General features: G+C 37.1%; 5 protein-coding genes and 1 long non-coding RNA gene across 7 annotated transcripts in view; 3 read left to right on the plus strand and 3 right to left on the minus strand.

Moving 5' to 3' along the window:
- The window catches only part of LOC306858893 (uncharacterized protein), a 14,690-nt gene extending 10,162 nt beyond the window's left edge, over nucleotides 1–4,528 (minus strand). For both annotated transcript variants that reach the window (XR_013783244.1, XM_079399676.1), the window contains exons 1-2: nucleotides 4,489–4,528; nucleotides 1–190 (exon numbers count right to left, since the gene is read on the minus strand). The exon at nucleotides 1–190 is cut by the window's left edge and continues 317 nt beyond it. Coding sequence is in view for 1 of the 2 variants with exons in the window: in XM_079399676.1 (XP_079255802.1) it covers nucleotides 1–116 (116 nt within the window). In the remaining variant the exon portion in view is untranslated. The remainder of the gene's footprint in view (nucleotides 191–4,488) is intronic.
- Nucleotides 4,529–4,536: 8 nt separating this feature from the next.
- On the plus strand, nucleotides 4,537–9,803 carry LOC306858959. Its single transcript, XR_013783260.1, has 5 exons — nucleotides 4,537–4,762; nucleotides 5,511–5,643; nucleotides 8,268–8,343; nucleotides 8,403–8,621; nucleotides 9,302–9,803. It is a non-coding gene; the product is annotated as an uncharacterized lncRNA (long non-coding RNA).
- Nucleotides 9,804–18,142: 8,339 nt separating this feature from the next.
- LOC306858929 (uncharacterized protein) lies at nucleotides 18,143–29,274 on the minus strand. The gene is made up of 3 exons (XM_079399737.1): nucleotides 29,224–29,274; nucleotides 21,685–21,841; nucleotides 18,143–19,402 (listed from the first exon to the last, which is right to left on the minus strand). The coding sequence occupies exons 2-3, from the start codon at nucleotides 21,767–21,769 to the stop codon at nucleotides 18,474–18,476; spliced, it is 1,014 nt and encodes a 337-aa protein (XP_079255863.1). The 5' UTR covers nucleotides 21,770–21,841; nucleotides 29,224–29,274; the 3' UTR covers nucleotides 18,143–18,473.
- Nucleotides 24,601–27,087, plus strand: LOC306858911 (putative nuclease HARBI1). The gene is made up of 4 exons (XM_079399711.1): nucleotides 24,601–24,743; nucleotides 25,080–25,910; nucleotides 26,076–26,279; nucleotides 26,891–27,087. Exons 1-4 carry the CDS (start codon nucleotides 24,603–24,605, stop codon nucleotides 26,894–26,896), a joined length of 1,182 nt encoding a protein of 393 aa, XP_079255837.1. The 5' UTR covers nucleotides 24,601–24,602; the 3' UTR covers nucleotides 26,897–27,087.
- On the minus strand, nucleotides 27,274–29,138 carry LOC306858945 (uncharacterized protein). Its single transcript, XM_079399760.1, has 4 exons — nucleotides 28,917–29,138; nucleotides 28,569–28,662; nucleotides 28,400–28,487; nucleotides 27,274–27,695 (listed from the first exon to the last, which is right to left on the minus strand). Exons 1-4 carry the CDS (start codon nucleotides 29,056–29,058, stop codon nucleotides 27,288–27,290), a joined length of 732 nt encoding a protein of 243 aa, XP_079255886.1. The 5' UTR covers nucleotides 29,059–29,138; the 3' UTR covers nucleotides 27,274–27,287.
- Nucleotides 29,275–47,105: 17,831 nt separating the features above from the next.
- LOC306858868 (uncharacterized protein) lies at nucleotides 47,106–57,577 on the plus strand. The gene is made up of 3 exons (XM_079399640.1): nucleotides 47,106–47,160; nucleotides 47,511–47,672; nucleotides 55,025–57,577. The coding sequence occupies exons 2-3, from the start codon at nucleotides 47,588–47,590 to the stop codon at nucleotides 56,980–56,982; spliced, it is 2,043 nt and encodes a 680-aa protein (XP_079255766.1). The 5' UTR covers nucleotides 47,106–47,160; nucleotides 47,511–47,587; the 3' UTR covers nucleotides 56,983–57,577.
- Nucleotides 57,578–72,089: the final 14,512 nt, after the last annotated feature.

Below are 72,089 nucleotides of genomic sequence, written 5' to 3' on the forward strand. Positions count from 1 at the left end.
TCTTCATTGTCCTCTTTAATAAATGCCATGTTTGTTTGTTCCTCAGTATCTTCATGTTTGACTCTGAATGTTTCTTCAAACTTCATGTCTTCACTCTCCTCTTTAATAAACGCCATCTTTATAATATTGTCACTTCGATCTCAGCCGCTTCACAAATTCAGAGTTTTTCTGTGAATTTGAACACCTTTTCCTGTTTAAGAAAAGAGAATAATTAATAGAAAGAAAAATAAATCCAAACTAAATCTATAGTTGCATCTCAACTAGCTCCCTTGTTCAGTAGTCAAGTCAGCACACCGGTAAGGGAGTCAGTCAGAATAATGGCCTTAAAGGAAATTTTTTTGAAAATAGGCTCATTTTCCAACTCCCCAAGAGTTAAACGGTTAAGTTTTACCATTTTCGAATCCATTCAGCCGATCTCCGGGTCTGGCGGTAGCACTTTTAGCGTAGCTTAGCATAGATCATTGAATCTCATTAGACTGTTAGCATCTAGCTCAAAAATGACCAAAGAGTTTAGATATTTTTCCTATTTAAAACTTGACCCTGTACATCGTGTACTAAGACTAATGGAAAAAGAAATGTTGTGATTTTCTAGGCCGATATGGCTAGGAACTATACTCTCATTCCGGCGTAATAATCAAGTAACTTTGCTGCCGTACCATGGGTGCAGCAGGTGCAATGATATTACGCAGCGCCTGACAATAGTCCACAGCTAGGCCATATCGGCCTAGAAAATCTTTCATTTTCCATCAGTCTTAGTACACGATGTAACTACAGAAGAGTCAAGTTTTAAATAGGAAAAATATTGAAACTCTTTGGTCATTTTTGAGTGAGATGCTAACGGTCCAATCAGATTCAATGATCTATGCTAAGCTACGCTAAAGTGCTACCGTCAGATCCGGCGAATGGATTCGAAAATGGCAAAAACTCAACTGTTTAACTCTAGGGGAGTTGGAAAATAAAATAGTGGCGTGTTCCTTTAAATAACCAGATGACCCTTGTGAAAAAGAAGTGTGCTTAATTGCAATAAAAGTGTACTTTTTGTGTACTTCAATTATTAAAAGTATACTTTTTAAAAAGTGCACTTGCAGATAATATAATATAATCTAAATTAAAGGCCACTTAAGTGTACACTTTAATGACAATAGGTCTTAACATACTATAAAAGTGCACTTTTTAAAAATTTACTTTATAATAATGTCTAATTAAGTATTACTTATACATTTTACATAATTATGGTTTTATTGTGTTTTAAATAAGTACACTTATTTTTGATATATTTATCAATATATTAAAGCACATGTAAAATAATTGATTTTAATTTTGACTTTAGTGTGTTCTTCAAAATTACATTTGTTAATGTATTTTAAATGTATTTAGTCTACAATATATACTATGTGCATTAATGCACTTGAAATGTATTTTTCTTCTAAATTTAAATACACTTTCTTATACAGTATACTCCAATAAAACTTATTGTTGAAATTTTCATCACCAGCTCTTACGCTATTAACTCTATGAAGTTTAATTTTCGACATAACATTTGATACATTATCATTTATGAGAGTACTGTATTTGTATGTAATAGTACTGTACATTACATCTGTGTACAGAATTGTTGTTCTCACTTAAACACACATTTAATTGCAAGCAAAAGTTTAACAGATCAAAACAAAATTCATTTGCATTCAAATACATTTGATTTTAAGTTTGATTTTGAGTTTGTGTGTATTATAATGTTCATCTGGGAACGCAACGTGCGCCATTTCATCAGATTTGTAAGGTAAATCATAGGGCTGGGTATTGTGACCAATTCTGCGATTCGATTCTTATTTTTATGGTTTCGATTCAATTTGATTTCGATTTGATTCGATATCGATTAGCTATCAATATTTCATTTAAAATGTTAGTTTTGCAGACATGGGATCCATATTTTGATATAAATGCTGGTAACTGAAACTCTCCTACTTAAGTTTATTACTGAAATACACATCTACATTAATAATAGGGTGCACACAGTTGTTTTTTTTTAGTGGAGCAATTCGAAAGATGGTGACACCTTCAGGACGAGAGGTGAATATTCATATCGCCTTACGTGAAGCACGCGCATTAAGAATCGATTCGGGGATTTCCCTAATCGATATCGTTGCGTTAAACTGAAGATCGATTAAAATCGGAGAATCGATATTTTTTACCCAGCCCTAGTAAATAATTTATAAATCTACACTATCACAGGAGAATAAATCGTGATTTCCAAAATAAAAGCTCAAACCCTCATTCTGAGATTACACATATTCATTATGTGCAATTATGTACAAAATAAAAGCATTTAAAAGCAAACTTCCTGATTAAACATTAAAGCACACTAGTGTGAGAAACAGTGCAAATTTTCATAATTTTTTCTCTCATATTGTGAAAATTATTCATAAAAAATTATTTTCACTCAAAAAATGAGGTGCCTACTTTTAGATAAATGAGGCCTACGATTAATCGGATGCAAATAGAAACACAAAACCAGTCCTAAATGAAAGAAAACAAGTTGACAAAAAGATTGAATCCAATATTTGGTGATAATATAGCATAATGACAAATTTATAAGCAATTGTTTGGAGTCCGGTCATTTTTGACCGGGAACACCACGAGTGTGACTTTTTGCAATTTTGTACAAAATAAAAGCATTTAAAAGCAAACTTCCTGATTCAACATTAAAGCACACTAGTGTGAGAAACAGTGCAAATTTTAATAATTTTTTATTTCATATTATGAAAATTATTCATAATAAATGCTTTTTTCACTCAAAAAATTAGGTGCCTACTTTCGGATAAATGAGGCTTACGATTAATCAGAAGCAAATAGAAACACAAAACCAGTCCTAAATGAAAGAAAACAAGTTGACAAAAAGATTGAATCCAATATTTGGTGATAATATAGCATAATGACAGATTTATAAGCAGTTGTTTCGAGTCCGGTCATTTTTGACCGGGAACACAACGAGTATGACTAGGTGAAATAAAACCCACAAAAAATTACACAAATTCAAAAAAAATTAATGAGAAGTACTTGTACCCTATGTGCACAAAGTCAGTAAGTTTGAGTCCAATGCGATAACGTTAACTAGTATTTTCAGGAAAAAGAAAACTTTTTGTTTATTTGACCCGAACACAACCAGAGGGTTAAGTGTGTGTTAGTAATCCTATACGTTATGGAGATCAAATGACTCCACAAGGATAGTAATACCAGTAAATTTTCCCAATGAGGAAACGGGTTTATACGTCATGCAGAATGATGTTTTCTATGATGGCGAGGTTAGGTACATTTGTACATAAGTGAGTTTGCATTGTTCTCCAGACTCTTTGTAATAAGTGAGTTAAAGTGTTGCAGCTGTGTGTATAGTGTTGGGTTTTTCTTGTGCATAAGCAAAAAGCATTTTTGTGTATTTGTTTTAGAGATTGTTTTGTCAATAAATGTAGTGGGTTTTCATTTTGTGTTTGTGTTAATTGTAACTAGGTAATTAAGAGATTTAAAAAAAAATTTAAATAGCCTATACTAAATTTAAACTTCATTGCCAGAGATATATAACATTGAAATGACATTTAAGTATATTTTAATTCACATTAATTGCTTATTGAGAAGTACATATTTACCATATTTCAAAGTACATATAAAATATACTAAAGTCCCACTTAAGTGGTTCAAAAATATCACTCAAAAGTTAAACTAATTGCATTTAATGTAATTTTAAACTGTAATATATTTGTAATATATTAATTGCTTGTTAGTACATTAGTAGTACACTTTAACCATATTTTAAAGACACTAGAAACAATTATGAAAGTACATATACAGATCACTAAAAAGTACCACTTAAGTGGTTTAAAAAAATCACTCAAAAGTTCAACTTATTGCATTTAATATCACTTCAAAGTGATACATGAAGTTAATTATAATTACAATGTATTTAAACGTCGAAAATAACATTTAATTTGCACTTATGTGTGTTCTTTTAAAGTATATTATTCTTTATAAAAGTATACTTAAGTGCACTTCTTTGTCACAAGAGGAAACGAAGAAACAAGCTAAATTAGTACTCAAATTAATAAAGGGACACAAGTTATTTGAAAGGTTCATATTTGTATTAAGCTACATATTTGGTATAATTTGTAGGATATATTTAATAAATTGACGAAAACGTTTGCAGTTGATTTGTAAATGTCATTATTGCATTGAGCAGCAGGTCACTTCAGTGAATCATATCTGATTTACAGTATATATATATATATATATATATATATGAGACGTATATTACTATATTTACTGTATAGGCACCGTTTCTGTTACTAATGTGTGAATGCGCTTTATTTACACAATTCATTGCTAAGTGTTAAAATGTTACATTCAATAATAATGAACTTTACATCGATTGCAAACACTATAAAGTATACTGAACAAATTATATCAATGTATACATTGTAAAATGTTAAAAGCACAAACCTTTCTTCAGCCGAGCCCATAGACTGAAATCTCCCCTTCCGGCCACGTGACGGTCAGCTGGAGCGAGCGCGGCTCCGCCCACTTACTGTCCTGAAATCCTTCCAAACGCGTCTAAAATGGGGAAAGTTGTTGTGCTAACAGATTCAACAAGCTATCGTTTTACAGACTGCCAAAAAAACACCGAGAGGAGAAGTAAATGGATCGCTGCACTTTGCAGAAAAAAACTGGTATCCAGGCAACGGACCGTGGATTTGCAGTAGTCGCTTTGTGTCAGGTATGTTGAATTTTAGGATAAAATAATAATAAAGAACAATTATATACACTATATTACCATCTCATACCCTGTGTAACGGCAGTTTTGTAAGTCAGCCTTCATTAAAAAAACAAAAACAAACATCCATGATGATGAGTCTGGGTACTTTAGTCTCAAGCTGTCATTGTATGCTAAATATATGCTAACACATTGATTTTGATGGTTCCCCATCAGACAAACTGACTATAAGTAACTTTGTGAGTACCCTGACTTTAACCTAAGCCTACTATTACTCTAATGAGAATTAGCTGACATGTAGTTGCAAAGCTGCTTATAGTCAATAGAAGGGGACATCAAAATAAAATGTAACCTAACATAGAAACTTTGCATTTTTTTCAGTTGAAATTATTAACTAGCTCTCATCAAAATTAATATTAGCCTCACAGGGAACACTCAAATAGTATAGATGTACTGTAGTAAGATACTATGCAGATCTGAAATAATATCATAGTATATATATAGTCCATTATCAATGTAAAAGTAGATTTAATATGGTGTTTATTGTGTTATAATACAATTTTATACAGATACACTGTAAAAAATGAACAGTTGGATCAACTTTAAAAAAAAATACTTCAATTGGTAACACCTAAAAAAAAAAATTTTTCTCAACTTAATTCATTACAAATAAAGGTAATGAATTAAGTTGAATTTTTTTTTTTAGGAAGCCTGACTATGTGCCAAATGTATTCTGTTTCACCTCCAACAGTGATCGTACTCGGGCTGTCAACAACCTGGCAAGATATGTACGATCTCAAGATGTTTTTGAGAAAAGGACTTTCCAACACAAGCAGACAGAGGCTCTTCTGGACCTGCAACAGGCTTTTGCATCGGAGGCAGAGGTGGGTGAAAGACATTTTGGTGTCCGCATCAAAGGATATTTATATGAATAAACCATAGAAGTTATTTTAAGTACATAGAAAGCACATTGAATGCAAGTAAAGTGTCTACTTTAATGTTTTAAATAAGGTTTGGGAAAATAAAATGTGGGTGAAAAAACTGTCATTCGGTGTTATATTTATGTAAAATCAAGTTGTTTTTATTCAAATCTATAAAAGAATAAGTGGTCATACTTAATTTGATTGTGTTTTAAATGGGTAAAACCTTGGATAGTGGTCTTTTAATATCCCATAAAATTATTATTTTTGTAAATATGCCTGACAAGATGACATTTTAGTGGGTGTCTTCTATAAAAAATATGTGATTTTATTAATTTATTTAAACGGGACACATTTGAATGTACTGAAACACAAAAACAACAATTCAAAGCTGTATTACACAGTTTGGTGCTTGAAAACCCTTTTTTGTCTTTGACTCTGGTACAGACTGTTGAGGTACAAGGCACTGAGGTCCAGACAGAGATGACACACAGTGACGTTACCTCTCTACAAGAACAGATTTAGTCTTTAAACACTCAATGATAATCACTGAGGGATAAAGTTCACAAATTAGAATGCGAGTTATATCATCGCACCCTTGACCCTTCCCAGTTTGATGACAGCAAAATTACCCAATTTACATACATTCATGCTAGTGCTCACTTATATTTCATCAGTTTTTCCTAATACTGCAAAACAGTCTCTAATGGCTTCTCAGGAACTACTTCTTACACTCCTCAGCTGCCACCTCTTCTGGAATTTTTCGACGTTGGGTAAATGTCATGGCAAGCAGGCTTCATCCCCTAATATTGTGGCCAGAAAGAGAAGACTTAACACACAGCTGTGTTTTCAGACATTTTTTTGCGCAAGCATAATTGACTGCTTTGAGGTGTTTATTGAGCATCCTTCAGATCTTAACGCTCGCGCTCAAACATGGAGTAAGTTTCTTTCTTCAATCACTCCACAAGGCATCTCCTTTGTGTAAAGGCCAGGGGTGGATGTGTCAGAGACGAGCTCTTGCCAGGGGACTTGGTACTGGCTGAGGACAGAGGACAGTGTTGGCTTGTTCTGTGCAGAATTGGTAACACCATCATTCACACGAGGGAAGAAACAGCTGAGCCGCAAAGAAAATGAAGGGCTAGTTAGTTCACCCAAAAATGAAAATTAGCCCATTTTACGCACACTCAAAGTGTCCTTCTTCTTTCAGACGAATTCAGTCGGAGCTTTATAAAAAATTGTCCTGGCCCCTCCAAGCCTTACAATAGGGGTAAGCAGGTGCTTTTTGTCAACAGTCCAGAAGATGTGAAAGAAAGCGAACACATTCGTAATAAAACATGCCTCGCACGGCTCCTGGGGGGTGAATAAAGGCCTCCTGTTTTTGTAAGATAAATATCCATATTTCAAATGTAATAAACACTTTTTTCTCACTTCTGCTGACTGTCATACATTGCATTTATGCAATATAATGGAGCCAAACTTGAGAAAGTAGACCAGAATATTCCACTGCGTTCCTGGACACGAAATTTGCATAGCTGTAGTCATAGGCGGGGATTATGCTAATTGTGAATGAGCGTGCACGAGCGCCCAAATTTACAAATGATTGGAATTCATTAATATACACACGTTTAACTATCAAATCGGACGTTTATGAAGCGTTTGTGAATCTGGAGGAGAGTTTTCGGGAAGGTCCGTTTTACTCATATTTATGAATGTTTCATGAATGAGGCCCAATGCAAGAGATTAATTTCAGTGTATACTGCTTCAGTGATTATAATTTTTTTTTTAGAGTGCTTAAACTCGTGATAGATCAAAGTTAGTGATAATGTCACTTTCTGTATACCTATAATTTATTTGCTGTTTGAATAACTGTGGAAAGGAAACAATATATAATTATCCATTTCTAATGTTTTTATTAAATTGTAATCATGTTAAATCCAAATTCAGCCCCATTAAACATATTTTATTAGCCTGCATGACACCCGTGTCTGGTTCTTGCCTGAAAAGACAGGTTTATGTTTAATACATTGACTGCTTTTAGCCTTACTCTGGAGTTGGTTCACCCTGTGTCTCCTTGGCTTTTCACTATGCCTTCATGACTGCAGTTGATTTATTCTTTAGGAATAAATAATTTGACACTACAGATTTTATTAGGAGATGGATCAAAGCAATCTATCATTTATAATGAATTATTTGTCTATTTGAAAGAAACAGGATTGATTAATAGAATTTAAGGGGTTTTTAGTTCTTGTTTCAGGCTTCCCTACTATTATGTGCTTCAAACTCCTTTCCAGTAGGTGGCAAGAATGCAAGCTGTGTAAAAAAAAATGAATTATTCCTAAATATAAAGTTGTAGGGTCATTCTACATTGCAAGATGTCTTAAAATGTATTTCTTTTTCTAACATTTAAATTTACACCACATCCTTAGATTACCTTTTGACTTTATGAATACATATAAATGAGTTTGATTGTTTTTTATTTTTTTAATCTTTTTTGTGCAATTATTTAAAGACCTTTTTTGTCACTGGTGTTACCTTCTTTAGCAATATTAAAGGTTTTTATGAAATATTATTCCTCTTTTTGTGAACAGACACATCTCAGCTCTTTCATACACAATCAAAGACACAGAAGAGATGATGAAAGCCAATGATGTCTGCTTTCTAAAAGTCTGATTTCAAATCATTCATTGATTTGGTTGATGATCAATGGTGTGTTTGTTCTGCAGGACTTTCCAGTCTCATTGGAAAGGTGATTGATCTGCTGATGTCTCTGGTCTGTGTGGTTTTGAAGCCAACGCCTTTGAAGTTCTTTGAATGTTCTCCCAGAGTCTAGAACCCACAGCCGGATCCACAGATGACTTCTGGAGCTTTGATTCACGTGCCGCGTTACTTGGGCAACTTGCCATTCAGAGTCTGGAAGAAGATGCAGGATATTGTCCAAAAGAGTGAGTCTGGAGACTATCTCCGCTCACACAAATTCAGTTTATCATGACACAAAAGCACTCGATTATTTCAGTTGTGAAGATCATACTACTTCTGGTATATTATCCAATATTTTATTTCTCATTTCTTAATCTGCTCAAGTCCAGAACAGATTCAACTGTATAAAGGTGTAAAGAAATGTGATTCTTCTGAAGCCTCTGGAGAACCTCAAATATAATATTATGCTCAAGAAATTTCAATGTATTTCAGGTTCCTCGAAGACTTTCAATTATTAAGGAATTACTAGAGGAACTATTGACAGTCTCTAGAGTTCATGAAGAAACTTCTTAATTGGGCCAGATTTATAACATTAAAAATAAAGTTTTGAACACTTTGTATTCCTAAAGTTACTAATTACATTCATAAGCATTTATTGTAGTAATGTTCTGGAAGAATACCAGTTTTTCTTCATTGGACACAAATGCTTTAATTACACATTTAATGTTTATAGTTGATGCAATTAAACACTGCTGATAAAAATGAGTGTGAAACCAATAACAGCACTGACATTCATCAAGAGGAAAATGTCTGATGCGCTTGATCAACAGAACGAGTGTCATAATTCATAATAATCTGTGTTCGGTTCACTCTTGATCATTTATGAACATCAGAATAAATGCATCTGTTGATTGTGTCTCATCAGCTCCTGTGATTCTGGATCCAAACACTGCAAATCCACGTCTCGTCCTGTCTGATGATCTGACCAGTGTGAGATGCAGCAACTATCAACCTCTTCCTGATAAGATTTGACTGTTATCGCTGTGTTCTGGGTCACACTACTGGGATGTGGAGGTTAAAGACGGTTCAGTCTGGACTCTTGGAGTAACTACAGCATCCAACCAGAGGAAGGGATGGGGTTTCTTCAACACTGTCTGAAGTTTGCAGTACAATGTGTCTAGACAGTCTGGCTTTCCTGTTGTACAGCAGTTAGATTTTTTTACTTTCCTATACAATAATCATGCATCAAATCGGGGTTGTTCAAATAAATGTATAGTTTAGTCTATTATTCAACAGTAACTGGTATTATCATCTTGAACGTGTCATATCCTTCAGGTTTGAGCGCAGTGATTGGACAGCTTTATACTTTAGATAATATTGGAGATTAATCAACATAAACATGGTGCAATAATAAAAACGATAACATTAAAAAGAATATTCCTTCAGCAGTAATCTCATTTATCTCATGACTATGGCCACACCGACAATCTCGCTTATACAATGTTTCACCATAAAATGGAAGATTTAAGAGCATGGTGGTGGAAAAAAATATTCATATTTTTTATTTATATAAATATAAATATTTATATATTTTTATTGCGTTCCCTAACTAAATTTTTTGCATTCTCTTGCAAAGATATTTGCATTCCCTTGCCTTTTGCTTTCTCTCGCAAAACCAGTTTAGTTCGGACAAACACTTCCTGTTTACTTTACAGCTTGTACTGCAGGGGTGTCCAAACCTAGAGGGCCGGTGTCCTGCAGAGTTTGGACACCCCTGTTATAGTGGTTCATACAGCTCAGTATGTTCACAATGTAGAGTTTTATTTTGAACTTGGACTCAAGTATAAAGATATACAGTCAGTAGCTACTTAGTTTGGGACATTCTAAAACGCTTAATGAGGCTTAATGGAGGGTTTCCCAAACTTTTCCATTCCACGTCCCACTAAGACAAGTATAATTTATTTTAAGACCCACCAAAATATTTGAGATAAAAAAAACAATTGACATAAATGGAGCAATTCCAATAGGGTCCTTGCATCGCGGTGCTTGGGCCCTAATTACTGTAAACTTAATCTTAATAAAAAATTTGATAAAACAGAATTAGATTTTTTTTATGCTACAACTGTAAAATATCACTCTTAATATTTATATTGTAATTTCACATGTACAAGTCTGAATGACCTAATTAGGCATTTAAAAGGCCACATAGATGAGGAGGGCAGGGAATTAAAATGGTTGTGAAAGGACAGTTACTGTAAAATCCACATTTGCATCTCATATCTCAAGAACACACAAAAACAGTCCACCTGAGCTTCTACATGAAGCAGTTTTTGCAAACCCACAACAACATGTTTGTCAGCCGGAAGAACCGGAAACAACAGTGAATCGATTCCAGAACCAGGAATTGGAATCGGACTCAATTCCAAAAATTTCGGAATCGAACAGCCCTACCCAGGCACACATCTAATTAACGTTATTAAAGACCTTAAAAAAGAATGACTTACTTAAAGCAGGCAATTCTATCTTGCGTACAGATCAATGTCTTTAAAAACTCCAAATATGTTGAACCAGTGCCTGTGTATTTACATACTTGGCAAAGCATTCTTTCCCTGAGTCATAAGTATGTACCAATAAAGGAAACTCTTAATGCCCTTTTTGAATCAAAAGCTTTCAAAAAGCAATATAATCTCATTCTTGCCAACCGAACAAGGATGTGCTTGGGAAAGTTATTAAATGGGCTCAATGTGCAATTGCAGGAGACAATCTCAGGTCACATAGTATTGGTGGCTCCTGGTCTCCCACCATGCCTAGGTCATGACCTTTTTGAGGGGGTTGTTTCCTGTGATGTGGCATTATGCATCAACCACCTGCTAAACAAAGAGAAGCATTTCACTTATGAAGAATTGAATAGAAGCATAAGTCAATTCACTTACCTTGGAAATGAAGCAGCTGACAAATCTCCAGAGTTTTGTCGTCCAAAATTGGTGCCTGTTGAGAGTCCTTCCTTTGTTGGATGGAGACAGGATTAAAAAAACCAAGCAAAAATGGTTGTATGGAAGCTGATCTTTCTCCTAAGAGAAATAGATGTACATGTGTGTTCACCAGCTATTACTCCTGATCAGGTTGTTTATTTGGGTGTCCCCATTGAAGAATACATCCAGTCCAGGGTGGAGTTATTTCCAGAGGTTCCCCTTAAACCAAAACACCACTATCTCTCTCACTAGAGCTGATAGTCCAGTTTGGACCTCTGATCCGTCTTTGGTCTCTGGGTTTGAAAGTAAGCACCCTTTCTTTAAGCAGTGTGCAAGAAAATTACACAACTTTAAAAACCTGTGTGGTACTTTATCAGAGAGACATCAGCTCTTAAGTGCTGGGACTTTTCCCACCTGTAGTTCAGGTGGGAAGAGGAGATGAATTTTATGCTGGTGACTACAATAGCAGAATTAAGGCATCAACTGCAGCATTTAATGACTCCACTTTAGCTGCAAATTAAGTCATTTACAAAGGCGCAAAGTACAAAAAAAACCCATGTATGTTGCACTAAAACCAGATGATGAAGGTCTACACATGGGTGAGATTAAGCTGATTTTAATACATTGTAATGATTCTGTCTTCTTTGTTGGGAGGAGGCAGAAGGCTGTGGAGCTTGTTGATATGAGTGTCCATTTACTGACAGAGATGGTTCAAGAGTCAAACTACATTTGTGTAAAGCAAGATGATCTCCTTGATTATTATCCATTAGTGCAGTACAAGATGAATGACTTACCAGTGATTATTTTTCATCACTCTCTCCCAGATTTGTAGAAACATGTCCGCATTAAGGGAGGATGTACGAGATGCTGTGTTGGCAGCTCTACCTGGGCTGCCAGAGGAGAAACTACTGTCTCTCCTGAACAAGTTGGCAAGCATAGGAGTCCAAGTCTGACCTTCAGTTCGTTAAAGAGGAGGATCTCCCTGATCACATTACACCAATACTGTGCCGTCGGCTCCTCAATGCGTGACATGAGAAAAAGACTTCATTGAAAATGTTTTATTTTTTCATCTGTCGCTCAAATCGCCTACAACTTTTTTTTTTGGAACATTAACAAAGAAATTTATGTTGGTGTGGCCCAACATTTCAAAGGACTTAAAGGCATTATAGAGATAGGCCATGCAACTGAGAGGGTTTAATTCATGTTTTCTTATGTAGTAATATCAGTTTTGGGTGAGGACAGAGTAAAATGCTACTTTTTTTAACTTCACTGGCTTCCCTGGAGTGATTATGATTTGATTGAAGTTTGATTACACTTCCTTGGTTACACTGGATTGATATGAATTAATATCATCATACTGCCTTTATCTCCTTTTTAGGGCCTGAGAGTTTGTGACCTTAAAGGGACAGTTCACACAAAAATGAAAATGCTGTAATCATTTACTCACCCTCATGATGTTCCAAACATGTACAGTGGGGAAAATAATTATTTGATCCCCCTTTTGCCCACTGACAAAGAAATTATCAGTCTATAATTTTAATGGTAGGTTTATTTGAACAGTGAGAGACAAAATAACAACAAAGAATCCAGAAAAACGCATTTAAAAAAGTTATAAATTGACTTGCATTTTAATGAGTCAAAAGTATTTGATCCCCTATCAGTCAGCAAGATTTCTGGCTCCCAGGTGTCTTTTAAACAGGTAAGGAGCTGAGATTAGGAGTATTCTCTTAAAGGGAGTGCTCCTAATCTCAGTTTGTTACCTGTATAAAAGACACCTGTACACAGAAGCAATCAATCAATCAAATTCCAAACTCTCCAACATGGCCAAGACCAAAGAGCTGTCCAAGGATGTCAGGGACAAGATTGTAGACCTACACAAGGCTGGAATGGGCCACAAGACCATCGCCAAGCAGCTTGGTGAGAACGTGAAAACAGTTGGTGTGATTATTCGTAAATGGAAGAAACACAAAATAACTGTCAATCTTCCTCGGTCTGTGGCTCCATTCACGATCTCTATGGAATTAGTTTTGTGCCGAATAAAACAAACGAAACTTTTGCGAAATCGAACAAAAATATACAATGAGAAATGAGAAAAACACTGAAAATAAAAAAGAATCAACTACATAGCAAAACAAGTAACATCGTCTTCAAACTGCATTCTTTGTTGACTTCACTTTTGCTAAACGCAGTTTTTAATGCGCTGCCAGCAGTTTTGTTTTCGCTTCTTAAATTTACGTTCGCCATTCTGGCACAAACCTCTCATGAGGGCGGGCTTAACAGCGGTTCGCTCTTATTGGCTCGTGAGATTTTGATCGGCAGCTCATTGAACCAGAAGTAGTATTTCAGTTGCGCGGGTGCATGTCTGGACTGTGGAGCCATAAGTAGTCTACACTAATGTAATAAGAGTATATTATCAGAAGAAGAATAGGGTTATTCGAGATGAGTAATCGGGAGGCTCATGGAGCGTCGTCATCCTCCACGGCGGGACATTCGAGGCAGCCTGAGGTAAGTTTGTTATAATAAATAGAAAAATCAAGATATAAGTTTTATTCCTGTGCAGAATGCAACAGTTTTGTCTTTATTTAGACTGTTCGTTACTTATATGAACTGGACTGCGTTTCTCAAAAGCATTGTGAGCTAAGATAGTTACGTTGGAGACCATTGGTGCCAAAGTATACTTCTGCACATATTTTAGGTTTAAAATGGATATGTGAAACACAACGCTTCTTAATGATCCTTCTTTAATTGTAAATCGTTAATCTGGTTAAGAAAACAATTTTATCTTTATGATTGTCCATACAAAAACAAATGCAAGATTTTCACCTAATCCTCTTTTCTTTTTATGTAACTTATCAGGACCAAAGAGACATGTCACTTCTCCAGGTAGGCACTGAACCAATTCATGTTGTTCTGTGTATATAAAATACCAATTTAAAGCGGCTTTGGTCACTTTTTAGATGTTTTTAGCAGATTTAAAATCTTTAAAAGTTCAACATGGAATTATGTACTCAGCCTGAGATGTAAGCTAACTTTGCATTGTTTATACCTGCAGGAACAAGCGCGAGAAGATATCTTGCAGCATATGCTAACTAAATTTCACTCAATTTGTCGGAATGGAACTATAGATATGGATTACTTCCTGGATGTAGCTCAGCAAGAACTAACATTGGCAATTGCTGCATCCAATCATGTTGACATCCCAGGGGAATTAATAAGGGGTTTACAAGAGTTAATAAACCAAATATCTTTCAGAGTTCAGAAGAGTCTTCAGTGAATTTATCTGAAATTGTAACTATCACCTGTGGTAACTTTGGATGCCCACGTTTGGATATCCAAAGGGATGACCTTAAAGAACTTCTCTCTACTGCTCTTCCTGTAGAAACTCTTGCACAGCTCTGTGGTGTTTCTAGACGAACACTTGACAGAAGGCCGAAGGAGCACTCCTTCTCTGTCAGAGGCCGCTATTCCAATATGTCTGATGAGGACAGACTTGTTAAAGGTGAACTTCTGGCTAGCATACAATGGCGCAGAGTGAAGGCCAGTATGCAGCGGGTGGATGGAGCTGGAATTTTGGCCAGAATGGTCCAGCTTGTTTTTAGATCTTCCTCTGTTCCTGCACCATTGTCGCTTGTTCATGTGGATACCAACCATAAACTAATCATGTGAGTCTTTGCTTTCTTAATCTCATTTGCATGCACTCACACAAAGAAAATCGTACTTTATTCACACACGAATACATCAAGATGTACACTACACTGTACGTCTTCAATTACAAACAGTAGACAGAATGGTTTTGTATCTGAATTTTTCCTTAGATTCACCATTGTGATATTTGGTGGGATTGATGATTTCTCTAGGAAGGTACTGTCAAAGTCTGAATATGGTTTGTTTTTAAACTTGAAAGGTTATACCAATGTTCTAGTGAAAACATTCTGTTTAATTTTGTACGTAAAACTTTCTGATCTTTCTATCTTGATGCTGCTGTAAACAACAAATCATCGACCGCCTTCTCATTCTTTTTGGAAGGTGTTAACAAACATGGGTGGGCATCAAGGTAAAAATATCTTTACTACATGTTGGTCATGATTTATCAGTGTCTGACGCTATGGCAAATCTTCAAATCTGCTGTCAGATCACTTCTTTGATAATTCACAAAAAGATATCATTGCTCAGATGAACAAGCACTGATTTGCCTCCGATTTCAGGCTTTTGTCAGCAGCCTACAAACTGAAGGGTGGGGGGTGGGTTGGGGTATTATCCCACAGAATTGTCACTACCGAAACAGTCACTACTCAAACATGTCATCATTGTTTCGGTAGTGACAAAAGGGAACACATAGGCTGTGTTCAAAATGCCATAATATCATGCTACTCTTACTATTGCTGCAGCATGCAGTATGTATGCTGCGCATAGTATGCAAATTTTCTGTATGCATGAAATACCCAGATGACCTACTATATTTGCCAGAATCTGCTAAATATAACTCAAGTATACTGAAATCAGTACAGAAGCTGTGTTCCAAATGGCATACTATCATACAACTCCTACTATACTGCAGTATACTGTGTGAATACTGTGAATAGTATGTGAATTTTCTGTATGCATGGAATGCCCGGATTACCTTCTACATTTGCTGAAATCTGAAGAAGCTGCGTGGAATACTGTTTCCCAGAAGGCAATGTGCTCCATGTGACGTTTCATCTTCAAACGTACGTATATATACATATACATGTAAACTACAAACTATTGCTGTGCATCTAAAAACAGTATCATTTGTAGGACATAAATTGTACTTTAATCTCTGCAGCACTTTTCCGATCAAATGACGTCACCTCTATCTCTGTAGCGCTTTTGAAGTGGATCAAAAAAGTTAATGAAAGTTGTCCTGACACAAGAACACATTTGGGTTAACTTTGACGAAAGGTTTTGATCCACTTCAGATGTTGACTATCGTACATTGTTTCAAAGATATTAAATAATATTAATATTGCAGTAATATTATATATAAATACAATTTATATTTCAGTTATGCAAGCAGAATTAAATTCCGCTGTCAAGCAGCTCTAAAAAGAAACGGAGTGTTTTAACTCAAAGGAGAAATAGACCAATTTGTTGTCAGAGGCTATTTACATTAACTCCGCCCACCAATGCCTGCCTGTGATAAACAGTACTGCAAAAGACATTCGTATTTCTGTAAAATCAGTGGCGCAGCGAGTAAAAGACGCGAAATGTGTGCTCATGATGCGATTCTGCCTTGTTAAACTCACATACCAGATCAGAAAGGCATTTATTTTCAATAAAAAAAATTATATTTGAAAAGTGGAGAGACGACCCATTCAGTTCAGTCCAATAGCCTATGTAAAGTTCTTCAGTTATGAAATGAGCTTAATTGGACAATATAGCATTGTTTACTAATATGAAGTCTTATTAACAAGCCTTTGTAAATGAATAGTTACTGTAGCACATTTGTTTGTAAGGTAATAACCTTGACAGCTGTGCTGAATTAATGTTTGTGTTTGTCATGTGACAAATAAGCATACTACTCTGAAACATTTGTTTTTGTGTTTTAGTATGCAAGTTAAAATTCTGTAATGTGATGCGGTTGCTACCAAAGCATTACCGTCACTACCGAAACATGAAATGTTTTGTCAAAAATAAAGTATACTGAATTATAAACTAAAATGTTACGATAGTTTTTGGTTCAATGTATATTCAAACTAATGAATCCTTAACTTTGAAATCAGTATGATCAACTTTTTGCCTTTTACAGGGTTCCTACGTATTTTCCAGACTCAAATTTCCAAACCTCTCGGTAGATTTTCAGACCAGATTTGGTTCATAGAGCATTATTTTCAGCTTTATATTTGGTATATAGTACAGTCATCTGTAAATATTTTTATTTTTTCAGGGTTTTTTTCCCCCATTGATTTTCTCAAAGTGACAAAATACAGTCCCTAAAATAAAAAATAATAAATAACCTTGAAGTTATGTAATACGGTACTAAGAATATAGTGTGAAGAAACACAAAATGCTTATAACTTGCATTTTGCATAATGAAAAAGTGCACCTTGAATTCATTGTCATATTTGGCGATCACTAAACAGCTACCATGAAACCTCACTTCTTGTACAATAAATTTATTTTCCTTAAATTCTATTCTATATATATATATAAAAAACTAAATGGGGGCAAAAGTGTGGAAACACAAATATTTTTCCATGCTCTGCTTTCTTTCTTTCATACTTTTCTAGACATGGAAAATAATTCAAATTCCATACTTTTCCATATTTTTCATAACCCCGTAGGAACCCTGGTTTTACAAAGAAAAACTGGATTCAATATACAATAAATCTCAAATTACACTTGAAATAGTAAAAAATTTAGTTATTTACCTAATAAAAGTAATAAAATAGCAACAATACAATCTAGAAATAAGTCTCAAAATCTTAATAGGTCAATATAATCCTTCTAATTAAATTAATAATTACTGTGTTTCGGTAGTGACAAATTTGGGGATTGGACAAATATTCCAAAACTTTCTGAAAATACAATGAGAATTAACTGCACACTTACTAGAAATGTGTACCTTGAATATTATACAATTTGCATACATACAACTTTTTTGGAAAAAGACTAAATTTTTTCAAGACGTTTCCAACTCTGACTTTGGACCAATTCTGTAGAATGGTAGAAAATAATTTAGAAAAGCATATTGCTTTACTTTCTTGACATTATTGGAGTTTGTTTAAAGACCCCATGAAATGCACATAATATTAGAAGATTATGATAGCTGCTTGCAAATCAGTTACCATGACAACCTCTAGCCAATCAAAAACAGGTTTGCCTTTTCAAGCATCTCCTCGGTTTGTGCTTCAACCATTTAAAACCTCTGCAAAAGGGTTAAGACTTTCCCTTATCATTTATAATATTTAGGACTTTTATGGACTTGTTGAAAGTTATTTTAATGCTATTACAGCCTTTTCAAGGACTGACAGGTACCCTACTTTCTCCAGACTGAATGCACAGGTGCTCCTTTTTCTAAACCTCTTACCACTTTCAGAAAACTGCAATTTCTTGCCAGAATGAGTTTGCAAATAACACTTCCAGATTTATTTGATGTGTAACTCACACTGTACATACTCGAATAGGCCTCTCTGTGGTGTGAACTCTCATGTGAGTATAAAGGGTTGTTTTCTGTCTGAAACTCTTTCCACATTGTTCACATGTGAAAGGCTTCTCTCCAGTGTGAATTCTCATGTGAGTCTTGAGGTTTGCTTTTTTTGTGAGAGTCTTTCCACAGTGATGACACATGAAAGGCTCCTGTCCCATGTGAGTTTTTACGTGGCTCTTAAAGTGTTTGCTGTCTGTGAATGTACTTCCACACTGTTGGCATGTAAAACAGCTCTCGCTTGAGTGAATCTCCATGTGCTTACTAAGGCCTTCCTTACGTACGAAACATTTTCCACACTGATCACATGCGAAAGGCTTCTCTCCAGTGTGAACTCTCATATGAGCCTTAAGATTTCCTTTTCGATTCACAGTTTTTCCACACAGTTGGCAGGTGTAAGGCTTCTCTCCGGTGTGAATTCTTATGTGAGTATAAAAGGTTGCTTTATGTGGAAAACGCTTTCCGCACTGACAACATACAAACGGCTTCTCTCCAGTGTGAATTCTCATGTGAATCTTAAGATTATCTTTTCGTGGGAAGCTCTTTCCACACTGTTGGCAGGCGTAAGGCTTCTCTCCGGTGTGAACTCTCATGTGAACCTTAAGATTATCTTTTCGTGGGAAGCTCTTTCCACAATGTTGGCAGATAAAAGGCTTCTCTCCAGTGTGAATTCTCATATGGATTTTTAGGTTCTCTCTCTTTTTTAAGATCTTTCCACAATGTTGGCAAATGAAATGACTCTGAGTTCCAGTCTTCTGAGCGGAAGTCTTTTCAGTCTGTGAACAACAAAAAGATATTTCTCCAGTATTAAAATCATGTTTTTCATGCAGATCTTTCTCTTCCGTTTCCTTCAGATCTCGACTTTCCTCTTTCACCTCCATCAGGTCTAAAGCAAAAAAAGACAAATACATGTTAAGCCCAGTTTAATGGCATAAAAACAATGGACATAAAAACATTCAGACATTTAAAGCATCAAAACCAACACTTCAGCAGTAAGCAGAGATGACGGACTCAAGCACTACAGGGCCATTGAAACAATGGGGGACACATGCATTTAAAGGTGCTGTATGTACGATTGACACCTAGCAGTTGAACTAGGTATTGCAGTCCAAATTCAAAATATTGGAGATGTTTTTTTTCACCCGGCCCCTCCTCCTCAGACTTGAGGCACATGCAGGTTGCCAAATTAACTACACCAACAGAAACGAGCGCACATGACGATGAATGAAATGAGATACGCTGTGTTTTCCACCAACTGGCAACCCAGGGTGCTGAAATATACAATTGGGCAAACTGGCAGTGAGCGGATTTCACAAAACCATAACAAACACAGACATTCCGGGCCGGAATGCACATTTCCAAAGGAGAATAACTAACTGTAGCATTGTTTTTCAGAAAAAAAAAAAGTTAACTTCGCATGTTTCTTAAATATCTGCTAACATATGGTATTTTTATGCTTTAGTAGAGTCAAAATCCTACATACAGCACCTTTAAGTGAGTAAAATAAAGGAGGACAAAGTCTTTTGTATGTGCTACACTTCCTGCTGCCAGCTGGTAACGACCACCTCATTAGGACCATCCATGCCCCCTGACCATCCGATTTCAAAGTCTGTTGGATGTGACACAGTTCCTGCTGCCAGTTGGTGGCGCTGTGACCATGAATCACAATAATAACATCCATGCTCAACTTTCATTCACATTTTTCACTAATCAACATGAAACTTATCAAAACCCCTATCATCTTCAAATATCTTGGCATCAATGGTGACCAAGTTTGATGACATGGATTCCCTAGAAGGAGTGTATGCACTATTTAAATACAAAATAGCCAACTTCCGTTGGGTGAAGCTAATAATTATAATGTTGAAAGCTGTCCGGCTTGATAAGAACAGTATACGTACAGAGTTTGGTGACTATAGGTAATACTGCCCTCAGTACTTCAATCAAAAGGGAGCACTACATCCCCACTCAACATCCATGTATTAGAATTTTCCTACACCCAATGGCTGACAACTCTGATGTGCATGCAGATTTCATGAAATTTTAAACATGTTAAGAGCATCAAAACACTTGAACGTACAAAGCCTCAAAATCTTACAGTTGGGCAATGCTAATAATTGTAGATTTGAAAGCTGTTTGTGCAAGCATTAGCACGGTTTAGGTCCTATCTATCCGACCACCGTTTCTCATGTTTGATGAGACATCTATTTATTTAAACAATGTATGGAGTGCCACAAGGCTCAATATTAGGACCTCTGCTTTTCTCCTTGTATATGTTCCCCCTGAGGGACATTATCTTTTTTTTTTCACTGTTATGCCAATGATACTCAAGTTTATATTTTAACCTGAAAACACTGAACCTAACCAGTTAATGAAGTGTAGCATTTATATAGGGCTGCATCAAGTAATCAAAATAAACAATAAAAAGAATAATCAATAATGAATATAAAATCACCAACAATTTTTTACTTGTAGTTTAAAAATGTTTCCTGCTCTATATCTCTGAATTAAAATTAAGTGAATGGGATATACAATAATATTATTAAATTTTATTTTATTTTTGAACTGCTCCCCCTTTCCAGCCATACAAATAGTAATATTTCACCTGTAACTGCCTACAAGTTGGTTTGTCAAAAATTTAAAATGAAACAAAAGAAAACGTCCACATAGATAAATCAATTTTGGCATGACTTCCAAATGTCCAGAAAAAAAGAAGTACTTCATTGATTATGGTGCTTACGCTGTTTAAATAAAACAACTATGAAGCCTCATGTCACTTGGAATCTGTTGTGGAGCAGAATTATTATTTTCAATTATTTAAATTTCTTCCGTACTAGTTTGTTTTATGAACTGTTCTTATAGGCATGCTTGGACTGTTGGGGAAAATGAATAATGATTGTATAGAAAATTCATCTTAAAGTAGTGTTTTCATCTTAGTTTTTCCACTTAGAAACAATTAAACCATTTGATTTAAAGCATCTATTGTTTTGCAGTTTCTTATAAAGTTACTTCGTGCTTAGTACTTTTACTGTTGTGTATAGTTATTGAATGTGTGACATGTCAAATAAAACCATTTTCCAAATAAAATACATTCTTTAATATAATTCATTTCTGTAGAGCTGAAGTTCAGAGAGTAGAGTGAGTTCAGCTTTGAGAATGAAAACCAACCTGTTTGTTCCTCAGGATCTTCATGTTTGACTCTGAATGCTTCTTCAATCGTCACGTCTTCACTCTCCTCTTTAATTAACGCCATCTTTATAATAGCGTGTCACATGGATCTTAGTTGCTTCAGCAGGAGCTTTTCTGTGTATTTGGACACTTTGCTCTGTTTAAGATGAGAATAATTAACAAAAATAAAAAGAAATGAAAACTAAATCTATGGGTGTGTCGTGCACTGGTAAGGCAGTCAGTCTGGGGTGCACTTCCCAGAAGCAAGTTCAAGTTCAATGGAACTAACAACCATAGTTAGCTAACGATGGCTTTTGGAAACGCACCCCAGATTGAAAGTTATAACCTTAAAACAACCTGGGGTGTGTTTCCCAAAAGCAACTATGGTCGCAAGTTTCATTATTACTGATCGATACCAGCCATAGTTGCTATCGGAAAACGCACCCCTGATTAACTAACATTCAAAACTAACACCACAAATGAATAAATGAACACTATACAGGCATTTCTTATATAGTTATGATTTATGTTTAGTATTTATTGAAATTGATTTTATTTAATATACTTTTGTTAAAACAATTAGTTTATAACACTTTACACGTTGATTATAAAGTCGTTACATGTTTGTTGTTCTTGTTATAAGCAGAGTGCGGAGATTCAAGCACCTAATCGAAAGTTGCTGTGTTTGAAATTTCATATAGTCGCACTACTCTTACTATTTCCGCAGTATCCTGTTAGTATTCATAGCATTCAGTCACGTGACCGGCTCCAACACCTGGAGGGCAAAACATCCATAGTACTGCAGCACAAGCCTGTCAGTTTTTCAAGCTGGAAATATTTAGGTCACCTCTCAAAAGAATAAAACAAAGATAACAAATTGCAAGGTTTGGCCATTTCCAATTCATATTATGTACCCGCTGCAACATTTCAATCACTAAACCGCATGACAAATCGTTGTGAAAACACGAAAAGTGCCTTAATGTATTTAAAACAGTGATATTAAAAATTCAGTACACACTTTATTGATTATGCTTACTTTATATAGGCAAGCAGATGAGCCCGGAATATGAACATAATGCCCTAAATGGTTCCGTGTTTTCTTTATAATGGTTTTCTACGGGAAACCATTTAATGCGAAACTTTGCACATTGCATTTATATTCTGTGTTCATTTGCCCTCCAGGTGGTCGTTCCTACAAGGATGTAATGAAAACTATCAATACTGTAATAATAACAATAATGTGCTTTTTGCACATTTTGCTATGTTACAGCCTTATTCCAAAATGGATTAAATTCAATATTTTCCTCAAAATTCTACAAACAACACCCCATAATGACAATGTGAAAGAAGTTTGTTTGAAATCTTTGCACATATACATACATATATATATATAAATAAATATTCACAGCCTTTTCCAAGGTGGCCAAGAACCCGATGGTCACTCTGACAGAGCTCCAGCGTTTCTCTGTGGAGAGAGGAGAACCTTCCAATCAGGCCTGTATGGTAGAGTGGCCAGATGGAAGCCACTTCTCAGTACAAGGCACATAACAGCCCACCTGGAGTTTGCCAAAAGTCACCTGAAGTGTATCAGACAATGAGAAAAAAAAAATCTCTGGTCTGATGAAACAAAGATTGAACAACTTTGGCCTGAATGGCAAGCATCATGTCTGGAGGAAACCAGGCACCACTCATCACCTGGCCAATTTCCATCTCTACAGTGAAGCATGGTGGTGGCAGCAGCATACTGTGGGGATGTTTTTTAGCAGCAAGAAACGGGAGACTAGTCAGGATCGAGGGGAAGATGAATGCAGTAATGTAGAAAGACATCCTGCTCCAGAGCGCTCTGGACCTCAGACTGGGGCAAAGGTTCATCTTCCAACAGGACAACGACCCTAAGCACACAGCCAAGATAACAAAGATTCTCTCTCTGTGAGTGTCCCAGCCAGAGCCCAGACTTGAACCTGACTGAGGGTTCAGGAGAGAATGGCTGTGCACTGATGCTCCCCATCCAACCTGATGGAGCTTGAGAAGTCCAGCAAAGAAGAACGGGAGAAACTGCCCAAAAACAGGTGTGCCAAGCTTGTAGCATCATACTCAAAAAGACTCGAGGCTGTCATTGGTGCAAAAGGTGCTTCAACAAAGTATAAGTATAAGAATACTTATGTACATGTGTTTTTTTTAATAAATTCCCAAAGATTTCAAAGAAACTTCTTTCACGTTGTCATCATGGGGTGTCAGTGTCATACTTCATCACAACTTTTGATGAGACACTGAATAGATACCATTACAGACTAAATATTACATACAAAAATGTAGTATGAATTTGCCTGAAATGTGAATAAAAAACAAAGTTTACTTGTAAGATAACAGCCTTTAATGTTCAGTGTTGGTCACACATCTCCTAAACATTATTTGTTGCTTACTATACTGTTTCACACACCGTTCTTGAAGAAACTAGCAGATGCACTGTGTGCTGAGCAATAAACAGTAAACACAGTAAGTCAATCATTTTGCGAAGAAATAGGTTCAGTTTGGAAAATCTCCGTTTGTGGCTGAAAGCCTGTTTTTGATCAACAGACGCATCTTTTCTGTGGACGCGCTTTACTCTTATTAAATATAAACACGACAATAGTAAAGTAACAGAATAAAGCAGTATAATGTTACATTCGGTAATACATTTGTGAAAAAAAATTAAAATACATAATTGTTTGAACGGTGTAGATTGAAAACACACACTGTAGGTGTTTCTCAATGTCAAGGATACGTCCTTGGCAGGACTGGTCCTTCCAAGTCACTTCCTTCAGAGGCTAGGCGAGGCTCCTCTTAAACATTCGGAGAACACGTAAATGGAACAGGCTAGCAAGTGCACGTTATTGCGTCATTACGTCAGTGAAACGGTCCGCTTTTGGCGCTGAAAAATGGAAGTGCAAACATTATTGGTTTGGTTGCTGTACAACATTTTTTCAAATATGGAAATGGAGATGGTGAGGCAGCATCGGCGTCAGGCTCGGAGGAGGAGGAGAATTTTAATTTGTCGCCACCTCTGCCGACGTGGGATGGTAAGTAACGTTAACGCTCTTATCATTCATTTAAAAATAATTACATCCATTATGTCAAATTGACCCGCACTGGTTAAACACACTTGACAGTCAAAGAATCAACATGATTAAAAGGAGTGTATTGATTTAAAACGATTACATTGCCTGAGTGAACAGAACTGCGTAATATTTTAAAAATATTTATAATTTCACAACTATTTGTTAAAGACTTGTCCTATCTCACAAACAAGTTGTACAAATCAGTTGAGCTGATATGTTTAATAGTTTAATAAACATTAAATAAATGGCAAAACTGAAATTATACTTAAACCTTCCTCTCTTCTACATGTTGTACAGGCTCGGCACTACTGTGCCATCAATGCCACAGTGCCAGTACTACAGCGGTACTATGGAGGGGAGGACACTCGGCCAGACTTCAGGCTGGGTAGAGAGGCCATGCAACAGCTGATGGTGGCCCTGAAGACTGACAGGCAGCACGGATGGGGCCCGACCCTGGAGACACTCGTGTTCCTGTTCTGGCTGGCAACCGGTTCAGCCTACAGAGTTGTCTCCAGGGTCTTTAGCATGCCTCTTCCCACAGTGCACAGAGTTGTCCACAAGATGGCAGATGAGGTGGTGGCTGTGCTACCCCATTTTGTCCACTTCCCTCGCACACAAGAGGAGCTCCAAGTGGTTGGGGATGGTTTTGCTCGCTTGGCAAATCACCAAGCATTTGGCAAGGCAGCAGGGGCAGTAGACGGCTGCCACATTAGAATAAAATGTCCTGGCGGCCCTGATGGTCACGATTACAACAACAGAAAGCTTTTCCCTTCAGTGGTGCTCCAGGCAGTCTGTGACCATCAGGGCCGCTTTATTGACATCTTTGTGGGTTACCCAGGAAGTGTGCATGATGCACGCATTCTCAAGAACAGCCCCATCTACACTAGGGGGACTTACCCTCCGCCTGGGTATTTTCTCCTAGCTGACGGTGGCTACCCATGTCTACAGGAACCCCTGTCCCTTATCACACCATATAAGAGGCCAGTGAGAGGCATGGCAGAGCAAAGGTTCAACTACCATCATTCCAAAGGTCGCACAATCATTGAGCGTGCATTTGGAATGATGAAAACCCGCTTCAGGTGCATCTTTTTAGAAGCACTTGAAGTACATACACTGTTTGTCCCTAAGGTAATACATAATTGCAATACTTCTGTAGTGGATTTCTTAATCAAATCATAGTATCCTACTCAAAATAACAGTTAATGATTAACAACTGCTAGTCACACTACCTTCTGTGTTCATGTTTTTCATATCTCAACAGTCTTGTATCCTTTTGCTCTGCCTTACGCATAGGTGGTGACGGCGTGTGTAATTTTGCACAACATTTGTGTTGGTGTCGGGGATGTGCTGGAAGAGGTTGTGGAGGAGGAGAACAACCAGCCACCTGTGGAGCTTGATGGTGGGGAGAGCCGGAGTGGAGCTGCTTGGCGGGCTGCGCTGACCAACGAGGTGTCTGCACTCCACGAGGCACCTCTTGACCATGACTATTTTTGTCAGGTGAATTATTAAGTGTGGACTATGACCTGCTGTGCTTACATCCAAGTACATACAACACCACCATTGGAAAATACCCATAGTCAAGAAGGTAATTGAAATATACTTAATGTACCAGTGATGTACTGTATTATGGTCTTAACTGACCAAAAAAAAAAAAAGGATAGTTGACCCAAAAATGAAAATTCGGTCATCATTTACTCTCCCTCAAGTTGTTTCAAACCTGTATGAATTCCTTTTTTCTGCTGTACACAAAAGATATTTAAAAAAATGTCTGTAACCAAACAGTTGATGGACCCCATTGACTTGCATAGTAGGAAAAAAAAATACTATTGAAGTCAATGGGGTCCATCAACTGTTTGGTTACAGACATTTTTATAAATATCTTCTTTTGTGTACAGCAGAAATTAATTCAGGTTTGAAACAACTTGAGGGTGAGTAAATGATGACAAAATTTTCAGTTTTGGGTCAACTATCCCTTTAAGTATATTTTATTTACCTTCAGTGATACAATATTAAATATGCTGCAACTGTTGTAGAATCAATTATCATCTTACATGACAGATTGGATTACCACTGGACTAACCGAAACCTTCTTCTTCTTCTGTCTGCAGCCTTGAAGCAACAACAGCAGCACCGGCGGTGCTGTAGGCAGTGTGGCTGATGGCCGTGTTCTTCTCGTCTTGTATATAGTTGTAAATGTTTAAGTTGTTGTATATAGTTGTAGATATGAGAATGTTTTCTAAATGAATTTGCTGTTTCATGTATATAGTTGTCAATATAGAAATGTTTAAATAAATTTTTTTTATGTAACAAAGATGAAATTAATGCTTTTTGTAGAGCTTGGAATACCGAATCACAAAACGTTGTAAAATAAGGGTGAAGATATTGTTCAATACATTGTTTTGTTTTTCTATTGCAGTCTAAAGAACAAGGTTTTTTAAAAATGGATATACAGTTTATATTAAATAATTAAGGGGCAAAGACAAAACCAGTTCAATTTAATTGACTTTATTTTTCCGCCAACCTCTCCAACAGCAAAAAAAAGCGGTTGGACCTCTCTCTGGCCTCTGCTTCCCTCCTCTCATCTGCCTCCCTCTGGTATTTAATATCTTCCTTCAGTAGCTGTAGGATTGGATCCTCTCGCTCCCTTCTCCTCTTCTCTCCTCTGTGCCCTGCTCTCTCTTTGCTGCTGTCTCTCACTCTCTCCTCCTCCTCCTCATCCTCACCTCTCCCTTCATCTACCTCTTGTGCAGTGCTTGGCCCTGGTTTTTCCTCTTGGATCGAGGCAATAAGGCAAGGGGGCGAGACTGCTGCAGACTGCCCTAATGCCTCGTCCATGAGGGCAAACCAGGGCCAATTTCCTGCTGTCGCCTTGCCATCCTCTGTCCCTTGGCCTGTTGCAGGACACTTACATTCCTAAACAGTGAAGACCAAAAAGTTTTGATGCTGTACTCTACCGTTCAAAAGTTTGGGGTCAGTACGATTTTAAATGTTTTTAAAAGAATTCTCTTCTGATAACCATGGCTGTGCTTATTTGATTAAAAATACTACAAAAATCTGTTATAGTATTAATTATTATTACAGTGTAAATCAGCTGTTTTCTATGTGAATATACAGTAAAGCGTAATTTATTCCTGTGATCAAAGCTGAATTTTCAGCATCACCAGTCTTCAGTGTCACATGATCCTTCACAAATCAGTATAATGAGAGGATTTGATGCTCAAGAAACATTTATGATTATCAATGTTGAAAACAGTTGTTGGTCTGTCAGTTGTACAGTTTTTTTTCCACAGGATTCTTTGATGAATAGGAAGTTCAAAAGAACAGCATTTGTTTGAAATAGAATCTTTTGTAACATTATAAATGTCTTTACTGTCACTTTTGATCAAATTAATTATTCCTTGATAAGTAAAAGCACTCAATTCTTTCCTCCAAAAAAATAAAATTCTCACTGACCCCAACCTTTTGAATGGTAGTGTATTAGTACTATTGTACACTACACTGCATATACTTACTGGAAGCAGGCCCAAGTCTGTCAGATTAACATTCAAGGCTTACTTCAAATATCACAAGTTACATTAAAATGTGGATAAACAATTATTTCCATACTTTTCTCCCACCTTGTACTTGGTTTTTAAATTGTCCCACTTTTTTTTGGCCTGGGCGTGGGAAACCCTCCCTTCGAGCCCCATCTTCTCCAAAATAAGCCTATATGTGAATGACGGGGGGAGAAATAAAAAGATTAATACACAGCTATCACTTCTGAACATTAAATAATTTACTTCTCACCGATATCCGTTCGCCGCGGTGTCTCTCCCCCCGGTAAACAGTTGTTTTTTTTCTGCACGGAGACGAATGAACGCCTCCGTTTGTTCCTTGGTCCCTGTTAAAAAAGAGGAGAAAGCTATGAATAACGCTGTGAACGGTATAATATTAACGTTAAATTACTCTGGACAACTTAACTAAGTTAGTTATTTAGTAAAGAAATGCCGGTGACGGCTAATAATTGTGAAATGAAATGACAGGTCCGGTTCAGTTAGCTATCAATAACGTAATTTCTAGAATTTATAATATCAATACGGTAGTAATACTTTTTAATACAAAAATGTTTTTTAAGTAATTTGTAAATATACTTACATTTGAACAGATATTGCCCCGTTGGCGCTCCGACTCCGCTAACGTCCGACATTTTGAATTTTTGAGCAAGATAGCAAAGCTGCGCGCATAGGATTGTGGGTGATTTTAGCGCGCGAAGAGCGCGAAGGCTACACTTATGCATCCTTTCCTGTGTATGGGATATTTTTCGAACGAAGGACTCAGTCCTTGGTTGAAATTCCGAGGATCCTCGACATTGGAACAGTCCTTCGACGGATGTTGATGACGTAGCATCCTCGAAATTCTGGCTTCCGAGGATCCTTCCTTGACATTGAGAAACGCCTTGTACCTTTCTTAAACACAGATGCAGGCGCGCGACGCGTCCTTATGACGTCACATCGCCAGACCAAAATAAAAGTCGCTATATAGGCTCCAGTACATACGAAATAGACACAAGAGGAACTGAAAGTTAAATTTTTGGTTGTCTAATGATGTGATGAAAATATTAGTACTACTAATTAAAAAGGGTGAGATTTTGCACACACACACAAGCACAAAAAAAAATAAAACTGATATAACTGTATTGTTTTTTTAGAAAAATGTATTTCAGCTTTGCATGATTCCTAAATTTCTACTAACATGTCATGGTAATTATATGCTTTAATACAGTTTATTTTAATAATCAGTATGAGATAAAGGAAAGCAAAAAAAAAAAAAATCAATTAAGCAATAAAAAAAGTATAATTCAACATTAAAAAGTATTGCTAAAAGTTTGAGTGATTATTTCACAGGTTTTTAATGAAATCAATAGTTAGTCTTATATGTAGAGTGATTCAAATGACTCACTAATGAGACAAACTTGACACCTACTGAGCTCCACAGAAACATCTGCAGTTTTCCCTCAAATTAAAATCTGATTTGAATTATTTTCTAAGGCATCTGGAGCTGTAGACGCACATGAAGAGGATGTGATGGGTGAGGAGAGAGAAGAGAAGAACAAGAGACGAGGAAAATGAAGAAGAGCTTGTCTAAAGCCCAAGACACACTGCACGATTTTCGGCTGTCCTCACTCCTGAAGCCTAACCTTTAGACGCTGTAGGCATGCATTCGTATCTGCTGTAAATGAAGGTGTTCCAGTTTAAATGGCGAGTACCGCGTGAGACTGCTGTTGCGATAGCTATGAAGATTGTAAATTATGTTATCGCTACATTAGTTCGCTACCCTTTGCAAAAATGCTCATCTGGGATGCCTTATGTTTTTCTTCTCTTCTCCAAAAGCATTTGATAACACATTGAATATGTGTTCTGCTTTGCTAAAGTTAGCTGTTTTTTTTTTGGTACACATAGAATTGCTCAGTTTTGATCATTACATACATAAATATATGATAGTTACATTTATAGATTTAGAGTCTTTCCTTGAAGATGAACACACCTCACTACGCAATTTTATCTGTGAAAAAATAAATTTTTCTCTACAAATCATGCTGTCAAGTGTCCAGGTTCAGTGTCAACTGGCCTGTCATTCAGCACCTATTTAAAATAAAGACATTTAAAAAATATATATTGATTAAACTTTTATAAGATCCTGCAGCTTGATGGGATGTGTCCAGAAGCCGAGTTTAAAAACTCAGGACACCATCAAACTCTCTCTTTTCTCTCGGTTCTCTCCTTCAACTTTTGCCACCGCGTTTTGACGCTCTCTGAGCGTGCTCTGGCCTACATGCCAGCGGCTACTTAACACCACGATGAGAAGAAAACCCACCTAGTCTCTTTACATCCCTTTATTCTTTTCTTTTCCGTTGCGAGTTTCGTGTACTCGGTTAAGTTTTGCCGCCACGCCTCATCTCCGAGTTCAACTCGAGTCTGTGACCACCTCAAAACTTCTACCAGCCACAACTCCGCATCCTCAGCCAACGCCCAACCACTGGCTTCCCAAGACATCACTTCAGCGACTACTGAACTCTCAGCCAATCAGCAACTTTGGGGAACCCCCTTTCCTGCAACGACTACACAAAAGGGATTCCCTTAGCAACAAGCAAGTAACCTCCAAATTCTAACCGAATTGGTGCAGTTAATACAAATTTTAGCCTCATTGAGAAACTCAAAGCGAGGGTTAAATAAGTGATTGATGGTTGTTCAGGTCTATGCAACAGCACATATTGCTGTAAACTTTGGGATTTGGGAATTGAAAACGATCACGTCAAGTCGGACACTTTCTGCTTCCGGTAGTGATGCTCGCGCGGTGTTTGCATACTCTATCACAGATTAAGTGAATTAAATGCAATAGTCATAAGTTTGCCTGTGTAGCAGAGGCCAGCGGGTAAGCGCTGTGCAGGTAAAAACTCACTCACCAATCTCAAGAGGCTCTAGCAACTGACGCTTTAGCCTCCTTGTTAGAGCGCCCGCCTCCCACGCCGTAGACCGCGGTTCAAATCCTGCTCAGAGCGGGGCGATTAGGACCGCAACATAAGGATAAGGACCGCAACACCTGCCCATTCAACAGAAAATGGTAAACAAACTTGGCTTGCTGTCTGCGAAGGCTCAGCTCGAGCTCTGAGCCATTGGCCAGACTTACCTAAAATGTCTGTATGATCCTCTGTCTGTATGATCCTCGCTGAATGGCAGCGGCATTAGGAGGTGGCAGGGGCACTGCATCAGGCATAGGGCCATCTGGTCTGGGGGGGGTTCCTGCAGGGGGATGCCCTGTCTGATGGCCAAGTTGTGTAGAACACTGCAAGCCGTGATGATTTTGCTCGCTTTTTCTGGCCAATACTGCAGTCCCCCAGTACTTGACAGACACAGCCATCATCCTTTCAACAGGTCCATTGCGTGCTCAACTGTGCCCCTTAAACGCGTATGGGCACGGTTGTAGGCCTGTTCCTGCTCGGTCTTCTGGTTGGTTAGGGTGGTCATTAGCCATGGCTTTAGTGGGTAACCTTGATCATCAAAAAGTGAAGTGAAAGTAACATACGGCCATACTCGGTGAACATAAAGTGACCCATACTCGGAATTCGTGCTCTGCATTTAACCCATCCAACGTGCACACACACAGCAGTGAACACACACACACACACCGTGAACACACACCCGGAGCAGTGGGCAGCCATTTATGCTGCGGCGCCCGGGGAGCAGTTGGGGGTTCGGTGCCTTGCTCAAGGGCACCTCAGTCGTGGTATTGACGGTGGAGAGAGCGCTGGACATTCACTCCCCCCACCTACAATCCCTGCCGGCCCGAGACTCCAACCCACAATCTTTGGATTACGAGTCCGAATCTCTAACCATTGGGCCATGACTTCCCTATGAGATAGTTATAAGTAATTGTACATAGCCCTGCGATAGTATATTAAACATGTTGTAGCCAGAAATTCACCAATGAGCCTGCCATCCTCAACAGCGCATTCTTGGAGACGCACACCCACAGAGCTGTTCTGCATAATGAATGAGCCGTGTGTTCCTCCAGGCCACTGCGCAACGATGTTTAACAACAACAAATTTGCATCACAAATGATTTGCATGTTAACAGAATGAAACCCTTTTCTATTTAAATAATTAAATTTGTTGAATGACGGTGTTTTATTGCGATGTGAGTGTAGTCTATGGCTCAAATTATTTTTGGGAATCTGGCGATAGCATGAAAGCCCTGTAAACTGGATATAGGTTGGGGCCAAAGAAATAACCACATCCTACACTGCTGGCATCATCCTACTCATTGATGGCTGGGAAATACCAGATATGTCTCCAACCTCATGCTGAAATGTGTTGGTAGCTAAAAATCCAAGGGTGGACAAAAGTTGGAAGTGCATGGGAATGGCTTTCGTGCGATTTGTTTCTCGATCCAACATTGGTCCTAAATCACGACACAAATCCAGCAGTACATTTTTGGGAAAGTAGTACCTACTTAGAAGCCACTCTTGCTCTCACCAAGCAGATCAGCATGATTTTTGGAAATACACTCCCTGCGGAGCGCATTGTTTGCCAAGTCTTCCAATAACGCAAGATAAGCCATTGCAGCCATTACAGCCATTGAGACAAACATTTGTCGCATCTGTCTTTTATAGGGTATGACATCAATTATGCAACTTGTCTGTTAAAAACTAGACAAATGGTAAAGTGTTTTATAATTAAAGGAAACACAGGACATATGTGGATTGCTTAATGCATACTGTAACACTCTTAAAAGCTTTTTATGTGCAGTGACGCTATTCTACCACTACATTCCCTGTGTAAGCATGCTCAGAGGTGTGCTAATATTTACACACATTTCTACGTATAAATACAAGTTGGTAGATCCCACACTTTGCTTGAAGCTCTTCTTAAGCACATATCTGTGCATATGCACTGTTGATAAATGAGGGTCCTGGCTCCCATAGAAAATTAGGGCTAACAATCCCTAACAATTGACTAATAATCCCTCACTAGAAGATTGTAAAGAGCAAGAAGGAGTATAAGGCTGAAGTAAGTCAAATATGTAGGAAATATGCAGGACCAAGGTTATGGAGAGCTTTGTATGTGAGAATTATTATCTTGTAGTTTATGCGCAAGGAAATCAGAAGCCAATGAAGGTGATAGAGGATAGGGGTAATGTGATCGTTCTTTCTTATGTGGGTGATCAGGCGAGCTGCAGAGTTTTGAACATACTGTAATCATTTGATATTTTTAGATGAAATGTCATAAAGAAGTGAATTACAGTAATCTAATTGAGATGTGACGAAGGCATGTATAACAGCTTCAGCATCCTGCTGACCGAGAGAGGATCGAATACAAGAAATATTACGTAGGTGGAAAAAAGCTGTCTTTACCACTTTACCCATGTGATCATTAAATGAAAGAGTGGAATCAATGATAATACAATGATTGTGAACTGTCGTGGAGGGCATAATCAGATCACCATCCAAATCCATCAGTTAACTGGAAAATTTAGGTACAACAGTTTTGGAGCCAATCAGAATTACTTCAGTTTTACCAGAGTTAAATTTAAGGCAGTTTGCCTCCAGCCAAAGCTTGAGTTCCTTAATACAAATTGTTAATGTAGGTGGCGGAAACACTGAGGTGGAAGGTGTTCTAAAATAAATCTGAATGCCATCAGCTTAACAGTAAAAGTTAAACCCATAGCGTTTGGTTATTTGTTCAATTGGTAGATAGTGAAGAGAAGAGGGCCCAAAACAGAACCTTGAGGTACACCAGAACTGATGGATTTGGTGGATGCTTTGTGTTTCTAGTATATGACCAATTGTTGCCTCCCTGTCAAATAGGAGGAAAACTCAGTATCATTAATGTCATCTGTCATACTGTCATCTCAGTATCATTACTGCAAAGACACAATTAGATTGGTCAAAACTAAATTGTAGCCTTTGAAAATCAGCATAAAGATAAGAGTAATTTCAATAGTTCGCCTGCCCATCCAGTCCTGATGGTTAATGATAAACAAACTTGGCTTGCTGTCCTCATTGGAGGCTCAAACCCGAGGCTTAGCTTGTGCTCCTAGTTCAGCTGAATGTGTGTGTGTGTGTGTGTGTGTGTGTGTGTGTCTGTGTGTGTTTGTGTGTGTGTTCATTTCCAACTAATCCCTACTTTTCTGTGTGTATTTTGTTATTCAGTAGAGGGTATTTATGGGGAATAAAGTTATGTTTGTAAATTATTTTTCAATAATTTAAATCTGATATCTTAATAGGTAACTTGTTTGTATTATAGTCACATTTTAGCACAAATTATATACTGACAATTTTAATTTGGATTAATATAAAACAGATTTCATTCCCCCCGTCTTTATGGGGAGATATTATGGGGAGAAAAGATGGAATAAGATTAATACATAAGGATTTAGGATCAGTTAATAAATCAATACATGGTTAAATCTCTGCAACCACAAATTTAATTTGAATCTAGTTTCCAGAAGTTCTTTCCAGTCCTGTAATTTGAAAACCAGATAATGGTTTATATTTGATTAGAAATATCACAAATGCTCTGTAGTTTATCATGAATTTAAAGTACTTCACAGTTGTTTATATTCATATATAAGAGTAGATATAAAGCTCATCTGTATTGATAGCCCTTTTGGACTTTTGACAGCTCTGCAAGACTTTTATTTTGGTGTGGCGATGTGATGTCATAAGGCTGCGCCGTCTGTGATTCTGCTGAAGAGAGGTGTGTGCTTTTAATCGTTTAAAGTGTTCAAATCTATACTAGTCATTTAGAGAATTGTATATAAAACTGTGGAATGAAATTATAACGGAATGTAACACTGTAATGCTTTACCTACTAGTGACATAATGAAGCTTATTATTATCTGTGGGTAACACAAAAGGTGCATCTAATTTCTCTCCCTGTATCATGAATCAGTTTATCATAAACATGAATTCAGTCTTTGGCAAGTAGTGAAATAAACAGAGCTTTTCGAAATTCTGAAGTGACCTGCGGCTCTAAACAGTGTAAATGCAATAATGACATTAACAAATCAACTGCAAACGTTTTCATAAAAGTGGAATTTATTAAATATAACTTACAAATTAGTCCTAAATCTTAATACAAATATGAACCTGCTATACAATTTGTGTCCCTTTATTAATTTGAGAGCTGGTTTTGATTGTTATTTTGGTCAAGTATTTTAAGGCTATTATCACTCAGACTACTCCCTTACCAGTGTGCTGACTTCTGAACTAGAGAGCTGATTGAGACGCACCCAGAGATTCAGTTTTTCTTTCTGTTCATTATTTTCATCTTTAACAGGACAAAGTGTTCAAACACACAGAAAAACTCCTGCTGAAGTAACTGAGATCCACATGACACACTAGTCTGTGTTTATTAAAGAGGAGAGTGAAGACATGAAGATTGAAGAAGCATTCAGAGTCAAACATGAAGATACTGAGGAACAAATAAAGATTGTGTTTATTAAAGAGGAGACTGAAGACATGAAGATTGAAGAAGAATTCAGAGTCAAACAAGAAGATACTGAGGAACAAATAAAGATGGTGTTTATTAAAGACACTGAAGACATGAAGATTGAAGAAGAATTCAGAGTCAAACAAGAAGATACTGAGGAACAAACAGGTTGGTTTTCATTCTCAAAGCTGAACTCATTTATTTCATCCGTGTTAAAGGGATAGTTCACCCCAAAATGAAAATTTGATGTTTATCTGCTTACCCCCAGGGTGTCCCAAGATGTAGGTCACATTTTTTCTTCAGTAAAACACAAACGAAGATTTTTAACTCAAACCGTTGCAGTCTGTCAGTCATATAATGTCAGTCAATGGGACTCACGGCCTTGAGAGAAAAAAAAAAAAACATATACAGACAAAACCAAATTTAACCCTGTGGCTCGTGACAATACATTGAGGTCTAAAGACACAAAACGATCGGTCTGTGCAAGAAACTGAACAGTCTGCTATGCCAGAGCATGTTGACGCGTCACTCGCCGGCTGTTGTGAACACGCTCAGGTCAGTTGGACATTGCGGTGGATCAGAGGTAAAAAAATTATATAAATACTGTTCAGTTTCTTGCACAGACCAATTGTTTCGTGTCTTAAGACCTCAATGTATTGTCACGAGCCGCAGAGTTTAATTTGGTTTTGTCTGTGTATGTTTTTATTTTCTCTCAAAGCCGTGAGTCCCATTGACTGCCATTATATGACTGACAGACTGCAGCGATTTGAGATAAAAAATCTTTGTTTGTGTTCTACTGAAAAAACAATGTCACCTACATCTTGGGACGCCCTGGGGGTAGTCTCGCGTAGCCAGACCTCAGACTGACGGCTATTTTTGGTTGATTTTATTGAATAGTTGAAGTAGCCATAACATCAGTCTTTACACGCTAAATAGTTTTGCAGTTTTTTCAGTTTGTGAGGAAATATAAAACTAAGTGCCACCTACATAAGAGTGAAAATGTCCCTCAGGGGAAACATATACAAGGACAAAAGCAGAGGATCTAATACAGAGCCTTGTGGCACACTCTATACTTTGTATAAATGGTAGTGGTAGCAGTCAGATAGATAGGACCTAAACTGTTCTAATGCTTGTGCACAAAGGCTAATATAATCCTCAGGCTAATCTAAAAATGAGAGAATGCCTAAAAATATCTGCTAAATGCTTAAATGTACATATTTCATGAATTCAGCACACAAATCAGAGTTGTCAGCCATTAGGAGGTCAATATTACCTATAAATAATTGGAATATTGTTTTTGGTTATTGGTCAATTTCCGGTGAAAATTGGGAATGAAAGTTGAGTTGTGTGATGGTCAAGGAGGCTGAATGAAATCCACACCTACAACCCCACACTGTGACAGTGGCACTGTGATGCTTTAGCCCGTCATATGTTATTTCTCTGCTTTGAATAGTATTGATGGTTTTGATGCCAATTAATGTCAATGTTTTAATGTCTGTTGTGTTATGCCATTAAGCTAGGGTTATCATGTATTTGTCTTTTTGACTTAGACCTGATGACAGTGAAGGAGGAGAGTCGAGATCTGAATGAAAGGAAAGAGAACGATATTAAACATGATTTCATAAGTGGAGAAAAACATTTTAGTAGTTTACAGACTGAAAAGACTTCCTCTCAAAAAAGAGCTCAGAAGACTGGAACTACAAGTCATTTTATCTGCCAACAGTGTGGAAAGAGTTTTAGAAAAAACGGAAACCTTAAAGTCCACATGAGAGTTCACACCGGAGAGAAGCCTTACACCTGCCAGCAATGTGGAAAGAGCTTCGCACGAATTGATAGTCTTAAGAGTCACATGAGAATTCACACTGGAGAGAAGCCTTTTGTATGTGGTCAATGTGGAAAACGTTTCCCACATAAAGCAACCTTTTATAGTCATATGAGAATTCACACTGGAGAGAAGCCTTACACCTGCCAACTGTGTGGAAAAACCTTGAATCAAAAAGGAAAACTCAAGATTCACATGAGAGTTCACACTGGAGAGAAACCTTTCGCATGTGATCAGTGTGGAAAATGTTTCCCGTATAAAGAAAGCCTTAATAAGCACATGAAGATCCACTTAAGAGAGAGCTGTTTTATATGCCATCAGTGTGGAACGAGTTTCACAGACAGGAATCACCTTAAGAGGCACATAATGACTCACATTGGACATGAGCCTTTTATGTGTTACGACTGTGGAAAGATTTTCATAAAAAAAGCAAATCTCAAGACTCACATGAGAGCTCACACTTGAGGGAAGAGTTTCACCTGTCAATAGTATAGAAAGAGTTTCAGACATAAATAAAACTTTCTACCAGTGTTGTGAGGTGGTGTTCTGAAACGAGGAGGCAAAGTCCTCCAAAGTTTTTTTTTTTTTTTTTTTTTTAATCAAATGTAAATTCATGTCCCAGTCACATTTTCTTGGTTAATAAACATTACTTAGATTTTTTTTTTCTTTTTCTGTTAGTCTATTTTATATTTTTACATTAACATTTACATTAGGCCTAATGGTTAGAGAGTCGGACTCGTAAATCCAAAGGTTGCGGGTTCGAGTCTCGGGCCGGCAGGGATTGTAGGTGAGGGGAGTGAATGTCCAGTGCTCTCTCCACCCTCAATACCACGACTGAGGTGCCCTTGAGCAAGGCACCGAACCCCCAACTGCTCCCCGGGTGCCACAGCATTGGCTGCCCACTGCTCCGGGTGTGTGTTCACAGTGTGTGTGTGTGTGTTCACTGCTGTGTGTGTGCACTATGGATGGGTTAAATGCAGAGCAAGAATTCTGAGTATGGGTCACCATACTTGGCCGTATGTCACTTCACTTTCACTTTTTTATTAAAGCAAAATATGAATCTCATCAAGTTAATGTTTTTAAGCATTTCACATTTATTCCAAAGGCAGTTACAATTTAAACAATACAATTTATTTGTGAACTTATGTTCAGCTATTCTTTTTAATAATTAACTTTTAACTTTTTTTATTTTGCATTTTTCTACACATCAGTCATCAAAGCTAGGTAAATATTGATCAGAGATTAAAATTTTACCAAACTGATTACTCACTAAAAACTCCACATATTATGTTTTCATGCCATTTTAAGTCTTACTTTAATAAAGTGGATATATGTAAGTGTGTGAGTTGTTCATTTACTTTTTAAAATTAGTCCTCCTATTAACGCCATTATAATGTTTATTCAAACTGATTCGTGAACGAAGAATGCTCACAAACACGGAGTAGGATTTATCTCATGAACCGATCACAGTTGAACATAACCAGCAATATCCAGTCATATCGGGATGGAGGCATTGCCTCCACTCAATCCTCCTCACTTGACCTTCTCAATCACCCCCCAGTAAGCCCACCACATGCTTAAGGGCAGGGATCCTAAAATCAAACCAATCAAATCAAAGCGCGCAAACTTCAAGCGCAAAACAGACAGAGACAACTGAGGCATAAAGGCAGCGACAAAGTGGTTAATTAGAGGTAAGTGCACAAAGATTAACAACAACAAAAAATATCTGTGTACTTTTATTACAGTTTCATTGTTTGACGACAGTTGGTGAATGCGATATTTTTCGTTGCGATGAACACAACGAATAAGGTACACCACAGAGAAAAAGGTACATGATTTGTATTTCATTTTGCGTTTTTAATCATCGCTACAACTTGTGGGTTTTTCTGGACAATTTGGAGTGAACTGCGGCGCTTAGAGTCACTTGAACGCGCACCATGCACAGATTTAACAGCCAATCAGGATTTTCTTTAACAGCAGAACCGCCACGGGGTCAATTTTACCCGTGGCTGTTTTTCAAATGTACATAACAGATTTTCAACAAAACATTCAAGTCTTGACTTTTACTAAAATTATGTAATTTACAATGCAATGTTGTTAAAAATAAATTAGATAAAACCAGATCAAAAAGCGGAGCATTTATACCCATAAGCGCTGCGCGGGTCAAATTTATTCATATTCTTGCCGCTTATGTTTTAACATCGAAGATTTCTAGGCAACGCCTTTTACTCACTGAATTAGCTGTTATCAGTTTCATAAATAAAGTAAAAATGACTAAAAGAAGGCGGTTTATGAAAGGTAGGTATTAGAAACACTAAATGCCATGAGTGATGAGAGTCTGATGGTTAAGTTATGCGTCCTGGGTCGGCTTAGCATCTGACGGCTCATCTGACAGTGATCCAGACATCTTATTTAGATGTTTTAGCCTAAGGTTACTCATAATTGGTCAAACTTTGGTTTTATTATTTCATTTTTGTCTTGCCATATCGTTTATTGTTCGCTACTGTGTTGCTATTTAATCTAGTCATTTACTGAATAAAAAAAATAAAAACTCCGAAATATGATGTAATTAAATTTTTTTTTGGATTACCCGAAGTTTATTGGTGTTGTTCTCTTATTCAAATGATAAATTATATAACTAAACAAATTAATAATTGGGCCTAGGTGTAGCTGTGCGCTTTAATTTGTCATAGCATCATCCTAAACAACATGTTATTTCTCATTATTGTCTATTAATAAGTAATTTAAATAACATGGTTATTCTAATATATTGATTAATGACATTGTATTATAATATTACACCACCCAAATATTTACTACCTTCTAATTTTCGTTGTCAGTGCAGGCTTTTTTTTTTTATCTTACTGAGCATAATGGATTAGTGTAGGATGCATTAAAAAGTCTTGAACAAAACAGCAGGGTAAAAATATAGTTGACGACTAGACATAATCATTTCATGACTCTAGACACTTCTTTGTGAAGACAGTGGCATAATACAATGAAATAATATGTTCTTTAGCCATATAAAAACAGTTGCCATGCGTGTGGGTAAAATTTGCCCGCTAGCGCTTTTAGTTATAGAGCGACCTCTGGCGGTTCTAGTGTTAAATAATACATTGTTTAATTTTGCTTTATTTTTCCATAAAACCCTACCATATACACTTGCATATATACGGTAAGTGTCCCAGGAGACCATTCTGTGATACTTTTTGCATTAAAAAAAAAAAAAAAAAAGCTCGCGGGTAGCTTTTTCTTTTGTAGTTCAAAAAAAGCGCGGTCAAATTATTTCCAATTCAGGGTGAAAATCCCCCAAAATGCAGCAACGAAGTTGTAATAGTTTGGTAAAATTCCATAATTGTGAGCGTGAGAGGACAGCAAATATTATTATTATTATTAATTTATTTTTTTAGCTCAAAGCCAAAAAAAAAAAATCACAAAGAGGGCAAAAATATAGTAAAATTGATAAATGGGAATGACCCTCGCAGCAACACTAATTCTTTTGTCATTTACTGCCATTTATAAATTTACCTTGATTTTATTTATATATATATATATATATATATATATATATATATATATATATATATATTAGTGCTGTCAACTGATTAATCGCATCCAAAATAAAAGTTTTTGTTTACATAATATATGTATGTGTACTGTGCATATTTATTATTACACATACAGTATGTATTTTGAAAATATTTATATATTCATGTTACATTATATGTTGTGTTATATTATGTGTATATTGTATTATGTATTTTTTTCTCTTACAGTGCCCTGGGCTCCCTCGTTTTAGAAGCTCCAAGGTTCAGTTTTGGCCGATCCTTGCTTTAGTCAATTGTGACTACAGTAAGTCCCCATTCATTGTTGGTCTGTTTTGTGGGATTAGCAAGCTATAAAGTGTTTGAATACTTTTATTAAAGATTTGACAGATTTGCTGGCTAATGGTATCATTTACTGTGGTAGAAAGTTCCAAGTAATTGTCTCTTCCTTTGTGTGTGATGCACCTGCTCGTGCATTTATTAAGATGACTAAGGCTCACGATGGTTATTCAGGGTGTGACAAATGCTGCCAGTTAGGGGAGTGAAACAAGATGACATACCCTGAGACAAATGCAAAACCACGAACTGATGAAGACTTTGATGCAATGCTTGATGAAGAACATGACTTGGGACAGAAGCTTTCTTCTTTAAGTGGCATAGTAAAAATGGCCTCGATGTTTCCATTAGACTATATGCACCTTTGCTGTTTAGGTGACACTAGGAAGTTACTGTACCTGTGGACAAGAGGACATTCACTGGCCACACGATTTTCTAGACAATCCATAAATTAAATTTCTTCAAAACTGATGATGCTCTGTGCTCACACACCTGTCGAATTTAACCGTAAGCCCAGGTCACTGACAGAGATCGATCGCTGGAAAGCCACTGAGCTACGCTCATTCATGCTGTATACAGGGCCTATTGTACTCAGAAACAGCATTCCCAGTGAGCTGTATGATAATTTCATGTTGTTTTCTGTTGGGATGTGTTTCCTTCTCTCTCCTTGCATCTCAGATGGCACGGTTGAGTTGGCTCGTAACATGCTTGTCTCCTTTGTAAGCCATTTTGGAGAGCTTTATGGCAGAAGTGAAATTGTGTTCAACGTACACCAAGTAATACAAAAATCATGTTGTATTGATGAATATTAACTCAGTACATGGACAACACCTTTGGAAAATATGGTTTATGTGGATGACTCAGTGACATTAGGTACATAATTGAAGTTTATTTACTATCTTTGCTTTCTTTTCTCAAGGTGTCTAAATAGAAAACAAGAAGCAGTGGTGCATTGTGCAGTTTAAAAATGGTGGCACTGAAATAGTCCCTCAGAACTGGCTTCACCGTGACAAATTATCATGCCCACTATTTCCCCCCCAAAGAGAAATCGAAAATTCATGCTGCAGTAAAAAAATGCCTCCAGCCAGGTGACGGATGGATTTTTTATGAGCCAGTGAGATGTTTAATAAGTCATGGTAAGTAAACATCTGTTGAAGTGTTATTTTAAAGGGTTAGTTCACCTAAAAATGAAAATCCTGTCATTAATTACTCACCCTTATGTAAATCGAAAGCAACAAGATTTTCGTTCATCTTTCGTTCGTTTCAAGTATTAAGGCTGTGCTCACACTGTCAGTCCAAATCTGATTTTTTTGGGTATTTAGTTGGAATCTGATACAGTACAAGGGGTTGAAGCAGTAGAAGGGGTTACAGAGCGGCACAGTATGAATGTTTTTCCCCAAACTATATCTTAAATGTGTATTTTTCCTCCCCAGATACTTATGAAGAAGCCCAAAGAAGCCTGCAGAGATATATAAAAGAAAACTGACACAACTGATATGCAGTCAGAGGATGAGTTTGATGGACGACCAAGAAGAAAGTCAAAGTAATGTTATTTAAACTGACAAATAATAAAGAAATGTATAACATTTTATTTGAAATTGTGTCTATAATGCAGTCTGATTCTTTGTTTCAGACCAAACCCTGTATATAGTCAGGATGTTGATTCAGAGGAGGAATTTTAAGGTTAAAAAGAAGAAATTTCCTCAGGCTCCAAGGATTGTGATACCAGGTATCCTGTTTGTTAGTTTTGATAAAAAAAAAAAAATCTTCCACACTGTTTTCTTATCTTTCTCGTATTCAGATCCACTTTCCCTGCCATATATGAAACAAATGTGTTTTAAAATGTCATGTTATGTCACCTACAAATGAATACTGCAATATAATCTTGTGGCCGAGTCCAAAAACCTAAAATGTACATAGTTTTTCAGTAGTTCAACAATAATGTATTTTCTTCTAAACAGATCTGACATTAATCGGTGTCTGTCACATGTTTGGTAAGTCAGGGTCCACGCAGGTCTTCATTTGAAATTCAGTTCTATCAAATTTTTCAGTTTATCAAGTCCATAAAATGTCTTAAATATCTTTAATGGAATGAGAAAAGCCTTAATTATCTTTTCAAGAGGTCTTAACGTTGGGGACAGAAAAACAGGTATCACAAAATGGCTTAATGTGATTATTACATTTCAATAGGTGATGATTTAATTAAATAGCGATGCATGTTTCAAAGTCAAAGGACACGATACTGTTGCGTGTATAGGCTAGGAACCGATCCAATCTCGAAAAATCTTAGTATCGGCCAATACCAGCAGTTTTTTTTATTTTATTTTTAAATCAATGTGGAATTTCTATAGTTCTGTGGCTGCGTCCGAAATCGCATACTTCCCTACTATATAGTATGCGAAAAACAGTATGCGAGGCGAGTAGTATGTCCGAATTCATAGTATTCGAAAAACAGTAGGCGAGAATTACCCGGATGACCTACTACTTCCGCCCGAATTCTAGGCATACGATGGACACTTTACTATCCCATGAGGCCACGGGAGAGGAGGCGTCATATTCGAAAAATGGCGGAAGGCGGCGACGCGGCTGTTTTCAAGTGCAAGTACCTCAAGGGAAAACGTTGTCATTGATTATTTTAAACAAGTGCAATTTAACCACAAAGTAAACGGCTGACTTATGAAAGTTTAACCGTTGTAAATCGATGAGATGACTTCATGAACATGGCGGATGTAGTATGTCCGAATTCTATTCATACTACCCTCATTCATACTATATAGAACGTACTTTTTTAACGGTCGAGAAGTACGTTTGAATTCAAATGTAGTACCTACACAAGTAGTATGCGATTTCGGACGCAGCCTCTGTGTTGTCTGTTGTGTTAAATACAATCTACTAAATATAAACAACTTAATTTTAAGAAAAAAATAACAAAAGAAAAAAATATATAATCATAATCTGCCGAAAATACTATTATAAACTAGGTTAGTGGATAATTCCGCAGCAAAAGTTATTCTAGAAAAATCATGAGTGCACAATTTTATAAAATCAAAAGATTTTGTGAAATAACATTAATATAATGTTAGAGATCTTTTTTTTTATTATAAATTCAAATATATTTTTGGTTCTTTTTGAAACTATAGAAGGACAGATTAGACTATGTCTGGCCATCACTGTAAATAATGAATGGGAAAGACTGCATTAAGCTATATTGCAAATTCTGTAAAGACCTCTTAAAAAGATAATTAAAGCCTTTGTTACTACGGTTTCAAATATTTAAAGGATTAGTTCACTTTTAAAAAAACTTTTGCTGATAATTTACTCACCCCCATGTCATCCAAGATGTCCATGTCTTTCTTTCTTCAGTCGAAAAGAAATTAAGGTTTTTGATGAAAACATTTCTCCATATAATGGACTTCAGTGGGACCCAAACGGTTCAAGGTCCAAATGACAGTTTCAGTGCAGCGTCAAAGGGCTTTAAACGATACCAGACGATGAATAAGGGTCTTATCTAGCGAAACGATCGGTCATTTCAAAAATAAATAAAAAAGTTTAAGTTTTATAAGCACAAATGCTCGCCTTGCTCTGTTCTGTGATGCGCGTTCGTGACGTCACGTAATACGCAATGACGTTGAAAAGGTCACGGTTGACTTAGGCGGAAGTACCGAGTCAGTGTTTACAAATGTGCGGAAGGAGGACCATATACACATATTCAAATGTCTTTGTGTCAGTTTATCGTTTAAAATGCCCATTTCGTGTGCGTATCCTGGGTGTTTTAATATTAAAAAGCCTACTGACTCGGTACTTCCGCCTAAGTCAGCCGTGACCTTTTCCACGTAATTGCGTATTACGTGACATCACGAACGCGCATCACAGAAGAGAGCAAGACGAGCATTTGTGCTTATAAAACTTAAACTTTTTTATTTATTTTTGAAATGACCGATCGTTTCGCTAGATAAGACCCTTATTCATCGTCTGGTATCGTTTAAAGCCCTTTGAAGCTGCACTGAAACTGTCATTTGGACCTTGAACCGTTTGGGTCCCTATGAAGTCCATTATATGGAGAAATGTTTTCATCAAAAACCTTAATTTCTTTTCGACTGAAGAAAGAAAGACATGGACATCTTGGATGACATGGGGGTGAGTAAATTATCAGCAAAAGTTTTTTTAAAAGTGAACTAATCCTTTAAGACTTTGTGACCTTAATTTAAAATTTTACTTTGAATTAAAAAAAAGAAGGAAGGGGTCTACTTTTTATTCACATACTCCTAAATACATTTTACAGTTTGCGCGCACTTTTTTTTTTTGTTACAAATGCAAGTAAAATGCTCAAACTATCAAGCTTTGTTAATTAATAATCTACCTTTTTTTACTTTTAATGTTTTGACACAGCTTTTCCATTCAGTCATCCAGTAGGTCTTCAGATGCTTCAAGAAAATGTCTATTAAAAGAGTCTTACATTTGAATTCAGCTTGTTTTAATTTAAATGTAAATATTTGATCCAATTTCAAGTCGCATTTTCAGGACCCATCTTCTTTCAGTAATACACTACTACCAATGAAATGTTTTACAACATTGTGCAGTTCTAACTTCCTTTTTGTTCCCTTTTTTTCCCCATTCTTTAGATGCCTTACAGCAACAACTGAAAGTGGAGAAAAAGGAGGCCTCAGAGTTTGACTACACTGTGACAGTGAAATGGCTCCGTTATGCCCCTGAACGGATTGGGGGTATCTCTCGTGTTGGAGAATCCTGAGTTCATCTATCCGTTTAAAATCTGACTATCCGTTTCATTAAGGACATCATTTTTGCATCAGAAGAGTAACTTTAATCCTTGAAATTCTTCCTGTTCTCTTGGTATTTGTTTTGTAAATTCAGAATGAAATGTTCCATGTAATTCTTTTAATCATTTTGATCATATTCTGTATTTAAGTTGTATTTTAAGCTCTCTGAAGTCTTAAAGTCTCCATGCTATGTCATTTTTAGAACCACTTGTTTTTCTTGAATGTGATCATTTCCTGTTCCAACTGTGGGGGCATAATTAAATACATTTGTATGTGACCTGAAGGATGTTCTTGATTCAAAAGCATATTAATTGCTTCCCTACATGTTCTCTGGTTGAAAGAAGTAAAAACAGCCAATTAACTGGCAGAGAATCCTGCTGCACATGTTGTTTCAATGTTAAATAAGTGATTTAATTTACGTTGAACAAATGTTGATATTGTGTCCATCTTGATCGATTTTTCATTGTTGAAATAACATTATTTCAGGGTGCAGACCTGATGAAAAATCAATGATAATTTGGTTTTGTTTCAGTGTCCGGCTGCTATCTGGGTTAGTATCAGTTAATAAATGAACAGATGGTTAAATCACACATTTATTATGAGTTTGAAATATTCAGAAGTTCTTTCCAGTCCTGTAATTTGAAGACCAGATACTTAAGTATATATTTGATTAGAAATATCACAAATGCTCTGTAGTTTATCATGAATTTAAAGTACTTCACAGTTGTTTATATTCATAAGACTAGATATAAAGCTCATCTGTATTGATAGCGGTTTTGATAGCTCTGCAATTAATCTCTTCAAGTCACCTTATTTATTATCAGTTTTCTAGTGTAAAATCCTTTTATTTTAGCGAACAAGACTTTTATTTTGGTGTGGAGATGTGACGTCATAAGGCTGCGCCGTCTGTGATTCTGCTGAAGAGAGGTGTGTGCTTTTAATCGCTTAAATTGTATATAAAACTGTGAAATGAAATTACAGAGTGTAATGTTTTACCTAGTGACATAATGAAGGTTATTCTTTGTGAGTAACGCGCAAAACAGTGTAAATGAAATAATGACATTTAAACATCAACTGCAAACGTTTCCATTGAAAGTGGAATTTATTACATGTAACCTACAAATGAGTAAATATCTTAATGAACCTTTTATATTATGCCCATTTGTTAATTTGAGTGCTATTTTTTGTCCTACACGGTCATTTAAGGCCATTAACTCTTAGCACCCAGAGATTTACTTTGCATTTATCTCTCTGTTAATTATTCTCATCTTAAATAGGTCAAAGTGTCCAAACACACAGAAAACCCCCCCCCGCTGAAGCAACTGAGATCCACGTGACCCACTAATTTATAAAGATGGCGTTAATTAAAGAGGAGAGTGAAGACTTGAAGATTGAAGAAGCATTCATACTCAAACAAGAAGATACTGAGGAACAAACAGGTTGGTTTTCTTTCTCAAAGCTGAACTCGCTCATGTGATTCTTATTAAAATGTGCAGCTCTACAGAAATTAGTGATATTTCTAAAGCTGTGGTTCTCAACTGGTTTGCCCATGGGACCCACATTTCCACATGGTTATTAAGCTGTAACCCATATATTCACAAAAATGGATGACCCACACACAAGTACTGTCCCACTTTACTTGACAACATAACATAAATTGCAAGAATATGACAGATACTGATGAATAAACGGTATAAGTTAAGGCTATAAAAGCAGTTTTGGGTTATGGAAATCACAGTTACCAATGTAAATACACAATGCTAGCAAGAACTGTTAATGAAACATATGGACACTGATCCTGATGAACAGGGCTGGACTGGAACAAAATAATCAGCCCACCACTACAATCACAATTGGTCCAGGGTGTCAGCGATCGTTCAGCGCTTATTATTTCATTTTATTTATAGGCGACTTACAACAAAACAATTAAGAGTAAACAACAATCACTATTACAGCCTAACAGACCCAATACAAACAATCACATAAAAGCCTGCCTAAAAAGATGCTAGATTTAAAAACAATAAGACTTTCACTATTTCGCACATACTGTAGTGAAAACTGAGGAGCATTTAAACTTAGACAGATTGGTTTTTGAGCCAACTAGGAGAATTTCAGTCTCACTTCTATTTAGTTTAAGAAGATTTGATGTGAACCAGTCTTCAATCTCAGCTACACAATCTGAGAGGATAGATGGAGGAAACGTAGAGGTGGGTGTTGTTAGCATAGCAGTGAAACTGAATACCAAACTTCTTAAAATTCCCAAGAGGTAGATGATGAATGATAAACAAAAGAGGACCCAAAACTGAGCCTTGAGGAACCCCAGTAGAAACATATGAAGGCTTTGATGTGAACTGCTTCAACTGAACAAATTGAGTGCGGCCCGTTAGATAAGATCGAAACCAAGTCAGGGCAGTACCCATGATTCCAATAGACTCCAATCTGTCCAACAAAATACTATGCAAGATAGTATCAAATGCTGCTGTCAGATCAAGCAAAAATAAGTATAGATGGAAGTCCTGAATCGGCAGCAGACAACAAGTCATTGCAAATCTTAAGTTATGCAGTCTCAACACTATGATGTGAATGGAAGCCTAATCAAAATTCTTCATATAAGCTATTATCAGAAAGATTATCCTGACCTTGAGCAGCGACAGCCCTATCCAATATTTTAGGTACATCTGAAATGGGGCTAAAAGCTATCAAGGTTACTTGAATCATTCCCCCTTTTGCTGGAAACCATTGCTGGAAAGGGTGGCAAGAACTTCAGCAAAAACTGAGACATCAATGTTCTTTATGTTCCAAAATGTAATGGTACGACATAAATTGAACTTGAATACAGGTATCTGAGCATTACAAGACACCAGAATATGATCTGATAAAGGCATATCAGAAATACTGCAATTCTAAGGAATTACACCTGAACAACACACCAGATCCAGCATTATGACCTTTTGAGGGTAGGAGAATTTATAAATTGTTTTAAATCAAAACTGTCCAGTCACGATAAATTCTTGAATTCTACGAGTACCAACATGTTCACCTTCACTGGTTTAAGAAGCAGTCTTTTACTTTACTTTAGCATGAAAACCATCCATGCTTCGCACTCCTGCTGACGCGGCGAGTATGAACTAGGCCATACACTGTGAAAAAATGGCTCATCTTACTTAGTATTTAAAAATTCATGAATCAAGATACATTTACTAGATAAGTAAAATGATATTTAGTCTTTTTTCCAGGGGGAAAAAACTAAATTAAACAAGACAAGACAAAAGAAAGACATTTTTGTCTTGTCTAGAAACAAGACAAAAATGCTAAGTAAGATAAGCCATTTTTGGCAGTGTACACTCTAAGCGCTGTGCAGTTCAAATGATTAGCACGGTTTCTTTATGCTTTCAGTTTCGTTTGCCGTTTGATGTTTCACATATGCAACAGAAATGGCAGTGCTTATGAGTTGAACAATGTGGTGGTTGCGCCAGTGCGACCGCACACAAAATTTAGTCACACGGGCAGAAAAAAGTTGGTCACAGTCCGAAGCCCTAGATATGCATCAAACATTCAGCCAACTGTCCGCCAACGTGAGTTTATAGCAGTGAATTGGAAAACGAGCAGATTTTGAAGTAGAGTATTGTTTGTATCGTTAATTTTGTGGTGAAAATAGTATAAGTAGCTGTAGTATAAGTAGCTGTCTTGAATTTTTGTATTGTTTCTCAGTTTTTATGTTCCTACTGCAACAGTGACTATCAATAACTTGTCCATCAATACATTTGTCAATGCAATATATTTATTATTTTGTTGTTGTTGATCGATCAGCTCTGTCTGCTTTGATAATTTCTTCACTGGGGAAGTCTAAGCTCTGCACAGGTTATTCAGAAGAATGAACAGGATTCCTAAAATACATTTGAACTCAGGCCCTTCGTATAACTAACTTACCTTAGATGTTTGGTAGGCAGAAATGGGCAACAAATGTAACCGTAACGAGATCCAGGTTTCTGGAGAGATTAAGGTTTTTATGGTTGTGAAAAATTTAAGACTTGAATGAGGATCATTGGTTTAACAGTAAAATCTAATGATATTGGGTCACTAATAAATGCGTGTAATATTTAATATTTGTAGGAGAACTTGCCAAAAAAGTCTTCCTAATTCACAGTACATGCATTGCACACATAGAGATTTGTTCACACACACAGCTTTTGTTGAATCATGATTTATGAAAATATTTATACACCAATGTCATGCAAAAATTTGCACATACACTTGCATATCAAATAAGACCTACTTTCTATCAGGGGAAACATATACAAGCATAAAAAGCTGAGGATCTAATACTGAGCCCTGTGGCACCCCATACTTGTGTTTGATGGGGACACTACATTTCTAGGGATATTGTCGACTTGATTGCACAGATACCATTTAAACTGAACTGAGCTGGACGATGACGTCACTGAATTCAATAATGAAATGCCTTTAACTGAAAATTGAGTGTTTAATCTTGTCATTTTACATTATTGACACTATTTTCCTATTTTTATATTGTGAAGTTGCTTTGACAATCTGTACACTGAATGCCATTCACTTCCGTGTCTATTTGTGCCTGAGTAAATGATTTACCTAAAAGGTAAATAAGTAAAAAAGAAAATGGATGTGTAACAGTATATTGATTTACAGCAGTGAGGCTTTCTGTGTCGTGAATGTTAATCAAACAACAAAACACAGAGAAAAAACACTTTTGTCGCTTTAACACAGATTTATTAGATTTAATTTATACAGTGAAGACTATTCAGTGTTATTTTACATTTGATTTTCATTTCTGTACCTGAATACTGAAATAATTAACTTAAAAACATTAAGCACCGTTTATTTCATTTGTATCTTTGTTCTATTATATTTACCTATGCTTGTAATTTGTTTATTTTCTATGCTGTCTTACCTACAAAAGCACCCCAATCACTGATTATTTTTGTCTTCCAAATAGAGCTTTTAAAAAAAAATTCCAATATTGAAATACCAAAAACAAAAATCTTGCAGCCATAGTCAGAGGTCTCTGAGATGTCTATTTGCATAGCTTAAAGTCCACATCTTTAAGGTTTTCTCTGTGCATAATTCACTTTCCAAACCAATTCCAGATTAACATACACATTGTGCTGAAAATATAAAGACCAAATATCCATGTGATGCTGAATTTTAAACCATGGATTCATACAGTATATACCTTAATAGATAAGGTTGCATACATTGTAGGGTTGTCAGTTTAACGTGATAATTAATTACTTTTACTTACTTACTTTTGTCATTTAGCAGACGCTTTTGTCCAAAGCGACTTACAAATAAGAAAAAGTAACTAAAACTAAAAGTTACAACTCTATAAATACTATATACCTACATATTAAGAAAATAAAGAAATTAAATAAAATTGACACATGCATTAACACTTCAATAATAAACAAATAAATGAAAAAAATAAAATAAAAAGCGATACTTCTATCCCTTGCTGGTGTCCCTGCCCGGTGGAGTCGCACGGTAGAGTTGATGGTCTTTACACTCTTCGGTCTTCACACTAGGAGGGCTTCACACGACGACTGCCGCGACCGCTGCCGCGGTATAATAACCTTTTTTATACCAATCCAACAAATCACCATTTTAATTCAGCTGGACCCACTTCCCTGTTAATCAACTAAAAATGGCTGAGCAAGTGCACACACTGACAAGATACGCGATACAGTACAAGACCAAACGCGATTTCAGCAACTCTCAACACAGTAAACAAAAAGCGTAATTAACTGCGTTAAAATATTGTAATCGCTAACGCACTGGCCTCACTGGCCCCAAGACCTGTATGTACATCATCTTACATTTGACTGTTGACAAATATGATGCAGGGCAACAACTCCATTAATGCAGGTATGCCCTAAAAAATGCTCCGGTATGCATTTTGTCTCATTTAAATCATAGGATATCACACAAGCAGTCACACTTGAAGAACTTGAATTTTACTTTTTGCAATTTAAGTCCTGGAAAACCCTTGAAAACAGCCATATTTATGAAAAGGTATGGAAACAGAATAATGACAATAGTTTAAACCTAAAGCATGCTGAATTCCACAAATCGAAAAAAAGATGCATTGCAATTAACAGTTACCATTACGGCAGATGGTATTCCAAACGGCAGAAATTAAAGCATATCTAAAGTAAAAGACTAAAATAACAGCGAGTGGAAGCACTGTCAAGCAATGCGCACGTGTCTCACAGCGCATATTCTGTGCAATGAAGCCTGCCACGTATGCGAATGACATCATAGGCTATAATCGATTATGGCCTATTACTGCATCGATGCAGAAGTGTTCACATCTGCATCGCGATGCAACGATTAATTTCGACACCCCTAGTGTGTGCGTGATGTGTATTGTATTTGTGGAGGAAGTCTAAGGGTCTAGACAGGCCTTTATTGCCTGGGACCGAGGGTCATTTACTTCTCTTTTGGATTGTGTTTGAAGTCCGATGGAGTTGATCTGTTTGGCATCTTCTTGATAGTGGGGGAAAACCATTGGCAATTTAGCAACCATATAAATGTAGAATGTGGGGCCAGGTCTGTAATTTATATTGATAGAGCTTTAGTTGGTATCTGCAGATAGCACGGTGGATTGTGTTTACCGACAGTGGTTTCTGGAAGTATTCCTGGGCCCATTTAGTAATGTCAATGACAGAATCATGCCAATGAGTGATGCAGTGTCATCTGAGGGCCTGAAGACCATGGACATCCAACAGAGGTCTTCAGACTTGTCCCTTATGCACAGAGATTTCTCCAGTTTCTCTTAATCTTTTGATGATGTTATGCAATGTAGATGTTGAGATTTGCAAAGCCTTTGCAATTTGAAGTTGAGGAACGTTGTTTTTAAAGTATTCCACAATCTTTACACACTCTTTCACAGATTGGAGAGCCTCTGCCCATCTTTACTTCTGAGAGACTCTGTCTCTCCAAGACATCTCTTTTGTTACAGATCTGATGTCAGTTAACTTAATTAGTTGCTAGATGTTCTCCCAGCTGAATATTTTCAAAATTTCTTGCTTTTTCAGCCCTTTGTTGCCCCGTGTCAACTTTTTTGAGACCCGTACGAGGCATTACATTTTAAATGAGCTCATTTAGTGGATAAGTGTAAAATTTCTGTTTAAACATTTGTTATCTATGTTCTATTGTGAATAAAATACTGGCTCATGTGGTTTGTCTTTGAGTTTTTATTTTATTGAAATTTTAAAAATGTCCTAACATCCGGAATTCGGGTTGTAGAAAGAATGCAAGATCGATTTGAAGTGGGTTTTGGCTGACACCTTAGGTTCAAAATCTGTGGCAATTTAGAAAAATTGAAAGCTCCTCTGAATTATGTGGAGTTGGTTGATTTTGTGTTAAATCACATCAATCACAGAATTGCAAAATCCTGGAAGGACTGTTTAAGCATGGTGTGATGTTGGTAACTGCCATGTTTCATAAAGGTTTGATAAATGCCAGATTGAAATGTGTTTGGATCATTTCAGGAAGAAAGTAAAGAGTTAACAATCTTGATAAGAGGATTGCAGCCAACCCATCTTTCAGTAGCTTGTATCAAGCATACATGTTGCTGGTTTTGATGCTTTGTCTAAATGTATTGCAGGGTTCCTACGGGGTTTGGAAAAGTATGGAATTTGATTTAAGGATTTTCCAGGTCTGGAAAAGTATGGAAAAAAGAAAGCGGAGTATGGAAAAATATTTGTGTTTCCAGACTTTTGGCCCTATTTAGTTTTTTTTATAATAGAAAATTCAGAATTGAATGAAAATAAATTTATCGTACAAAAAGTGAATTCTTTACTGATCGCCAAATATGACAATGAATTGCACTTTTTCATTATGCAAAATGCAGGTTAGAAGTAGGGCTGGGCGATTTTATCGATTCATTTGAATTTGTTGTTTTGCCACGATTTTATGTTTTATAAATTGAGGAATTTCTTTGTTAGAATTAGCCAATGATAACATTAAAGAGAAAAGATTGATCCAACCGCATGTCGGTGTACGTGATTATCGCTCACAAGTGATGTGCTCTGTGAGGGACCATAAATATATCGCTAAGCGCCATTCACACACTTGAACTCTTTTGTGTTGACAAACATGCGACTCGGGCAGTAGAATAGGTAAAACATGCAAGAAGATGGGAGTGAACTTCTTGTAACTTGAGCGAACTGTTTTTAGACTGCTGTTTCATGCATGAGATGCTGAAAGAGACATGAGCGCAACAGTCAAACACGTTCATGTTTACACGGAAAAGCAGCGCAATCGAATAAAAAACCTGTGAAGAACAACTATGGTATGTCTGATATTTCATGTTTGCATCATGGTGACCGGCTGAAAGCTGCTGTTGTTTTTACAGAACATTTATAGTTAATAATAGTCTACTGGTGGTATACCTTATTATATTTGAATTTGATATTGAATATTGAATTACCTTGATTTTTGAGTTTTTTTTTAAAGCATTTTCCGCATATTATTTCTGAACACATAATATGTATGAGACAAGTTTGTACAAAATGTAGTTGTAGTTCATGCATCTTTTCTACAAAGATATATATCAAATATAAAGCTGAAAATAATGCTCTATGAACCATATATGTTAAATATGGTCTGAAAATCTACCGAGAGGTTTGGAAATTTGAGTCTGGAAAAGTATGGAATTTTGAAATGAAAAATGTGTAGGAACTCTGGTATTGATGTATGTTGCTTTGTGCGATTTAAAATATGAATAACTTGTATTGTTCTCTTTTTGCTTTAGACTTCATGCTCCTGAATGAGAAAAGTGAAGAACTAAATGAAGTGGAGGACAAAGATCGGTATGAGAAACATGATTTTACTGGAGAAAGTTTTAGTTGCTCACAAACTGAACAGAATTCACAAAAGAGAACTCAAAAGACAGGAGCTAGAAGACATTTCATCTGCCAACAATGTGGAAACAGTTTCACTAAAAAAGAAACCCTTAAAGTCCATATGAGAATTCACACCGGAGAGAAACCTTACGCCTGCAAACAGTGTGGAAAAAGTTTCATTAGTAGTGGAACTCTTCAAAGGCACATTAGAATTCACACTGGAGAGAAACCTTACGCCTGCCAACGGTGTGGAAAGAATTTTACTGAAAGAGCAAACCGTAATGCTCACATGAGAATTCACACTGGAGAGAAGCCTTACACCTGCAAACTGTGTGGAAATAGTTTCATTCGAAAAGGAAGCCTAGATTGCCACATGAGAAATCATACTGGAAAGAAACCTTACACCTGCCAACAGTGTGGAAAGAGTTTTAGTCAAAAAGGAAACCTCAAAGTTCACATGAGTGTTCACACTGGAGAGAGCCTTTTCAACTGCCATCATTGTGGTAAAAGTTTCACTATAAAGGGAAACCTTGAAGTCCACATGAGAATTCACAATGGAGAAAAACCGTTCATATGCCCTAAGTGTGGAAAGAGTTTCTGTCAAAAAGGAAACCTCAAAGGCCACATGAGTGTTCATGCTGATGAGAAAAGTGAAGAATTAAATGAAATGGAAGACAAAGATCAGTCTGAAAAACATGATTTTACTGGAGAAAGTTTTAGTTGCTCACAAACTAAACAGGCAACACAAAAGAGAGCTCAAAAGACAGGAGCTAGAAGTAATTTCATCTGCCAACAATGTGGAAAGAGTTTCACTAAAAAAGACACCCTTATAGTCCACATGAGAATTCACACCGGAGACAAGCCTTACGCCTGCAAACAGTGTGGAAAAAGTTTCATTAGTAGTGGAGCCCTTCAAAGGCACATTAGAATTCACACTGGAGAGAAACCTTACGCCTGCCAACATTGTGGAAAGAATTTTGCTGAAAGAGCAAACTGTAATGCTCACACGAGAATTCACACTGGAGAGAAGCCTTACACCTGCAAACTGTGTGGAAATAGTTTCATTCGAAAAGGAAGCCTAGATTGCCACATGAGAAATCATACTGGAAAGAAACCTTACACCTGCCACCAGTGTGGAAAGAGTTTTAGTCAAAAAGGAAACCTCAAAGTTCACATGAGTGTTCACACTGGAGAGAGCCTTTTCAACTGCCATCATTGTGGTAAAAGTTTCACTGTAAAGGGAAACCTTGAAGTCCACATGAGAATTCACAATGGAGAAAAACCGTTCATATGCCCTAAGTGTGGAAAGAGTTTCTGTCAAAAAGGAAACCTCAAAGGCCACATGAGTGTTCATGCTGATGAGAAAAGTGAAGAATTAAATGAAATGGAAGACAAAGATCAGTCTGAAAAACATGATTTTACTGGAGAAAGTTTTAGTTGCTCACAAACTGAACAGGCAACACAAAAGAGAGCTCAAAAGACAGGAGCTAGAATTCATTTCATCTGCCAGCAATGTGGAAAGAGTTTCACAAAAAAAGACACCCTTAAAGTCCACATGAGAATTCACACCGGAGAGAAACCTTACACCTGCCAGCTGTGTGGAAAAAGTTTCAGAAAAAATGGAACCCTTCAAAGGCACATTAGAATTCACACTGGAGAGAAACCATACACCTGCCAACAGTGTGGAAAGAATTTTGCTGATAGAGCAAACCGTAATGCTCACATGAGAATTCACACCGGAGAGAAGCCTTACACCTGCAAACTGTGTGGAAAGAGTTTTTGTCAAAAAGGAAACCTCAATGTCCACGGGTGTTCACACTGGAAGAGAGCCTTTTCAACTGCCAACTGTCATGAATCTGGTCTATGAACTTCCGTTAACTCACCACCAGAGGTCACTCGCTCACCACATGGACTCTTGCACCACACTAACTGTTGCACACCACCTCAGACTACAATTCCCATCATCCATTGCACTGACGACACACACAGCTGATTGCACTGATCACACACCCTACATAAACCATGGACTTCCTCTTCCTCTCTGCCGAGTATTGTATTGCGTTTATCACTCCCCTAGTGTTAGCTGCCTTACCGAGCCATTCTGTGTTTTTCTGTTTAGTTCTAGTATTGTTCTGCATTTATAACTCTCCTAGTTTTAGCTGCGATACGGAACCCACTTTGTTGTCATAGTCTTGCCTTGTGTGTTTTTCTAGTGTTTTGATTCTTGCCCGCGTTTCCTGGATTTACCCATTTGCCTTGCCGTTTGGACTCTGTTTGCACCTCTCTTGGACTATTGCTCGTATACCTGGATTATCTCTCTGCCTTGCCCTGTTGGATATTGTTCGCCGATCGTCGACTCTCGCTTGTCCTAGGATTGCTCTGTCTTGCCCGTACCATATCTGTTTGCCATTGTTTGACCCTGCCTGTTTATTGACTGTTTATAAATAAAAGCTTGCACTTGGATCCGCACGTCTCGCGTCTCGTTCGCCCCGTTACACCAACAATGTGGTAAAATTTCACTATATATGGAAACCTTGAAGTCCACATGATAATTCACAATGGAGAAAAGCCATTCATATGCCCTAAGTGTGGAGTTTCTTTCAAAAAGGAAACCCCAAAGGCCACATGAGTGTTCACACTTGAGAAGCTTTACACCTGCCAACAGTGTGGAAAAAGTTTCAGATGCAATGTATCCCTTAATAACCACACAATAATTCACTCGAGAACAGTTTAATGTTATCAGTGTAAAAGACATTTCACAGATGAGAAATTCTGTTACAATCGTGTAATAAGAGGGAAATCTTTCACTTGCGGTCACTGTGGAAAATCTGGCTCAGACAAAGCAAACCTTGAGATTAACATGAGGATTCACCATGAAGAGAACCCTTTCATATGAAGTCATTGTGGAAAGATTTATTTCTAAAGAAAACTTAACGACAGATTTGGTGTAAACAGAAAATAAATATAAAAAATGACAATAACCAATTTTCATTGACTTAATTCGATGTGGACAGCATGACTGATAACAAATATAAAACAGAAATTCAATAGAAAAATAGAAACGCATACGAAAAATAACTAGATGCATAATGTCAATTTCCAATTAGGAAACTCATTTATGATAATTCCCATAGCATGTGAAGGCAGCATAAGTAAACTCTCCTATATATACATCATTTTAGTTTTAATAATGGAGATCAGACTATCGTGTATTCGGTTCCAGTGGACAATGGTTAAAATTTTTGCTTTACTAATAAAAGCAGTGGATCGCTCCAAACGAACAATATCTATATAATAGGACAGCCATTGCTGTTTTTAAATGATCAAAAACTAATAATCATTTTCTTTGCCGCTCTTAACCCTGAGAAAGAAAGTTTGTTTTTGGATTAAGGTCAGAGTTACTGAAGCATCATCATTAAGAAGGAAGAGACATGATTCCAGATGAATCGTCAGTTCCAAAAATTGTGATTAGATTGCAGAGACATTAATCCAAAAATTGAAGATCAGGGGACATTCCCAGAATACATAAAAAAAAAACTGCCCGTTGTTGAAGACGTTGAAGACCAGTCGTGCCGCTGCATTCTGAATAATTTGTAGAGGTTTGATTGTGTTTGATGGCAGTCCAGCCAGAAGAGCATTGCAGTAGTCCAGCCTGGAAACGACAAAGGCCTGGACAAGAAGTTGTGCAGCATGCTCTGTCAGAAAGGGCCTGATCTTTCTGCTGTTGTGTAGTGCAAACCTGCAGGATCGAGCAGTCTTTGCAATGTGCTCTTTGAAGGTCATCAAAGATTACACCAAGATTTCTGACCGAAGTTGATGGGGCAATCATTGATGAGCTTAACTGAATCGTGAAGTCATGCTGTAGAGTCGGAGTGGCAGGGAAGACAAGAAGCTCCGTCTTTGCCAGGTTGAGCTGTAGGTGATGTTCTTTCATCCATGCCGAGATGTCCGCCAGGCAGCCTGAGATCCGTGCAGCTACCATTGGGTCATCTGGTTGAAAAGAGAGATAGAGCTGTGTGTCATCGGCATAGCAGTGATAGGAGAAGTCATGTGCATGTATGATGGGACCCAGTGATGTAGTGTATGTGGAGAAGAGGAGGGGTCCAAGAACCAAACCCTGAGGAACTCCAGTGACCAGTTGATGTGGTTTGGATACCTCCCCTCCCCAGGCCACCCTGAAAGACCTACCGGTAAGATAGGATTCAAACCAGCGAAGTGGAATCCCAGTGATGAGAGGGTAGACAGGAGGATCTGATGATTGACAGTGTCAAAAGCAGCAGAAAGATCCAGCAGAATGAGGACTGATGATTTGGAATCGGCCTTTGCAATTCGCAGGGCTTCAGTGACTGAGAGTAGTGCAGTCTCTGTTGAATGGCCACTCCTGAAGCCTGACTGTTTAGCATCCAGTTTGTTATACTGTGAAAGAAACAGTGAGAGCTGGTTGAAGACAACTCGTTCGAATGTTTTCGCTACGAATGGAAGGAGAGAGACAGGTCTGTAGTTTTCTAAAAGAGAAGTGTTTAATGTAGGTTTTTTGAGCAGTGGGGTTACCCGAGCCTGCTTGAATGCTGTGGGGAAGATGCCTGTGAGGAGAGATGTGTTGATAATGTGTGATTGCCAGTAAGAGTGTGGGAGAGATTGTTTGGAGGAGGTGTGAGGGGATTGGGTCGAGAGGACATGTTGTAGGATGGCTGGAGAGGAGAAGTTTGGATACTTCTGCCTCGGTGAGGGGACAGAAAGATAAGATGGGAGTTAGAACAGTGGATGTGGTTGATTGGAGGTCCTGTGTGTGTGTGTGTGTGTGTGTGGAGTTGAGAACTGGTTACTGATTGTTCTAGTTTTGTCTGTGAAAAAAAGTGGCAAAGTCGTCAGCTGTTATCGAAGTGGTGGAGGTGGAGGAGGGGGACAGAGGAGAGAATTAAATGTTCTGAAGAGATTACGCATGTCTGGAGCGCTGGTGATCTTGTTGTGGAAATGGGAGGATTTGGCAGTGTGGACTTCAGTAGAGAAAGATGAAAGCAAAGACTGATACCTACTCAGGTCCAACGGATCGTTTGATTTGCGCCATTTTCTCTCTGCCACTCTGAGTTTGGTCCGATGCTCACAAAGAACATCGGATAACCAGGGGTTAGAAGGGGCAGCACGTGCTGGCCTGGAGGAGAGAGGAAACAAGAGTGATGCATTGAAATGGGAAGTTTTTAATTTAGAAAACTCAGAAAGGCCAATATTTGATTACAGGTCATACAAAAGAACATAGCATAGCCCCCATAGTAATAAAGACTTGAAAAACTGAAAACACACATACATAACATCTTGTATGTTGAGCAACACTTTTTTTTTTTACAAATGTTACAAATTTATACAGTCACTATAACAGCTACTTTAAAATAAATAAATAAATCTTGCTGGGCTGAAATTTAAGTAAACCAAGATAATTTCCAGAACAAAAATGGTATAGCTCTTACAATAGTTAAACGAGGGAGGGGAAAATCTTTTTTTATTTTTTTTATTTATTTGAAATGACAGAGGTGGGAGATGGTGTGTCTGGTTTTGGCTGACTGTCAGTAGGACCATTATCATCAGCTATAAAAAGATCCAATTCTTCCAAGTCATAATGTGTTGGAAAAGAAGCGGATTGTGTAGGTGGTGAGAATGTTATAAGTGGGGTGATTTGTTGGTGTATGTCTGGATGTGATGTTCTGGATTTGCGAGGTGGGTGATGCAGTTGTTGTGTATGGTCATTTGCATTGTTGGGAGGTATAAAATTTGTTTATGACGTTATTTCCTTATAATGTTAATGTTATCAGATGTTGTTTTTATTTTGAGTTTTGCATGTGTGTGTAGCAGAATCACGTCTGACTTGTAAAATGTGTCACATTTGTGACAGGACTCTGCTGCATGATAAAGGAATGTCTTTGAGTTGGTGTTTTAATGGACAGATGTAAATGACATTCACTATAGCACCTATGATGTTGGCTGTGATGTGTTCAGAGGTTGTTGGCTCAATAGGAAATGTGGTGTCTGTGCAAGCTATTAGTGAAAATGTGGTGTCTTTGGTGGTTGACAGGAATATTTTTACCTTGGAAGATACGTAAAGAGAGGTTGGTCATGTTAAACCAAGATTCGAGATTAAGGTTGTGCTGTAGTCCCCAAACTGTAAGTTCTACCACCCCAGTTGTTTCTGCTATGGTGTAAATTGTTTTTTTCTAGAAAAGTGCCATCTTGCAGAATGTTATGGCCTTCACTTTCCAACTGAATGCATTTGGCTCTGACATTCAACTGCAGAACAAACATAAAAGAAACAATATTAATTAATATCTGTTATGATACATTTTTGGTTACACTACTTTGTTGTCAGCTAACTCTTATAGAATGAGACTTGATCAGGGTTAGTCAAGTCACCTTTATTTATATAGCGTTTTTAACCATACAGATTGTCAAAGCAGCTTTACAGTATCAAATAGGAAAATAGTGTGTCAGTAATGCAATAGGACAATAGTAAACTCAATTTTCAGTTAAAGGCAGTTCATCATTGAATTCAATGATGTCATCATCCAACTCAGTTCAGTTTAAATAGTATCTGTGCAATCAATTCGACAATATCGCTGGAAATTAAGTGTCCCCAACTAAGCAAGCCAGAGGCGACAGTGGCAAGGAACCAAAACTCCATCGGTGACAAAAAAAAACCTTGGGAGAAACCAGGCTCAGTCAGAGGGCCAGTTCTCCTCTGGCCAGACGAAACCAGCAGTTTGTGCTGAGGATTCATCTGGTTCCCGAGGTCTTGTCCCGATGGCCATCTAGGTGACAAGGTCTTCACTGGGGATCTGTCTCTGGGGCTTATCTAGTTGTCCTGGTCTCCGCTGATGTTCAGAGCTGTAGAGGTCATCTCTAGGTGCTGATCCACCAACTGGGCTGGATACAGACTGGATCTGGTGGCTATGGTGATCTCTGAATAAGAAAGAAACAGACTAATGGTGCTTTTCCACTACATGGTGAGGCACGGTATGGTATGGTACGGTACAGTTCGGTACAGTTCACTTTTGGGGGTTTTCCACTGGCTACAGTACTTGGTACTTTTTTCAGTACCACCTTGGTTGAGGTTCCAAGCAAACCATACCATTATCAAAACATGACATGTAAACTCTGCTGATCACTGATTGGCAGGAGAAAATCGTCACTGCCTGCGTCATTGAACTTGGGACACGAGACACAACAGACCCGCTAGATTTAAATCAGCACAGCCAGCGACGGATCGAACGCAACTATTTTGAATGGACCTTTCTTATATGAATTTTTGAATGCGCCTTTCTTATAACAACCAAAAAATGGCTGTTTCGTTGTCTGTTGAGGAAGTACAGACGTTCCTCTCATTGATAGCCGAGTGAGAGCTTGATGGAGCATTGAGGAATGAAAAATGTTTTCAGGAGTTGCGGCAATAGAGGCAGCGCAAATATAACGACACAGTGCAGTGTTGACAGAACCGGGCTAATATGGTCATACTTCCTGGTTTAGTTTTAGCTGCTGCACCATCTGGAGTTTGTTTATTAAGCGTGTAGAACAACCATCCATTAAAGCAATTGCAATAATCTAGCCTTGAGGTCATGAACACATGAATTAAGATTACTGCATTTTACATTGAGGGCATAGATCGCAATTTAGATGTATTTTTGAGATGGAAAAATTTAATTTTACAAATGCTAGAAACGTGGGCTTTCGAAGGAAGAGATTTCTATCAAATAGCACGCCTAGGTTCCTAACTGGTTTTAGGTTCGATAATCAACACCTCTTTTTTTCAGAATTTAGCAGTAAGAAATTACTCGTCATCCAGTTATGTCGACTATGCATTCCGTCAGTTGGTATGTTTGGTATGTTTCGTCGGGCCGTGAAGAAATATAGAGCTGAGTATTATCAGCATAACAGGGAAAGCTAACTCCATGATCCCTGATGATATCTCCCAAGGGTAACATGTAAAACATGAAAAGTAACGGCCCTAGTTCTGAGCCTTGAGGTACTCCATACTGCACTTGTGATTGATATGATACCTCTTCATTCACTGCCACGAATTGATGGTGGTCAGATAAGTACGATTTGAACCATGCACTTCCATTAATGCCAGCAAAGTTTTCTAGTCTATTCAAAAGAATGTTGTGGTCGATGGTGTCGAACGCAGCGCTAAAATCCAGTAGCACTAATAGAGAGATACAACCACGATCAGATGACAAGAGCAGGTCATTTCTAACTTTAAATGAGAGCAGTCTCAGTACTATGATATGGTCTAAATCCTGACTGGAAATCCTCACAGATACCTTTTTTCTCTAAGAAGGAATACAGTTGTGAGGATACTACCTTATCTAGTATCATTGACAGAAAAGGGAGATTCGAGATTGGTCTGTAATTAACTAGATATTTTGGGTAAAGTTGTGTTTTTTTTAATGAGAGGCTTAATAACAGCCAGTTTGAAGGTTTTGGGGAAATATCCTAATTAGGGCTGGGTATCGTTCAAAAATTTTCGATATCGATACCGATACCTTGAGTTCGATACCGGTTCCTGAACGGTACTTTTTTCGATACCAGTTTTATAAAATCAGTTTTAATAAGATTACATTATCTGAAAAAACTATTTTTTTTTAGCTTGTTGATATTTATACAGACTCATCTCCTGAGCCACTGCACAAAGGAACAAAATATATCCAACACAATAAATAAATAAATAATTTTAATAACGTTCAAATTGTTTTCAGTTTACACATCTGTTAGGCTACGTTTACATTAGTGCGTGTTCATTTTAAAACATAGCTCAGACAGAATCATCATTTCTAGGATGTTAAAGACTTCAAGAAATTAAAAAATCTTCATCCACTTTCATAAGTGGGTGTTTTATTTTTTTTCACCATATGTTTTATTGTTATTAAATTCTGGTGTAGTATATCTAATTATTTGAATGCATAAGAACAACTTAGTTTATTTAAATTTATTCTTAAAATAGCCTTATGAAATGTTTTATTTTCCCTCAGAAATTCTGTGTTCTGTATCTGGTTTTCAAATGAAGACATAATCAGAGCAGGTCTGGAGATGTTGTTCATGTCCTCATTTAGAGAGGCGGCAGACGCTGAAATGACCGCGAACGTCACGCGAGCTTCAGTCTGTGTATAATAAACAAACTGCGCGATTTAAAGAGCTGACTGCTCCGTGCGCTTTCGAAACGCTCTCGTGGAGGTCAAACACTGATCAATCAGCACGTCGCCGTTTCTAGTCAAACACATCTAGTGCTGCAGGCTTATTGGCTCACTGATGGTGATGAGATTAACCCCTTAGGTATCGAAATTTGGTACCGAACGACAAGACGTTTTTCGATACTCGGTGGTATCGAGGCAATTCGGTCGGTGCCCAAAAAGTATCGAACTCGATACCCAGCCCTAATCCTAATGGCAATGATGAATTAATAGTCAGAAGAGGATCTATGACTACGGGAATCACCTTTTAGGAGCTTCGATGGAATAGGATCTAACAAATGTTGTTGGTTTAGATGATTTAACAAGTTTATACAATTCTTCCTCTCCTATAGAAGAGAATGAATGGAATTCTTCCTCAGGGGATATATAGGGCACTATCTGATGCGATACTCTAGCTGACTGCTGCATGGTTACAATTTTATCTCTAATAGTATCGATCATGGAATTGAAGTACAACCCGAATTCTGGAAATGTTAGGACTTTTTTTAAATTTGAATAAAATGAAAACTAAAAGACTTCCAAATCAAATCACATGAGACAATATTTTATTCATAATAGAACATAAATGTTTAAATGGAGAAATTTTACACTTTTATCCACTAAATGAGCTAATTTCAAATTTGATGCCTGCTACAGGTCTCAAAAATGTTGGTACGGGGGCAACAAAGGGCTGAAAAAGCAAGACATTTTGAAAAGATTCAGCTGGAAGAACATCTAGCAACTAATTAAGTTAATTGACATCAGGGCCCGTATTCATGAAAAATCTTAGTGCTAAGAGTTGCTCCTAGTAACAAAATTCTTAGAAATGTGGGTGTTTCCTCTTAAAATTAAAGAAAAGATCCTAGTAAAGAAAAAAGTAATTCAGAAACCATTTAACCTTTAAAAGAGGTCTTAAGGTCCAAAATTGTTAGGAGTACGGACGAGGACTTTTAAGAGGCTTAAGAGTTTCTTTAGCAGCGGAGAAAATGGAAGAAACATGAAGAGGGAGAAGACGTGTTGCACACAATGCATGACAGTGAGTTAAGAAGACGCTACACATTAGCTCGTGCAGGGATCATGTTTGTGACCGATCTTATTTGAGACACGCTAACATCTCCGACACTGCGCAGAAATGCCATAGAGCCAGAAATCACTACATTAACATATTTGGCAACTGGAAAAATGCAACTATGCAGCAGCGATGATTTGGGTCTGTACCTGACAGCACTTTCAGAACCTTATGGTGTCACTGTTCATTTCCTATAAAATACGTTAAGTATGACAGCATGGTAAATAAAAAAATAAAGAATATATATACATATATATATATATATATAGTGTGTGTGTGAGGGAGAGAGAGAGAGTATGGTAAAACTGGAAAAATTACAAGTGAAGGCTTATAATAAACCCTACTCTTAAAAGCGCTCTTATTTCCTTCTTGGACAACAAACCAATCGTAGTCTTCAAAAAACGGTCATAGCTAGCAACGGTCATAGCTAGCCCCGCCTCCTCACTAAGATAAAAGTTTTTGTCTTTTCCTCGCTCAGAGTTGCTCTCAGATTGGTCCTGAATCACTTTTAAGTTAAGAAATTTTTAAGCTAAATTAGGAGCTCTCTATAAGGATTCTTAGAATCTTTAGGAATACCGGCCCAGGTCTGTTACATGATTAGCTATAAAAGGGATGTCTTAGAGGGGCAGAGTCTCTCAGAAGTAAAGATGGGCAGAGGCTCTCCAATCTGTGAAAGAGTGCGTAAAAAGATTGTGGAATACTTTAAAAACAACGTTCCGCAACATCAAATTGCAAAGGCTTTGCAAATTTCATCATCTACAGTCAGAGGTGGGCAGAGTACCCAAAAACTGTACTCAAGTAAAAGTAATAGTCTGAACAGTTACTTGAGTAAGAGTAAAAAAGTATTGGATAAAAAAACTACTCAAGTAGTTAGTTACTAGTTACTTTGGATCATATACTGAATATAATCTATTTTTATTTAGATATATATAAATTTTATCTAAATATCTATAGATATATGTGTGTGTATATATACATACATATATGTATATACATACACACGTTTACTTAGCTATCTAAATGGGGACATTCCATAGGCGTAATGGTTTTTATACTGTACAAACTGTATGTGCTATTGCCCTACACCTAAACCTAGCCCTCACAGGAGACTTTCTGCATTTTTACAATTTCAAAAAAACTTTGTTTAGTTTATTTTTAAACCCATTTTACAAATGAGGACGTCCCCAAAGGGAGGTGTTTGGAAATTTTGTCAGGTTTACCTAACTTACCTCACACACACACACACACACACACACACACTGCTGTTCAAAATACTTAAAACATTTTTTTTATGTAATTTATTTCAATGATGCAAATCAGAACTTTTATCAGCCATTTTTTTTATCATCAATGCTGTTCTTTTTTTTTTAGCTTTTTTTTTAGCATAAAAGAATCCTGAACAAAATGTCACAGGTTACAAAAAAACCCCCGCTTCAGATGACTCGGCGCATGCGGCAGGGAACTGAACAAATCATTCAAACTGATTCACGAACCAATTCACTGGTTTGCCAACTGGTTTGATCAAGCCTTGAATTGACTCAAAAGAATGAATCATTTGCGAACGGGCATCGCTCATTGCCCAGAAAAAAAGTAGATGGCGCGTTTGGAATAAATTGAAGGATTTTTAACTTGGATTGCAGTAACGAGAGGAGCCTCGCCCACAGTAACGAAGTAAAAGTACCGTTTTTTCACTAAAAATGTACTTGAGTAAGAGTAAAAGTACCCATTTTTAAATGCACTCAAAGTATTAGTTACCCAAAAAATTTACACAAGTAAATGTAACTCGTTACTACCCACCTCTGTCTACAGTGCATAGCATCATCAAAAGATTCAGAGAAACTGGAGAAATCTTTGTGCGTAAGGGACAAGGCCGAAGACCTTTGTTGGATGTCTGTGGTCTTCGGGCCGTCAGACGACACTGCATCACTCATCAGCATGATTCTGTCATTGACGTTACTAAATGGGCCCAGGAATACTTCCAGAAACCAATGTCGGTAAACACAATCCGCCGTGCCATTTGCAGATGCCAACTAAAGCACTATCATGCATTTAATTAGTGTTTCAGTCAAGGAAAGTTTAATAGTGTGGATGTTTAGCACTATATTGAACACATGTCTGTTCATTTGTACATTTTAAGCCTTACTGATTTGCTTAACACTCAAGCATCCTTCGTACAGTAGTCCTTAATTGATCCTTTGTGGACCAATTTGGGTACGAAAGGTTTCAGGTGTGATCCCAAAGTTTTTTTTGTTTTATTTTCCATAGATGTCATTTATCTTTGATAAAATAATGTATGCTATATTTTGTGATTTTTGGTGGGGGGCTTTTTTATTTACCTCTAAAAGTACCATATGAAGAGTTCAGATGCAAAAGCTGTTAAACGCCACCTCCGTCAGAAAGGAGATAATTGAGTGAATGCTTTCTGCACATAGTATATACGTTCAACAAATATTTTTGCTTCAAATTCTCTAAATCCCAGCCTCAGCCCATTCAGAAATATCGGTTTGTTGGCAAAAGTCTCTAGACGCCATTTCCCTTTGGCAGCAAAAGCCGCTATGTTCCAAGAACCAATCGGAAGGCGCAAATCGAATCCTATGATTTCAAGCGGTTTCAATATAACAGTGCACTGAGGAGCTAGCTGTTGTTTTGTGGAAATTGTTTTAGATTCAGATTGAAATTTTTTTTATTTTTAAGATGTAGTACAATTAAATGGGTGAGCCTGTCCTACTGACATATAATGGGCAGAGTTTTGAGGTAAATGATGTTTTCTTCTGCCATTCAAAGGCAAAAGAAAATGGATACAGTGGAAATGGCTTGGTTGCAAGTGTAGCCTGCACTCATAACAATTCTTCGTGCAGCACTGTTACTTTGAAGGAATCTGATTTATTATACATCAAACAACAGCTCTATTTCACCAATGACAAAATCAAACAAGAAGCCTTTCTTCTTCTGTCTCATATGGATGTTATGCCATGTAAACGGAGGAGGCAACAAGTGGAGGCTGAAGAGAAGAGATGACAAAGAGATGTATCGATCAAATATGCCATTTTAAAAAGATAAAACGAAAGTTCCCATCTACATGGCTTCATTCCTGAGCATTTTCTGTAAGTACAAAGATTTCCTTATCACAATTGTAACGGTCATCGGCTGTTACAAGGTTCATTTTGTATTATTTTGTCATGATATGTTCCCCCAGACCATTAGGTGGCACTAGTAGCTCTACCATTTCTGTATAAAGGCAGGAAGCAGTAGAGTAAGAGAGACTCAATTTGAACTCCACATGGTTTCTTGTTGTGCATCAAACAATCCTGGTCTGAGAAACATTTTGTTTGCTGTTCAACCAGGATTTTTATTTTGCCTTTTCTTGTGCTTAATAACTGCAATACCTGCATGTTTACAACCATACTGCTGTGTGGACACACAATTTTGGCGTTCTTTTGAGTGTATTATTGCTACTGCTCAGGGATTATACCCAAAGCGTTCCCAACCTCCTACTTCAAAGACTTCTACATCAAAGGGATCATCTCATCAGATAAGACAGTCGACTTATTCTTGCACTGCAACCATTGACTGAACTGGTTTGGTTAATCTACAGTTTATGGGACATTCCACACTCAAGCCTTTGCATATTTCAACGGGACATTGTTCAATTACTTTATTTCTGTTTTTTTGTTTTGTGCTTTTTAAATTGTTGATTGTAAATATTGAGTGAAAATGGTTTAATATACATTTGGGAAAAATAAATTTATACTGTTTTGGATCTTTATGCATTTACCTCAGAACTTGCACCCAATAACCTATTAGACCCTTTGCAAAGAAATTGGTCCCCCCCTTTTCTGGTATACCAATCCCAGTTTTGAATAGCACCCGAACAGGGACCGGCTTCGCTAAATGAGTATTTAAGGTATTATTAACTCATCATTGTCATTAGGATATGTCCCAAAAACCTTCAAACTGCTGTTATTAAGCCTCTCATTAAAAAACACAACTTGACTCCAAATAATTATTTAATTACAGACCAATCTCGAATCTCCCTTTTCTGTCAAAGATATAGTAGTATTATCACAACTATGTTCCTTCTTAGAGAAAAATGCTATATGTGAGGATTTCCAGTCAGGTTTTAGACCATATCATAATACTGAGACTGCTCTCATTAGAGTTACAAACGACCTGCTCTTATCATCTGATCGTGGTTGTATCTCTATATTAGTGCTACTGGATCTTAGCGCCGCGTTTGTCACTATCGACCACAACACTCTTTTAAATAGACAAGAAAATTATGTTGGCATTAGAGGAAGTGCACTGGCATGGTTCAAATCGTACTTATCTGACTGCCATCAATTTGTGGTACCAGTCACAAGTGCAGTATGGAGTACCTCAAGGCTCAGTACTAGGCCCCTTTTCACGCTTTACATGTTAAGATAAAATGGAAATAAAAAGACCCTTTTGCCGTTTTAAATGATACCTTATTCTTATCTGTATGAGCAAAACTGATGGAGTAAACTTAAAACTGTATGGAACTGAGAAGCAAATCCAAGGTAAACAATAGCAGCATGAAAAAAGTTACTGAACAAGAGAACCTTTTCAAAGCAAGCAAAGTAAACTACACACAGCAGGTGTTAAATAAAAGAAAATTAATACCTAGTGTAGATGCAAAGTCCTGTATTCACTTAACTGGTGATACAGCGGCAGGGAAATGGGTTCTTACTCGTCACTGAAAACAGTCGAAAGTCCGTAAACAAATGCGAGTTTAATCAAAACATAAAAATGACAAAAATCCAGTTGGTTCTTGTGTCCTATTACACTTGTTAACCCTTTAACTTGTATTTCCTTAAACGCTTAAACACAAGTTTTATTTATAAAGACAGCAAGACGGTAAGAAAACTGTTTCTCTCTTATTTCTCTGCCCGCACCTATTCAACCTCGTGTAACAACACGTGCATGGCCGTTAAAGAAACGGAACCGAAATTATACATCAGAAACATAAGAAATAATCTTGAAACATGTACGTAGGAAATATCAATATTGCCTCTCAAAGAAAATTACAAAATTTACACTAAGCGACAATAATAATATACAAATTATTGACATTGAATTGGCTCTTACACCTATAAATGTCTTTTGTAATGAATTCTTTCATAAATTCAATCAGCTGTTGTCAGTTTTGCAACATTTTTAATAACATTGTTATACATAAAGCAGCTTTTTTATAGCAAGAGGGAGTGTGTCATGGTCTGAATTATTTTGGCACCCTAAGAATATATGATTCAAGAATGTTGTGAAAATAAATCTGTAGTGTGTATCCTTTTGATCGTTCAAAAAAAAAAAAAAAAGCACAAATCTAACTTTAATTAAATTGCATTACGAAAATACTTTTTTTCTCCCTCTACTACACATTGGCCACAATTATTTGTAGTCCTAGAAATTGAGTAAAATCTCTGAAGATCTGTATTCCCATTCATATTTGCATTTTTAGCACACCAAGGTGACTAGGAACTTGGTTATCCAGCCATGACTTCCTGCTCCACAGGATTATAAATTTGAAGAACACAAAGGCCAAATTCCTTTCGTCCATCACAATGAGAGAGAGAGAAAAAAAAGAATATAGTTCTGATGTGCTGCAACAGATTCTTGAGCTTCACAAAATATTAAGTCATGAAGATGGCACAAAATAGCCCTTTTCTTACTTTCTAAAGTGTTGAACATATCCATTATTAGGACAATAATTAAGGAGTTCCAATCAACAGGAAATTTTACAAATCTGCCTACAGTATATTGTCTTTGTCTATATTGTCTTAATGCAACATGAGGAGGATAGTTTGAGTGCCCAAAGACTCTCCAAGGATCGCAGCTGGATAACTGCAGAAAATAGTATTGGGGTCAGAAAGCCTTATAATGGGCTGTAGTTGGATCTTCCAACCAAACACTGATCCAAAAGAACCATCAAAATCAACTCAATGAGTCACTGAGCAGAAAACGGAGGTACTGCCATTGCTGTCCCAGTTCTCTGACCTGAACCCTAGAAAACTGAAGAGAATAGAGTATCAACATGGAGCTGGGAATCTGAAGGGCTAAAGGAGTTGGGAGCAAAAAGTATTGAATAAAAGGCTGCCATTAATTGTGGCCAATGTGTATTAGAGAAAAAAAAAACTTATTTCATGATGTCACGTAACGTGGAAGCAAGGAGAATTCAGCAGGCATGAAATAACTTATCCCTGTGTTTTGTCATTAAAGACAGTTTGATCAAACAAAGGCTTGAACATAAATCAAAGAAACGGGGAATGTAGCGAGTAGACCCGACACTGGAACACATGGCCAACAAGAACTACATACACAGGATGATTAACAAACACGGGTGCAAAGAATCCGGATTAAACTAAACGAAGAAACACCAATTAACTAAACAAGAAAAGGAAAAAGACCGTATAAGGAAAAACAGGAAGAACTCTGTGCAAAACAAGACAAAACCCACATAGCAATTTTTCGGTGTTTTCTCGTTTCCTAAAAGCAACTATGGTCGCAAGTTACATCATTACCAATAGAGTTCAATGGGACTTACCACCATAGTTAGCTAACGATGCTTTTGAGAAATGCACCCCTGGTCTGGATTTCAAACAAGGGCCATTACTGGTCCAAGTTAATTACCCATAAGTGGCCCTGAATTGGGCCAGATCAAAATATAACATTGGAACC

This window comes from Barbus barbus (genome assembly GCF_936440315.1).
Source record: "Barbus barbus genome assembly, chromosome: 39".
Taxonomy (NCBI): domain Eukaryota; kingdom Metazoa; phylum Chordata; class Actinopteri; order Cypriniformes; family Cyprinidae; genus Barbus; species Barbus barbus.

Bases quoted from the DNA above. Each gene is read 5' to 3' on its own strand.
- LOC306858929 (XM_079399737.1), bottom strand. From the start codon at position 21,769: ATGGCGTTAATTAAAGAGGAGAGTGAAGACGTGACGATTGAAGAAGCA. The intron at 19,403-21,684 runs GTTGGTTTTCAT...TTTTTGCTTTAG, and splicing joins AGATCCTGAGGAACAAACAG to ACCTGATGGAGGTGAAAGAG.
- LOC306858911 (XM_079399711.1), top strand. From the start codon at position 24,603: ATGGAAGTGCAAACATTATTGGTTTGGTTGCTGTACAACATTTTTTCA. The intron at 24,744-25,079 runs GTAAGTAACGTT...CATGTTGTACAG, and splicing joins ACCTCTGCCGACGTGGGATG to GCTCGGCACTACTGTGCCAT. The intron at 25,911-26,075 runs GTAATACATAAT...CCTTACGCATAG, and splicing joins ATACACTGTTTGTCCCTAAG to GTGGTGACGGCGTGTGTAAT.
- LOC306858945 (XM_079399760.1), bottom strand. From the start codon at position 29,058: ATGCATAAGTGTAGCCTTCGCGCTCTTCGCGCGCTAAAATCACCCACA. The intron at 28,663-28,916 runs GTAAGTATATTT...CTTTTTTAACAG, and splicing joins GGGGCAATATCTGTTCAAAT to GGACCAAGGAACAAACGGAG. The intron at 27,696-28,399 runs GTGGGAGAAAAG...TTCACTGTTTAG, and splicing joins ATTTAAAAACCAAGTACAAG to GAATGTAAGTGTCCTGCAAC.
- LOC306858868 (XM_079399640.1), top strand. From the start codon at position 47,588: ATGGCGTTAATTAAAGAGGAGAGTGAAGACTTGAAGATTGAAGAAGCA. The intron at 47,673-55,024 runs GTTGGTTTTCTT...TTTTTGCTTTAG, and splicing joins AGATACTGAGGAACAAACAG to ACTTCATGCTCCTGAATGAG.